Genomic DNA, 72,089 nt, shown 5'->3' with positions numbered 1-72,089 from the left:
ATTATTAGTTTAGGACACAATACACACACAAGGCTTTCTCTTGGGCTATCTGACAATGAGATCTTTTATTTTTGCACTCCCTTGTACTTTATATGTACCCCCTCCCCTTTCGGATGTACTCTTTTACTCGCTTTCCTTATCTTTCTTATTGCTTGATAGCTATTCCTTAGGCATTAGGAACGATCACCATTTCAAAATCAATAAGCAAACCCTTAATCCAACGTCAAGCGGTCTTTTCTTAAATCAAACTCAAAAACACAACAAATACGATTAGGATTGTATGCCACGAGCCTTAAGTGGTAAAGAAGGGATGAGAATGGAGCTTTCCTACACTCGTTCTGAATACTTCGAACACAAGACGTTAGGCTTGGTAGTTCGAGGTACTCACCTTTATCCATAGTCTTTAGTGCAATCCGAAATCAATAACACCTTTCTCAAAACCTAAAAACAAATCAACGCATTCAAACCTTTTGTTTGAGCCTTAGGGCGACACAATTGAAAACCCTTCTTCAAGGTAATAGAATAAAAAAACAAACATCTTTTACCCACGAACTACGGGGCTCTGATTTCTCACTTTAACAAGTGGGCATACATAGGCACGAGGACCCAAATCCTTGGCGAGCACACTAATTTAAAATATGCCTCCACTCCGCAAACCTTTGGCAAGCAAACATTCGATAAATAATATCCACTCAAGCGCAAACATCCTAGATGGTTCCCATGAAGTACCATGGATGTGAGGGATGCTAATACCTTCCCCTTGCATAACCGACTTCCGAACCTGTTCGTGGTTGCGATAACCATTCTTTGGGGTTTTCTCGATATTTTCCCTTTCCTTTAGAATAAATAAAAACCAATGGAGACTCTGTATTTTTTGCGTAGGGACAGTGTGCATATTGAAAAAGAATTACTAAACATAAATAAAAGATAATAATGCAACAATAGAACATAATTGTCACAACTTATGCCAAATAACACAACACAAACATGAAAAATGAAGAATACAATGTAAAAAAAATTCTTGAGTTGCTACAAAAACAACACGATTACGTGACATATGCCTTTGGTGCTCCCGAAATACTGCACACACATGTGCTCTAGCAAGGCGATAAACGAAGTACCACCACACAAACAAAAAAAAAACAGAGATGAAAACATAACAATGACACATTATCAAGAATATTGTTAAATATGTAACATGTTCAATCACAATCCTTGAGAAAATAGATAACAAAGCGATGGACTAATCACTATATTTGAAGTTGAAAGAAGATAGCATAAAGTCACTATAAGCATATAAATTGACATACATCAATTGGACATTGTTGGAAGTGAACATACATGGACTATCTTATACGTCAAGAACATCAATTATATGGACCATTAACAACATGCAAAAAGGAAAGCTTAAACAAAAATGGAAAATGAAACGATAGTATCTTACTTGTGAAATGATGGGGAATGCATTCTTATGAAGTATGCCTTTCAAGGAGGTTAGATGGACAAGATATATTCAAAGTGCATTAACATAACATTTAGGCAAGTGTTGAAGATGATCTTCTCTGTCACTTGATGTCTCATCTTCTTGAATATGCATGTTCATTTTTTCTTGATTGATCTCGAGAAAATCTCTATAGATCATTCCAAGAGTGTTTCATGCTTCCTTAGTAGTATTGCAATTAAAACATAAAAGTAATCTCTAATGTTTAAGGCACTAATCATTAAGTACTTTTCTTTAAAACCTAATTTAACTTTTATCTTTTCTTCTATGGTCCATAAATTACTCACTTTATTCAACACTTCATTATTAACAAAATGAGTAGGGATAAAAGTGAGGATGCAGGAAACACAAGAAATAGGGGGTTTGAATTGGGTTTCCAGTTTGATACATTTTTCCTTCCCAAAACAAACTTAATAACAAAAATAATAAGAAGAAGAACAATGATAAAAGACACAAGCATTTTACCCGGTTCATTATTAACTAGGCTGCCTCCAGTCCACCCATCAGGTGATTTGTCTTAGCCAAGGACTTAATCCAATAATCAAATCATGATTACAAAGCAATGGCAACTTGTCACTAATTCCTCAAGAGCCTAACCAACACGGCCGCTTGACAAACCTCAACGGTCATTGACTCGTTAAGACCTTACCTACTTGGTTGCTTAAGAAGATTTCTCCCTCAATGACTACCTGTCACTGACTTCTTAAGAGTCTGACCAACCTGGTTTCTTGAGGAACATAACCAACTGAGTTATACCAGATTGTGTTTACAAGAGTGTTTCTTTGTTAAGCATATTACATAAGATGAAGTTCATATGATTACACTTAAAAATATACAATGAAATTTCTAAGTGTTTCTCTATTTGCTGTGTTGTGGTGTTGTGGCTTCAACGTCTGCTAAGATTCACACACATCCATATGCATGCTTGCATTCACACACTATCTCTTTTTTCCTTTCTACGTTCTTCTCTCTTCTTCTTTTATGCCCGCTCTCTCTTGTTTCCATATTCTTCTTCTTTAGAATATATATGATATGAAAAGATCCATTGAAGGATAGATCCGTTGGAGGGTAGAAAAGAAATTGACCTTAACGTATATGTTGTATGAGGTCACTTCATATATATATGAGATGCAAAGAGTTGTTTAATGATGGGACGTGAGAAGTATTATTTACTTTAAAAGTAGATATGATTTTTGAACTTCTGTCACATCAAATAGTAAAGACCTTTAATTCAAATATTCTAGTAAAAGGCTTCTTATAAAAGTGATTTAAAGCTTGAGTAGAGATCAAAAGCTGTCTTAATAAGGAAATCTCTTTTCGATTGTACTTTCCTTGAGTATACTACTCGTCGTAATCAGAGGCTTCATATAATAGATGAAGTGAAGCTTTATCAGAGTCCAAAGCCTAAATGATATAAACTACAAAGTCTATTTAGAGTGAGGTTTGAAAGTACTACAATCTAGATGAATATGAACAAGAATGCAACAACATTTACTAGTTTGTAAATAGAGAGTGTCATGGATCACACGTAAACACATTAGTGGAAACTTGATGATTGAACGTGAAGTAAATACAGTAATCCCTTAGTGGTCATAACCGTCATTGAAGATTACTTTGTAAATAGAATAAATAGAAGATTCATACATGGGATCAGAGGTTGCAAAATTTCATACATACTTTCCATACCAATGACCTGAGTCAAAGAGAGAAACAGTCGCGCGGGAAACATGTATGCATCTGTGTCTAGTCTTTTTCATTTGTATTTTGTTTCCTTAAATGTAATATGTACTTTTAATTTTGCATTGTCTAATATCATTTATTGCATTTTACGTTATCATTTATCACATCCTGACTTCATTTAAATTCTTTTTCTATGCCGTTATCGTTGACGCGACAACTACATTCAATTCACACGCACATGTGTTTACACAAATCATTTGCACAAATTGCTTTGGAGATTTTTCGAGTTAATCTCACAAACTTTCAAACTCGTGATTATTTACCAAAAACACCGATAAACAAATTGGAACACTCGTGAGACCCTTTTGTGCCAGTATTTTTGTGGAAAAGATGCGTCTTACGTTATTTTCTCTGTAGTGTCTTCCATTTGTGTGATTTTTGGTGTTGTATGCACTTGAAGAGTGGTAAGCAACTTTTTAAAATGTCTCGCAAATACCAAACCCCTTTCCAAAGTAATACTCCAAACCCATGGGGACAATCGACAACTACTAGTGTTAGAACTTTTGTGGCTCCAACCTCTGTCGAGGAAATGCCCACTGCCATAAGCCAGGTAGTAGCGTATTACATACCACCAGATGTGGGAGTTTTATCACCACAAGCATCAATCACACCAACCTTTTCTAGGGAGTTACGTAATTTAGAAGACCAAAGGCCTCCTTATATAGGTTTCTCGATACCTCATAAGGAACAATCGTATGACATGCCAACTGCAATGGTGGCAAGCCTGCACCCTAGTATATCAATATATTTTGAAAACGTGATGGCAACATCATTGCCCTTTAATCCGTATTTGGCTTCAGCGTCCACCATGGGCAACTTTGGCCTACTAGGACAACCACCAGGAGGTATGAGGTATTTTTCTCCCCAGGGTGCTTTGTCCTTGACAACTAACTCGCTTCAAGTCATGAGACTGTTAATGGACAAAAGTAACCATGATATGGTTCACACAATTACATAAGAGGTGGGAAACATGTTTAGCCCACTTTATCCAAAACACGAATATGAGTTATCAACAATTAACCCATCAAATGGGTAAGATTGTTGACTTTTTCGATGCACCACCAGCGCCACCGACTTTAGTGCTTAATATTCCTCAGGGGGATAAACCCCCATAAAATAGGGTTGTCGAAAACAATTAAGGGCCAGAAGGCCTCGACATGGTCTTAGTTCAATGCAACCATGATGTTGATCAAGTCCTGAGACAAGTCCGACAAGACAATGTAGGGGTACATGATAATATAACTAATGTCGTCGAATGCGTTTTTGGTCCATAATGGCCTCAACGTAGGCCTCCCTAGGGAAAAATATATATCCCTAATGTTTGAGTATGTAAGGAAAACCAAATTGCCTAGGGACTGGAAAGTCCCAAAGCTCACCAAGTTCACCAAGTTCGCCGGTGATACTAATGAATCCACCATCGAACATGTCGCCCGGTACCAGACCGAGGCTGGTGATTTATCCAAAAATGAGAATCTAAAAATCAAGTATTTTCCGAACTCATTGACAAATAACGCTTTTACATGGTTCACCGCCATGCCCCTAAATTCCATCTTTACATGGGCCCAATTAGTAAGAGCATTCCACGAGCAATTCTACATGGGACAATGTAAGATTAGTCTCAAGGAATTAACTTGTGTAAGGCTAAACGTAGCTGAAAGTGTTGATGATTATCTCAATAGGCTTAGAACCTTGAAAGCGAGATGTTTTACATAAATGCTAGAACATGATTTAGTTGAACTAGCAGTTGAATTATCTTAAGTTAAAAATTAAACTAATCACATAGCAATTGAATCATCTCAAGTTAAAAACTAAAATTAAACTAATTAAAATTAGTTGTCAAAATTAATTCCATTGAAAAAATTCATCTAATTTGATTAGCAAAATTAATCACCTAAAGACTAAAATTTAGTCACATAATGTTGCTAACAAAAAAATGAGTAAAAGGATAAAATGAGTAAAACAAAAATATAGAATTATTTATGTCATTTAAAATCATTACCAATTAAACTAAGACATGTAGTAAAATATATAAAAAAAGTTGTCTATATGTTGATAATTTGTCAAATGCTTAATAGTTAGTAATATAATTACTATTATATAATTAAAGATATGTTTCTATATGAATCCTGTTATTAGCAACAAATACATATATATCACTCACATAATAACAATATAAAACTCAATAGGAATAATTGAAGAAAAATAGGAACAAGCATTATGTACACGTGACTCAATTGGGATTTTATGAGTTCAGAGTTTTTCTATCTTTAGTGCATAACTTTTACGCGTGCAGTGCATAATTTTTGGTGCAGAACTTTCTGGTTCAATGCAGAATTTTCCGCGTGCAATTCAGTCCCGACTTAATGGTTCTCGTTCTTGCATTTTGTACGATTTCGACATGATTACGGGTTCGAATTACATGCGATTCAGGGCTGGTTTTGATGTAAACTTTTATTCGAACACAACAAATAGCAAGCATACAACTCTATAATGATAAATGCGACGAGAATTTATCAATGGAATTGAAGAAAAATATAGATTTTCGCTATTGCATGCAAGGTGTTCGCTAGAATGTTTCAACCAATTCGGAAGCGGTAATGTAAAGTGTAGAAAAGAGAGGTGAAATAATTTACCAACAGAGCGGAGGTTTGCCCTGATTAGTGTTGAGAATCACTGACAAATTGACCAACGTGAAACCCGAAAAACTTAAAAGTAAGCTCCTTTAATCCAATTAATTACCAAGCTCTTGATGAATATATGATTGTGAATGATAACGATTATTCTTGAATAGAAAGCCTTGGTGAATTATTGTTGAATGTTGATGATGCTTGAAACTTTGTTGAATTAAACTTTAGATGATGAATATGTTGACGAATTTTTGGTTGATAAATATAGGATAGAAAGGTTGAATCCATGATAAATGTTGATCCAAAGCCTTGAATTCTTGATAGAAGTAATACCGGATTTTATGAATGGTGATGGAAATGTTGCATTTTGGATTGACTTAGAATGAAGATGGTTATGGAAAAATGGTAGGAGTTTATGCTCAATCGAATGGAGTTTCAAGTGATGAAACTCCATCAACTTGATTTATGAGCTTTTAGGTGATGGTGATGAATTTTGACGTAATAACTTTACGTTGAATTCATGGTTTTTATGGTTGAAGAATGATGAAAATAGTAGGTTTTTATAATTTTCAAAGGGAAGGGTGATTATGGATGAAATGATTCTAGCCCTAGGATAAAGATCCTAAGGAGAATCTTATCAAGGGTTGAGAATGCTCCCCAAAATGGTAGTTCTGATTTGTGTTAGTTTGGAAGTTAGTAGTTGGTTAAGCTTTGATTTGACCTAGGTAGTTTAAGGGTAGTGAAGTAATTAAGGGTTTTGAGAGGAATGAGGACCCTTAGATTGTTATCCAAGTAAGAGATTTATAAATGGTTGGAATTTAATTTAAGCTTTAATTGCGGATCACTACTTCCAATCCTTAGATTGATTTTTATGAATGGCTGGGATTGAATGGAGATTTGGTTGAAAATGGAAGTTGGAATTTGTGTTAGTTTGGTAGTAATGTAGTTAAGGGCTAATTGTGTAATTGAATAATTGTGAATGTATAGGTAGTTAGAGACAAATGATACTTGGTTTTTGAAAAATTAACAAGTATGAATGTAAGATAGAAGGTCATTGGTGATTATGCATGAAACTTGGAATTTTTAATTGCTTTTGCCTTTGATTTTTTGTCACTTTTGCCATGAATTTTTGGTGAATTATCGCGTGATATTAAGTGCTTTTGAGAAGTGATTTTATATTGAAAAAGTCCAATTTTGAATGGTGTAAACCTATGGATAAAATTATGACTTTTTGAGCATGAATCAATGTTGGAAAGTGTTGAGAGAACAAGCATTGAATTTAATGAATGGTGCCAAATTTTAGTGAAGTATGGCCAATTTTTTTTACGACTTTTCCATAGAATTTTAATGATTTTAATCTATGATATAAATGTATACCTTGGTGTACCTTATTCCTTGTAGCAAAGCGAACATTTTGGTGGAAGAATGAGCTTAAGGGGACATCAGAGAATGAAGAAAAAACCATGAGAATGGAGCTTGATGGAAGATGAAATCTTGAGCTATTGGAAAGTAGTATTCGTAACATAATCATGGAATAATTGATTTTTGATAAATAATGATGAATCCTTTGGTCAAATGTTTGTAGAATAGATCTAGAAAAATTCATGAGTCAAAATCGAGTCAATGGTTGATAGTTGACCAAATTTCAATCGTTGACTAAAAGTCAATTATACCAAACTTTTGTTGTTTTTCTTGTAATTGATTTCTTTCCTTGTAATAAAGCTTGTGATGCTTGTTATTCCAATTACTCACGAATAAAGATATTTCCTTTCTTTCCAAAATGTCAACAAAAGTCAAAGCATGGTCAAAGTAAAAATAATAAGGAAATAGTCAACAATAATTAATATTCATAACAATTCAAAGTCAGTAACATCCAATCAGTGACGAAAAGTCAATAATAATTAAAAGTCAATGGTAACGATAAAGCCAATAATTATGATAAAAGTCAACGTGTAAAAAAAGTCAATAGTAATGGTAAAAGTCAACACTGTCTAGAGCATGGTTAACAATATTGAAATGATCAAAGTTAATCAATAGTCAATTAATGGAGAACATTTGAACCATTACGTAAAATGAAATGTAAGGTGGACCAGATGAAACTTTTTATGGTGATCAGATAAATTTAGCTTGAGCAAGACAAGAAAAAAAAAGAAAATGGAAAAAGAGAGGGGCAAAACACGCGCTAAATGTAAAACCAAGTGAGCTTTCATACTTCCTCATTTTCACAAATTTGGAGATTCAGTTCCCTTTGCTAGATTCATCAATGACTTAGAAATTCAACTACAACTTGACTCTTACAACTAATGAGCCTTTAGATTACTTCTTTCTCGGATGCCATCATCAGAGATTGCTGGATAGTTGTCACCAAAGACTTTATCAAACAATGTTTGACCTTAGGTGTTGTCATCATTGATGTGGCTTGACATTTGATTTTACAAAGAACATCTTGACCATTTAGCTGTCTTGATAGATAAATACTTCACAAAATTTTGTTTAACATAAGGTGTTGTCATCATCAAAACCAACATGATCATCTAATCATTGCATATAGTTGTACTTGCAAGCACATAAATCCACAAAAGTCTCTCTTTTTGTCTAAGAAATCATTACGAGTGGTCTGCGTACCAAATTTTGAGAGTGTAATTCTATAAAGGATCTTGGTTCCTATAATGTAGTAAGGTACTAAACAATGTTACTAGCTTGTTATTTCCTAGGAACTTTATGATTGATAGACTATTTACATGATTCTGGAAATGCCACTTCTTACCTAGTACGCTACTTCCAGTAAAACCTCTTCTCTAAGCTTTATACTCACGCAAAAACATCACAATCCTCTTTATATTGTCTATTCTTTGAGTTTTTGTAACTTTTTGTCTTTCTAATCATTGATACTTTTAAGTGTTCATTTGTTGCATTCAAAAATATTTCTCTACAAAGAAAATATTTCTTCCCAGAAATATCTATAGAGGTTAGTTAGTTTCAAGAAAATTTTGTTGGAACAAGTTTGGTTATACATCTATAATCCTTAAGTTTTGATGATAACAAAATATAAAGAATAAATTTGTACATTAATAGTTTCATTAAGTGTGCAAAATCTTAAAGATAAAGAAAACATATTCTGGACCCTGGATAAGTGCACTCTGGATAAAGCATATTCTGGACAAAGCAGACTCTGGATTCTAGATAAGAGACTCTGGACACTGGACAAGAGACCATGGACTCTGAACAAGAGACTCTGGACTCTACTCTAGACTTCAAAAGATTCTAAAATAAGGTTGAAATATGAAGAAGTGTTTAACTAATAGTCATCCATCTGGATAACAAAGTGAACACGCCTAGAACAAACAATCCAAATTTACTCTGATAACCCAAGCCTCATTTTCACTAGAATCTGAAGTCTAATGTTCAAGGCTCAGAACTATGATCAAGCTTCAAATCATCTCAAATATGAAGCCAATGATTTATAGAATAATGTTGAAGGAATATTCTTGGAAATAGTACATTCAAGCGGAAAATTTAAATGTTTCTTTAAAAGGAAAAATATGATGGAATTATTAAGGAATGTACTACCAACAGATCTCCATAATTCACAACTCAACCTTGTACCATTATCATAGCTGTGAAATTGAAGAAGTTTCCAATTCTATCCTCCAACAGTACTATTCATCATCTATTTAAAGAGGACAAGGAATTTCGAAGAATACATGAAGAAGAAGAAGAACAACAAAGCTTGAAAAAGAAGAACAATAAATGAGAGAAATAAAAATTACAACACTCACTATACTTAGAGCTTTTTCTTGTATATTTTCTTAAGTGTAAACTCTAAAAATCATCTTATGTATATTCTTGTTTAGAAGCATTCTTGCAAACACACACTCTTTGTATTTTAACTTTGGTTAGATTCTTTAAGGGACTAAGTTTAGTGTTTAGCCTCGAGAAGTCATTGTCGGTTGGTCTTTGAGTTTGCAATTTGTTTAATTAGTGGATTAAGTCCTTATGAGAAGACAAAATCACTCTGACGAGTGGACTGGATTAGCTTAGTTAACATTGAAGCAATATAAAAATCATGTGCACTTCTATCATTGTTGTTCCTGTCATTGGTTTGCAAAAAGTTGTCATATCTGAAACCCAATTCAACCCCCCCCCCCCCCCCTCTTTATTGTGTTTCTTGAACCTTCAATTAGAATCATAGCTCTGGTTATGGTATTGCCTTTTTGTGTCAAAAACTTAACCGTGTTAGATAAAGATCCGTTTTTAGAAATACAGTATGACATCTACCAACAACAATGAAAAAGATCATTACTCCTCTAAACCTCCAATCTTTGATGGAGAAAATTTTGACTAATGGAAAGATAGAATCAAAAGTTTCTTCTTGGGCATGACGTATATATATGGGATATGGTAACAGATGGTTACACATATTCTGTGGATTCAAATGGTGTAAATTTTGAAAGAAACAAGATGGATGAACATCCAAACTAAGGCATGTGAAGAAAACTAAGGCTCTGACTTTGGGGATGATTCAAAGTCTAAATTTGATTCAAAGTCTAAATTTGATTCAAAGTCTAAATTTGATTCTTTAGGGATGATTCATGAAGGAAATGAGCATGTGCAGAAAACTAAGACTCTGACTTTGATCCAAAACTAGGAAGCTTTCAAAATGGAAGAAGATGAAAATGTTGAGGATATGTTCTCAAGGTTTCAAACTCTATTTGTTGGATTGAAAGTTTTGAATAAGGGTTACACCACTGCATATAATCATCAGAAGCATGCCTAAGAAATGGATGCCCATAGTGAGAACACTCAAGGTGTTAAAATATTTGAATAACATATCTTTATAAGAGCTTGTAAGCTATTTAAGGAGTCATGAGATCGAGCTAGAAGAGGATGAGCCCTAGAGAAAAGGGACATTTGTGGCTTTGAAGTCTAAAGTCAAGCGTAAAAAGCCTAAAGCTCTTCAAGCTAAAGAAGAAGAGTCTAAAGAAGGTCTTGGTGAAGAGGATGAGTTGTCTCTACTATCCAGAAGGGCCAACCAACTCTAGAAGCAAATATAGAAGAAGTCCAAAGGCTATAGAAGAACATATGGACACTCTAAGTCAACCTCTGGGAAGAAGAAGTCTAGATCTAACAAAGAGGTTAACTCCAATGAGTGAAAAGAGCCTGACCGCTACAAAAATTAGTGCCCCAATCAACAAAGAAAAGCCTACGAATAAATTCTTCAGAGAGAAGAAGAAAGGCTAATGTCAACATGGGATGAATATGACTCTTCTGAGGATGACTCTGAATAAGAGAAAGCTAATGACACTTATGGATAGAAAGAAATCCTCTAAATCAGAAACTGAAGAGGTATTTTCTCATCTAACTCGGTTTGAACTTGAATTATCTTTAGCTGAAATTCTTGAAAAGAGTCAGAGACTCCAAAAAAGATAAAAGAATCTGAAACAAATTAATGTAATTTATTTTAGATCCCATAGTGAGCTAATAAAAGAAAAATATATTTTAAAATAAAAAATTGATAGTTTAGAAAAATGAAACTCTACTCTCAAAAGCAAGAGTGAAAAATTATATAAGGAAATTCTTTCAGAAGCTCCTATAAATTCTGAGTGTGTCTCAAAGAAATATGAAACATCTTTTCAAAAATTTCTAGCAATAAACATAAATAGTAGTGAAATGGATTCCATGATCTATTGAATAAGTAGAAATGGGAAAATAGGCATTGGTTATGTTCCACCAAAGAACTCTATGTTTAAATCTAAACCCAAAGAAATGGTGATAAAACCAAAAGCTCTATATTCTCATTTTACTTATGTTGCATATTTCCTTAACGACAAAGTTGAGACACCATTCATGGTACCTAGACTCTAGGTGCTCTTGGCACATGACAGGAAGAAGGAATATGCTCCAAGAGATGGAACTAAGCCTGGAGGTTCTGCGACTTTTTGAGGAATTCAGAAGTGAAAGATCATTGGTACATGAACAATTGGTAACGATTCCCTTCCCTCTATTACAAATGTTTTATTAGTTGAAGGTCTAATGCATAAAATCCTATCCATAAGTCAATTAAGTGAGAATGGTTATGGTATTATATTTAATTAAAAGTTCTCTAAAGTTGTGACTCAAAAGGATGGCTCTGTAATTTTCAGTGGTAAGAGGAAAATCAACATCTATAAAATCAAACTTTCCGATTTAGAAAAACAAAATGTAAAATGCCTTTTATCAGTGAATGAAGAACAATGGAATTGGCATAGACGGTTGGGCCATGTTAGCATAAGAAAAATTTCTAAGCTCAAGAAGCTCAATTTAGTCAGAGCCCTTCCAAATATGAAGTTTGCTTCAAATACTTTTTGTGAGGCATGTTAGAAAGGAAAGTTTTCTAAAACTTCTTTTACAACTAAGAATGTTGTTTCCACCTCTAGGTCTTTGGAACTATTGCATATTGATTTGTTTGGTCCAGTTAAAATAGCTTTAGTAATGGGCAAGATGTATGGTTTAGTCATTCTAGATGACTACAATAGATGGACATTGGTAAACTTCTTAAGACATAAGGATGAGTGACATTATGTGTTTAGTATCTTTTGTTCACAAGTGCAAAACAAAAAAGGTTTAACAACTCTTAAAGTCAGAAGTGATCATGGTGGTGAATTTAAAAATAAATATTTTGAAAAACCTTTTGAAGATAATGGAATCTCTCATGATTTCTCTTGTCCTAGAACTCCTTAACATGATAGAGTTGCAGAGAGGAAAAATTATACTTTCTAAGAAATGGCCAGAACCATGACTAATGAGACAAATGTTGCAAAACACTTATGAGCCGAAGCAGTGAATACTACATGTTACATTCAGAACATAATCACTATAACACCTATTATGGATAAGACTCCTGATGGATTATGGAAGAACAAAAATCTCAACATTTCTTACTTTCATTCATTTGACTGTTTTTGTTTTATGCTCAATACTATAGACAACTTAAACAAGTTTGATTATAAAGCTCAGAAGTGTATCATGTTAGGATACTTTGAATTCTCAAAAGGATACATAGTATATAACATTGAAACCAAAATTGTTGAGGAATCAATTCATGTTAAATTTGATGATAAGTTTGACTCTGAAAAGTCAAACCAAGTTGAAAATTTTACAGATTTGAAAATTATCTATTCAAACAATGAAGATAAGGACTCTGAGGATAATTACTATGGAAATGATCAACATGAAACTAAACAATCAACACCAGAAGTTGTTGACACACTAATACCTTAGAGAAAGTATAAGCAAAAATCCTCTCATCCTGAAGAACTGATTATGGGGGACAAGACATAACCTATAAGAACCAATTCTTCATTTAGACAAGATGAAGAAATTCTTCTTCGTTTGATGTCTATCATTGAACCAACATTAATTGATGAAGCTCTACTAGACACATAATGGATATTTTCTATGCAAGAAGAACTTAATCAGTTCACCAGAAATGAGTTGTGGGATCTAGTGCCAAGACCCAAAGGAAAACATGTCAGTGTAACCAAGTGGATTTTTAGAAACAAATTAAATGAGCAAGGAGATGTGTTAAGAAACAAAGCCATACTGGTTGCACAAGGCTATACCCAATAGGAAGGGATTTACTATACTTAAACCCTTGCACCAGTGGCCAAGTTAGAATCCATTAGTCTCTTAATATCCTTTGCAGTAAACTATGATATTGTTTTTATATCAAATGGATGTTAAAAGTAAATTTATGAATGGATACATAACATAAAAAGTGTATGTTCATCAACCTCCTGGGTTTGAAAGTCATAAAAATCCTGATTTTATTTACAAACTTAAGAAATCATTGTATGGTTTGAAACAAGCTCCCATAACTTGGTATGACAGAATTAGTAACTTTCTTTTGAAAAATGGATTTACCAGAGGAAAGATTTACGCAAATCTATTATGTAAATCATACAAAAATTATATTTTAATAGTCTAGATTTATGTTGATGATATTATATTTGGTTATGCTAATGCTACTCTTTGTCGAGAATTCTCTAAGTCTATGTAGGTTGAGTTTGATATGAGCATGATGGGATAATTAAAATTCTTTATGGGAATAAAAATCAATCAAGGTCTAGAAGGATTCTATATTCACTAGAGCAATTATACAAAATAACTTTTGAAAAAGTTTGATATGGTTGATAGCAAACCAGTCAAGACTCTAATGCATCTAACTTGCACTCTGGGAAAATATGACGAAAGTAAAAAGGTAGAACAAAAAGTATACATGAGTATGATTGGTTCTCTCACATACTTAACTGCTTATAGACCTAATATCTTGTTTAGTGTATGTTTGTGTGCTAGATTCCAATCAGATCCTAGAGAATCCTAATCAATAGTTGTTAAGAGGATCTTTAGATATCTGAAAGGTACAACTAACTTTGTTTATTGTGTAAAATATCAAAAGATTACAAGTTAGTAGGTTATTATGATGTTGATTATGCTGTAGATAGACTTGAAAGAAAAAGCACCAATGGAAGCTGTCAATTTCTGGGTGACAATCTAATCTCATGGTCCAATAAAAGACAATCAACCATTGCATTATCAACATCAGAAGCTGAGTACATTGCAGTAGCTGGTTGTAACACACAAATTCTTTGGATGAAGAGTCAACTAGAAGATTATCAATTAAAAGAGAGTAACATTTCTATCTTTTGTGATAATATTTATGTTATCTGTTTGTCTAGGAATCCCATCTTACACTTTAGGGCAAAACACATTGAGATGAAAAATCACTTTATTAGAGACTATGTTTAGAAGGGATTTTCAAACTTCAAATTTATAGATACAAACCATCAATGTGTTGATATCTTTACAAAATCCCTTGCTAAAGATATATTTCTTTTTATTTTTAGGAATTTGAAAATGGAAAATTATCCAAATTAAATGATAAATGTCAATATGTATAGCCTCTGAATGGTTAAAATGTGATTCTGGGAAACGTGACTATGAACCAGTTAGCCCTTTGAATTTAGAAGGTTCTCTAGGTCAGAAGGTCCTAAGTAAGAATCCCTTTGGGAATTTCTGTCTTCTGGACTCTGAGTTATATTAATGGTTAAAATCAAGCGCTATTGTTGTGGCTAAGAAGTGAGACGATTGTCCAACTAATTCTTTCATCCGTAAAAAAACGCTTGAATGACCTTTGGGAGTTATTTTTTTGGGTAAAATAAAACCATGTTTTGGCTCCCCCAATGTCATTAATTATTTCTCCTTTCTAAAATAGTAATGATTTCCTATATCAAGCATTCCAATTAACATCCCTTGTTGTAGAATTTATTACCGTGGGTTTTGAGGTGGCTGTTGAGTTCTCATTCGTATCAGCTCTGAACCTTGATTCGGTCAAAATATTTTACACTTCCTTTTACCACTCTATTTAAACACCTTATCCACTACTCACTCCTCATAACCTATATTTTCTTTTCAAACCTTCTCTGAAAATTATTATTTTCTCTTTCAACTTAGCCAACCCTAAACCATAGAGATGGCTTCCAGAACTTTCATTGGTTATGAAAACCTTTTGTTCATCCTAAATGAAAAGTTTCTTGTCTTTGAAGAACTAAAGGAACAATGTTTGATATTCAAAGAACTGTCTCTTTTAAACGGTGGGACAACTTTTTTGACATGATCTATGGACCTATTTACCCTGTTCTCGTCAAAGAATTTTGGGTGAATGCATCCATTAAGCAAATTGGCCAGGATGCTCTTGAAATCCATTATGATATCCTTATATTCCCAATCATTGTTACTCCATCACTTATTACTAAAGCAATAAAGTGTGAAGATAATGGCTTTTGCATTGAGCAGTTCATCAATAACAACCCATTCATATCCAACATTCTTCAACATATTTATGCCAACAATGAAAATTCTGCAAATGCCTATACTCTCACTCCCATGGAAAAAATGTAGCATTTATTGTTGGTGACAATTTTCATGCAAAGAGAAACGGATATGGACTTGCTCACTTTTGATGACAAGCATCTCCCTTACTTCCTACTAACAAGGCCTAAAGTTAGCCTACCTCTCACCATCTCCAACTTCATGAAGTCAAATATCATGGCCTCTCATGAGGAAATATCTTTATTCATTCCTTATGGACGAGTTCTCTTAGAACTTTTCTCTCAGGAAGGAATAGTTAAAAAGGTGCAAAAAGCTGGCTTTACTGATGCTCTTGTAACCTCTTCTAGTCACCACCAATCTCTCCTCTAAACTATCTTTTCTCATATATTTTTTATCCTTTTCAATATACATCTGATAATTTTGACTGATTAATGGAGTATTTCTTTTCCTTCTTAATCAATGATATTATGCTTCCAGTCTTATCTATATTTTTTTATAGATGACAAAAGGGAAGAAAAGGAGAAACTGATAACCAAATATGATTTTGATTCCTTTTTATCCTATGATAAATCCAGAACGTTTAACAATTTTGTTGGATAATTTATGAGATTATTGTGCTTATTGAATTTTCTGCTAAATCAATTCTTTTTCTAAGTCTTAAACTCACGGGGAGCTCGCAAACCTCACTTTGTGTACTTAAGCTAAGAAGATTTTGAAGGTCTAAAACTCAAGGGGAGCTTACAAACCTAACTCTAATTTGAGTTGATTTTTTATTAAGTAAAAATTGTCCATCAAAATACTAGTATTTGTCATCATAAAAAAGGGGGAGATTGTTGGAACAAGTTTGGTTTTACGTCTACAATCCTTAAGTTTTGATGATAACAAAGTAAAAAGAAAATTTTTCTACACTAATAGTTTCATTAAGTGTCCAAAATCTTAAAGATAAGGAAAGAAAATTCTGGACTCTGGATTAAGTGGACTCTGGATAGAGCAGACTTTGGGCAAAGCAGACTATGGACAAAGCAAACTCTAGATTCTGGACAAGACACTACGAACCTGGACAAGAGACCCTGAACTCTAAATAAGAGACTCTGGACTCTAGACTTTAACATATTCTAAAAAACAAGGTTAAATATGAAGAAGTGTTTAACTGATAGTCAACCATCTGGATAACCAAGTCAAGACTCCTGGAACAAACAACACAAATTTACTCTCATAACCCAAGCCTAATTTTCACTTGACTCTGATGTCTAATATTCATGGCTATGAACTCTGATCAAGCTTCAAATCAACTCAAATACGAATCCAATGATTTAGAGAATAATGTTGAAGGAATATTCTTGGAAATAGAACATTCAAGCAGCAAAATCAAATGTTTCTTTAAAAGGACAAATATGCTGGAATTATTAAGGAATGTACTACCAATAGATCTCCATAATTCATAACTCAATCTCGCAGCATTATTACAACTGTGAAATTGAAGAAGTTTCCAATTCTATCCTCCAATAGTACTATTCATCATCTATTTAAAAAGGACACGGAATTTTGAAGAATACATGAAGAAGAAGAATAACAACAATGTGAGAAAAAGAAGAACAACAAACGAGAGAAACAACAATTGCAACCTCATTACACTTAGAGCTTTTACTTGTATATTTTTCTAAGTGTAAACTTTGAAATTCATCTTGTGTATCTGCTTGTTTAGAAGCATTGATGTAAACACACACTCTTTATATTTTAACTTTGGTTAAATTCCTTGAGGGACTAAGTTTAACTTGTAGCCTCGGGAAGTTATTGACAATTGGTATTTGAGTTTGTAATCTGTTTGATTAGTGGATTAAGTCATTGTGAAAGGGAAAAATCACTCTGACAAGTGGTCTAGATTAGCTTAGTTAATAGTGAACCAGTACAAAAATCTTATGTATTTATATCATTGTTGTTCTTGTCATTGATTTGCAAAATATTGTCATATCTGAAACCAATTCAACCCCCCCCCCCCCCCCCCCCCCCCTTTCTTATGTTTCACGAACCTTCAAATTTCTCTTCATCTAATAAATTATTACGATATTTCAAAACCATATTTAATAAGAGACTCTTGACACACCCTTCACATCTAGCATGCTTCGTGTGTGAATATAAATGTTGGATGGTTAGATAGGAGACTTTTGACATACCCTCACGTCTAGCACGCTTGGTGCAATGATATAATGTTATGTTGTGTGGTTAGATAGCATAATTCTAATAGGAAGTGGCCCAACACATATTGAATAGCCTTTAATAATCACTTAGATTATCATATTGGTCTTAACTGATTCTTAATAAAAACACCTTACTAAATTGTCTTGAAAGTAATAATTGCTAATACTTATAAACATAATCATATTTTCAAGTAATATCTTATTTGATGTGCAACTCTTTAAAATATTCATTTATAGTCCGAAAATACTTCACAGTATGACCATAATAAAAGAGGAAATACGCATCCCACCCCATGGGGTGCGCCCCACACCTATGAAAATCCAAAAAAATCCCTTAATGGTGGTTAGAGATGCATCTTTGAATGCACCTAATACCACACCAACCCTCATAATTCAGCCACATGCTCCATTTTGCCAAAATATGGTACGAAGATGTATCTCCATAAATTTTATGAGGTGTATCCGAAGATGCATCTATGTAAAATCCCTTGTACTCATTTATAGTGTTTTTATTCATTTAGCTGGTTTATTTAACAACTCAGTAATATTTCCAGAGATGCATGTCTGGAAATGTCAAGCGGGAAATTGAATAAAACACCATCTTGCATGTTCCTTTTCCTAATAATCAAAGCATATTTCACACTCAAAACCCTTAAAAAAAATTCTTCCATTCTCGATCACTATTTTAATACCAAAACATCATTATAGTATTTTATCACATCAAAGGGAGTACAAGAAGCTGAAATCTAAGGTAAATTTCATTCATTTCATCTTTCATTCCTTTCATTAATTTGATTTTTGAGCTGAGAAAAAGAACGTTGAGTCCGGAGATGTATATTTGGACTAAGCTTCACGTGTTCTGGAGATGCATCTTAGGATTTGCCTGATACTTTGAGTTTTGAATATATTTATATGTTATGAATGATGTTAGATATGGTTCCCCCAAATATGTTTCTCAAACCTACTGCGAGGATGGTATCATATCCTAAATTTTATCCCATGTTTTTTCATCAGCATAGCATGATCATTCCATTTGATCATGCAGTCCATCAACCATAGAAATTCATTAGAATTAGGTATAAAAATCAACCAGGGATAAAACATTTTAAAGGATTTTAGTGGCATGCATTATTTTATCTATGGGTTGAGGAATCATGGCTATTCCTTATCCTTAGAGAATTTTCCATTCCATTGCATTTATCCGGGTACCAAATGGATGATAAATCAAGAATATTTGATTCCATCTATGTCTCCGAAAAGCATCATTGTCTTCATGATTGAGAATCATAAGTCAAAATTCCAAGAGTTGACTTTTGCAATTGGTTTTAATCATGGATCCTAATGTCATTTCATCTAAATCATTGTTTTCATTGTATTTATGATTGTTGGTTAGATATATTAGGTCTAAGAAGTGATCCTTTATTTTTAGTCCTCTGCATCATTGCCATTTCATCGATATATTTTTTTATTTGAGGGTCAAGAGTCAAAGTTAGACTTTTAATACTAGTTGATTTACATTGTGCCAATTTCATTTTTAGCACCCAATAATTTTCATTTTTGAGATTAGAGAACACCGAAGAAATTGAGGTCTTTTTTTTACCTTTACATTTTTTATGACAGTCTTGGACTTTTTTTTTCTTTTTAGTTAACATTGAGTTTGGTTAAGTGTGTATTTAGGTTACTTGGCACCCTTATAGTACATGGCAAGATTATATTTTTTTAAAATATAAAACAGAGTTACTTTCGATTAAAAAAAAATAGAAATTTATTTGAATTTTTTACATTATACCACGATCCAAGAATTCTTTCTATGCATGTCCTAAGCGAAAAAACTGCTCACACTACCATAGCCATGACCTTGGACCTAAGCATAAACATGACTATGTTGGTGCAAAGGTAGAATAAAAGATGAATATTCTATTAAGAGAATGACGGCTACAAAACATGATAAAAGTTACAATGATTGTCACCCTATTTATAAGCTAAAACTAGGGTTACTAGAATAGGATAAAATACTGAAATACCCTCTAACAAACTTAGGGGCTAAGAAAATAATATAATTAATAAATATGAATTACTTCTAATACCATCCCTTAATTCATATTCCATCAAAGCTTGTAACACCAATTCCATCCCTTAATCTGAGGAATTGATCAGTCTTGATAGCTTTCGCCAGAACATCTGCCAACTGTTTCTGAGTGCTGCAGTGTACAACTTCTAACACTCCCCTCTGAACTTGATGTCTCAGAAAATGATATTTGGTCTCAATGTGCTTGCTGCTCCCATGCAACACTGGGTTTCTGGCAAGATTGATTGCAGACTTGTTGTCAATCATCAGCTTCAGAGGTTTGTTTACTTTAATCTTCAGATCCTGCAATAGATTCAGAATCCACACAGCTTGGCATGCAGTAACAGCACCTGTAATGTATTCAGCTTCACAAGTTGACAATGCCACAACAGGTTGCTTCTTGGAACACCAAGAAATGGGACCTCCCAGAAATTTGAATAAGTACCCAGACGTACTTCTTCTGTCAACTCTGTCTCCACACCAATCAGAATCTGAATAACTCAGAAGTTCTGACTCATCCTTTCTTCCAGAAGGAAATAATACTCCATACTTCAGAGTTCCCTTGATATACCTCAGAATCCTGACAGCAGCTTGGTAATGGGACCACTTAGGTTTACTCATGAACCTACTAACCATCCCAATTGAATAGCAAATATCAGGTCTGGTATTGCACAAATACCTCAGAGAACCAACCAACTGTTTGAAGGTTGTAGCATCCACATCCTTTCCATCAGAGTCAGAATCCAGTTTCTGATTTGTATCAGAAGGTGTGACAGCAATCTTACAATTCTTCAGTTCAAATCTTTTCAGAAGTTCTAATTCATACTTGAGCTGATGCAAAATAATACCTTTCTCAGAGTATCTGAATTCCATCCCTAGAAAGTATGTCATTTTGCCTAGATCAGTCATTTCGAATTCATTCATCAGAACTTTCTTGAACTTGGCTATCTCCTGTTCAGAACTTCCAGTCAGCAGTATATCATCAACATATAAACATACCAGAGTCATATTTCCTTCAGAAGTATGCTGAACATAGACACCGTACTCCATCTCACATTTCTGAAAGCCTTGCTTCTTGAAAAATGAATCAATCTTCTGATTCCAAGCTCTGGGCGCTTGTTTCAATCCATATAGAGCTTTGTATAATCTGTACACCATCCCTTCCTGATTCTTTTTCACAAATCCAGGAGGTTGTGACACGTAAACTTCTTCTTCTAATGGACCGTTCAGAAATGCAGATTTTACATCTAAATGCATCAGAGGCCAATTCCTGTTAGCAGCTATTGCAATCACCATTCTGATTGTTTCATGTCTTGCTACAGGTGCAAACACTTCAGAGTAATCCAACCCAGGTTTCTGTAGAAATCCTCTGGCTACCAACCTTGCTTTATGTTTGCCAATTGAACCATCTGGCTTTAACTTCTGCTTGAAAACCCATCTGACGCTGATGGCTTTCTTGTCTTTTGGAAGTTCTGTCAGCTTCCAAGTCTTGTTTCTCTCTATAGCATCAAGTTCTTCTTTCATGGCCTTCAGCCAGAGCTTCTGCTTAAGAGCCTCTTCTGTACTTATGGGTTCAGAGTCTACTAACATGGCACACTGAATAACTTCTCCTTCAGAGTCTACTTCAGTGTCTTGCAGCATGTCAAATTCTGCATATCTTCTGGGGATGTTTCTGATTCTTTGTGGTCTCTGAACTTGTTCAGAGTCTTGAGCTCCAGAGTTTCTAGCTTCAGATGGTTGACTTCCTCCAGAGCTTTGACCATCTTCAGGGGCTGGCATATTTCCAGAGTCTGAATTGCCACCAGAATCTGGATTACCATCAGAGTCTGGGTCATCAGAGTCAGGATCATCAGAGTCTGAAACATCAGAGTCTGCAACATCAGAGTCTGGAACATCAGAGTCTGGAACATCAGATTCTGGATCACTATCAGAGTCAGAATCAACGTCAGAATTTACTCCAACCTCAGAAATTCTGAACTCTGACCTTTCTTCAGAAGTTCTAACATCAGAATCAGATTGAGACTTATCCCAATTCCAAACTTCTGATTCCTTCACAATCACATCTCTGCTGAATTCAATTTTATTGGTTTCTGGACAATAGAGCTTGTATGCACCTGTACTGTGGTACCCTATCAGAATCATCACTTTGCTTCTATCATCCAGCTTCTGTCTTCTGGCTTCTGGAACATGTTTATAGCAAACAGAACCAAACACCTTCAGATGACTAACACTTTGCTTATCTCCAGTCCACTTCTGTATTGGAACTATTTCCTTCAACTTCTTCGTAGGACATCGGTTGAGTACATACGTTGCAGTGGCAACAGCTTCTCCCCAGAGCTTCTGAGGAAGTTTCTTCTCCTTTAGCATGCTTCTCACCATATCAAGCAAAGTGCGGTTTCTTCTTTCAGCAAGACCATTGTGTTGAGGGGTATAAGGAGCAGTAACCTCATGCTCAATTCCATTCTCCTCACAGAATTTCTGGAATTCTTTGGAGTTATACTCACCTCCACCGTCAGTTCTAAGAATCTTCAACTTCTGACCACTCTGATTCTCAGCCTTCATTCTGAACTTCTTGAATTCATCAAACACCTCGTGTTTAAACTTAATAAGGGATACCCATGTCATTCTTGTGAATTCATCAACAAATAACACAAAGTATTTATTCCCTCCAATCGATGCTACTGGAAATGGACCACACACATCAGAATGTACAACTCCCAAGGCATGTTTTGCTCTTGGAGCAGTTTCTGACGCAAATGGCAATCGTGGTTGTTTTCCTTTCATGCAAACTTTGCATGACTTTTCAGGCTTCTTAATTGCAGGAATTCCATGTACCAACTTCTTTGAATTCAAATGTTTTAAGCTTCTGAAATTCAAATGACCAAATCTTCTGTGCCACAGCTCACTCTCCTTCTCAGCACTTGTTGCACTAAGACATTCTGAGTCTGCAGTTCTGACATTCACCTTGAATGTTCTATTCCTTCCCTGTTCTGACTCCATAATCAACTTCTGATTGCAGTCATACAACTTCAGAAGATTGTCTTTCATGGTAACTGAAAAACCTTTCTCAATTAATTGTCCCACACTCATCAGATTGCTTCTGATGCCAGGTACATACCACACGTTCTGAATCAATGCTGTTTTCCCATTGTTCAGAGTCACTCTGACATTTCCCATACCTTCTGCATTAAGATATTTGTCATCAGCACATCTGATCTTTGTCCTCTTTTCAGAGTCAAAGTCAACCAGCCATTTCTTGTTTCCAGTAAGATGATTTGAGCAGCCAGTGTCCATATACCACCAGTCTATCAGATCCATATTATCAGATTCAGAGGCCATCAATAGCACAGATTCGTCATCAGAACTTCTGGCTATATTTGCTTCTTCTGATTTTCTCTCCTTGTTTGACCAACAGTCTCTAGCAAAGTGACCGAACTTCTTACAGCAGTAACATTGGATTTTCTTCTTGTCATACTTCTCTTTTCCCTTCTGAACATTCTTTTGTCTGTCAGAGGTTGAGCTTTCTAACTTCTGACCACCATCAGATCTTCTCCTGGCTTCTGACTGCTTCTAATACCTCCTATCAGAAGTTGCTTTCAGAGTCTGCTGCTCTACTTCCCTTTCAGAAGTTCTCTCAATCAAACGCAACTCTTGCGCTTCTAGACTGCTTTGCAGCTCTTCAATTCTCATGGTGCTCAGATCTTTGGAATGTTCTATTGCTACCACAATGTAATCAAATTGAGAGGTAAGGGATCTCAATACCTTCTCCATGATTGTTTCTTCAGAAAGAGTTTCTCCACACGCTTTCATCTCATTAGTGATTAGAATCACTCTGGAGATGTATTCAGAAACTTTCTCATTATTCTTCATGTTGAGATTCTCATATTGCTTTCTCAAGGACTGAAGCTTCACCTTCTTCACTGATGCGTCACCACCATAACATCTAACCAGTGTGTCCCACGCAGCCTTTGCTGTCGTTGAATCTGCAATCTTCTCAAACACATTTACATCAACACATTGATGAATGAAGAACAATGCTTTCTGATCCTTCTTCCTTACTTCCTTCTGCGCGTTTTTCTGTTCATCCGTCGCATCTGCTGCTACCGGAACATAACCATCAGTGACAAGATCTAGAACATCTTGAGCACCGAACAGTACACGCATTTGGATCATCCAACGATTCCAGTTTTTACCGTCAAATACTGGAAGTTTGGTGTTCATGTTGCCGTTTCCGTTCATCTTTCTACCTTGCACAGTACACTCAGATTTCTCACACAGTGTTTCCCAACCCACAGAATTAAAATTCTGATCAGATTTTGTTCAAGATTCAACACGAATCTAAGAATCAAAATCAAACACACAAGACCTCACGTTCACTCGTGTTTCCCGTGTTTCCCAATGAATCCGAACCGGAGCTCTAGATACCAATTGTTGGTGCAAAGGTAGAATGAAAGATGAATATTCTATTAAGAGAATGACGGCTACAAAACATGATAAAAGTTACAATGATTGTCACCCTATTTATAAGCTAAAACTAGGGTTACTAGAATAGGATAAAATACTGAAATACCCTCTAACAAACTTAGGGACTAAGAAAATAATATAATTAATAAATATGAATTACTTCTAATAGACTAGACAGTAAAAAAAATAGAATTAGAACCTAATACTATCAAGTTTTGAAGCTAGTTTGTTCGAGTATTAATCTTCAAGCCCCTTGCCCATCTTCAAGCTTCAGTAGAGACTAATGCTAAACCATATTACAAATTTCACATTGACCTCTATTTTCTTCATCATCCAAACCTACCTCTAACCCTCTTCCATGCATATTCACCATTAGAAGCCAATGTGCCAACCCTTCATGACTTGAAACCTAGCACCAAGAGGGGAAAATTAGTCAAAACATAAGCCATGTCATCCAAATTGCATAAGTTATTAAAACACACCAATACATATGTAGCACGATCTTCAAAAAGCAAAAGAACCATCTTACATCATATTCATCATACAACTAAGGTAATGCAAATAAGTGCAGCATGTATCAAATAAATACAAGTGATGCAGGGCGAAATAATTTATGCAGCATGTCACGCAAGGAAAGGCATAATGTTCATGATCCAACACAACTTTGAAATGAAATCAAACACATAGACTCAAGGTTTTGTTTCCAATCACCACAATATTCACTGCAGAAAAAGGTAGGTATATGCAATTGTGAGAACACAAATTATTACAATGGTAAAAGAATGGAAATGAGCATTCCATTTTCATCCAAATAGAAAACTTATTGTAGTGAAACAAAGAAGATAAATACCACCTTGTACAGCAGTAAAAAAAAATACAAGAAGATTTGATTCAAAATCAACACATGGTTCACACGCCTCACACCACTCCACTCACCCTTTGGTCCCTACAAATCAGAAAGAAAATTCTGAAAAATCAGGGATTTAGGAAATGTTTCTAGCAGACTCTACACAACTCAGTAAAAGTTATCAATACACCGCACACACCAAAACTAAAAAATTGTCTCTCAAATCCCACTCTATAAAAAAGTGTCTAATTCACTCATTGGAAAAAGTTTTTTTCACTACTGAAACACTGTTTAAATTCTAATAGATTTCCACACAAATCCCTAAATAGCTCAGCTCATGGAAAATTCATAAGAGGAGAGAAGGGTGAGGTAGGAATTAGAACTAAAAGTAAGAGTAAGGAGAGGACATTATCTGAACCGCTTCTTCCCTCGCCGAATTTTCTCGCTGGTATTTACCTTGTTCCTTTTAGGTAGACACGCCACCATTTAATGAATCTTATTATCATTCTGTAGTACCTTTTGCACCTAGAACAATCACTCTTTGGTTTCTTAGACGATTCACAATTAGAGTTACGTTAACTTCTAATTTATGGTTATTTAAGCTGTTTACTTTTGCTTCTTTGGTTTCTTCTAGTAGAACACCCCAATGATGATCATGGATTTTTTTCCTAACTCAGCTCAACAACTGTTGAGGTTTGAAGGTCAGATCGAGTGGTCGCATAAGAATTGGGTTTTCATTTTTCCATTTCTAAACCGATGTATGGTTGTTGTAAGAGAAAGAGCGATGATACATTGATCTAGCAGGCTTTATTTTGTTACCTTGTTGAGTTTGAATCGATGACTGGTTAAAGAGGAGGGTTGGAGGAGATGTGGTTTCAAAGTTTCAAACCTAGATTTTTGTTTGTGTTTTGATGCTTGTTCATTTCCTTTGTTTTTATCTAAGTTTATCCCTGGTGAAAAGTGTGGTCGTTTTGACTTGGTATTCGGTGTACCGTGTGGCTATGAGTCAACATTTTGTCATGGGCCACAAAGTCTGGACCCTTGGATTCTAGATGATGATCATAACCCATCAACTGTTGGTTGTGATCTGATGGATCAGGTGGCTTGCTGTAATCTAATTGTAGTGGATTAAGGTATCTACAAAATGGTTGACTAACGCCTTTCAGGATTTGACTGGTATCAATTAGGCATACTCTTTTCTTTGGGTTTAAATATTTGTTGGTTACCCTCCTTTACTCCACTTTGCAACCTTTTTTTTTTCTTTTTTTTCTTTGCTTTTTTTATTACTTTGTTTTATTATTTACTCTAAATAGTCTAATTGTTCTTATTTCAATTTATTTTTTCTTTGATTAGTTGATTTGAACATTTTAATTTTTTATGTTTGATTTGATTTTTTCTATAATCCTTATTTAGCATAATATATCCCTCTCCCATTAACGTACGTTTTTCTTTAGGTTTTCTCTGCTTAGATAAATTATTAATCACGAATAACATAAAATCAATCAATTTTTTTAAAAAAAGGGGAACTAAAAAATAATCCTTGATCCAACGTCGAGTAATTTTCATAAACAAACCATCTCTATTTATTCTAAAATAAACTAAATTTTGCTCCAATAACAAATATTTCATTTTTACCCCGATTAAATCATTCTCAACGCGATTCAAACTCTTTTCCGTGAAGTTTAATTCTAAAATCATTTTTCTAAGCAAACGCGAAAGAAGAGGATCCTTAGAGTCTCACATTCCTTGAATCCTCGAATGATAGGTCCTGAGGCACACGTTTTGGGTGAGTCGTTTGTTCATCCTTTATCTTCTAAACACTTAATTTACAGTTAGACAAACAGAGGGACCATTGGATTCTATCACTTCGGTATAACCTTTGAACAATCTTTTGAATGTTCATTGTCCAACAAACAATTTCATAAATACACTGGATGAAAAAGGTAACGTTGGAGTCTAGCATTTCGGTGATATCCTGAATAATTGGTCATGAGGCCCAACTCTCATTCTCATCAAGTGTTCATCATTCTTCTAAAAATACCTAACACATCAAATCTATTTTCTCTCCCTTGTGTGATCGACAAACTTTTCAAAAAGGCATTTGTTTAGTCCGACTTAACGTGTGTAAAAAATAGAGCTTAAGTCTCCCTCGCGAGTATGCAAGCCAACGTTTAACCGTTAAAATATGACCTAAGCATGCGTCCAATAAAACAAATCAACCAATTAATTTTTTTTCTAGAAACGAGTATGTTTTATCCATTTCGATGTGAAACAAACAAAGGTTTCTGCCTCCAAGAACAAGCAACAAGCAAATATTTAATCACTCAAAATGTCTAAAGTGACACTCTCAATCAGCTAATACGTAGTTTTATATGCAGAACTACATGACTTTGAATTCCTCATTGTACCTGAGGATACGTAGGAGCAAGACCCATAATCTCTTCAAGCACCCTAATAAAAAACATTTTTGCGAACCCTTTCCCTTCTACATTTTTTATTAGTCGAAGAAGACAATTAACATAAGCTAACATCAATCACAAGTTTAACTAAAAGGTTCCTATTGAGTACAACGGACGTGAGGGGTGTCAATACCTTCCCCTTGTGTAATCAACTCCCGAACCCCAATTTGGTTGCGACGACCATTTTCTTTTTCTCTTAAGGGTTTTATCAATATTTTCCTTTTCCTTCTTTTAGGAATAAATAAAGTTTGGTGGCGAATCTGTTTGAATCAATTTTTCCGCGAGCGTGCGAACGCTTCGCGAAGGGTCGTATTTTTCGAGATGCAAAAAATGAATGTTAAACCGGATAAACTGAAAGACAATGTTAAACAAGATGAAATGAAGGACGGTGTTAACCCGAGTGCTAGACTACTTATTGTCGAGGTAGATGCTCTTGAAAAATTTACAAATAAATAAGAGTTTATTGTTTGTGAACATATGCTACAATGGATTCGCATGGAAGTGTCACATACCAATCACCGATTAGGAAGTTGAAACGTGATGACACCAAATCGAGAAAATGTGAGTGTTTGTTTAAATTGCACAAATACCATAAGGAAAATGATACATGGAAATTTAATATGGTTTATGGTATACATAATCATGTCTTGTGCCACAAGTTAGCCGATAATCCCATTATATGTTACCTTATATCGGAGGAGAAGGAACTTGTATCGAACATGGCATTAAACATGGTGGCGCCGAAAAACATACTTGAAACTTTGAAATAAAAAATACTTCAAAATATTTCAAATATCAAGCAATTGTACAATGTGATGACTGAAACAACAAGGTAGTAAGAGGTCCAAGTTTTGAAATGCAACAACTCTTAAAGCTTTTGGATGATGATCACTATGTTTCTAGGTACAAAGTTTGTGAGGATAGTGTCATTGTTCGAGATTTATTTTGGTATCATCCCGATTCCATCAAGTTGTTTAACATATTTCTCACTATGCTCATAATTTATTTTACGTATAAGACAAAAAAGTATTTTTCAATGAATTTTTAATTTTTGGAATCCTAAAAAGACTTTTTCAATGAATTTTGAATTTTTGGAATCCTAAAAAGAGAGCAATGTTATATTGACTTTGGAAATGTGCAAGACTATGTTGAATGACAAAAAAATATGCCAAAAGTAATTGTCACCGATCGTGAAGAATATTTTGAAAAATATATGGTTTACCAAGCTTGACTGAAGATAGTGAAGATTTAAAGGTTATGTGGAGTATATTTTGTTAAGAATAATAAGTCAAGTGTGAGTTGGAGTCCCACATTGATTATAAATTTGGAGACTTGAGCATTTATAAGTGGGAGAACCCACACACCTATTACCTTAAGGTTTTAGGTGGATATATGGTATGTCTCTCACTTGTGTGTTGCTCTTAGCCCAATATTGATACTTCTCCTCATGATCCCAAAAAAGGAATCATGGGACTAGAGGATACAGACTGTTAAATCCAATTAATGAAAATATTATGATTAGTTGAGATATTGTGATTGATGAAAATTTTTCCTGGGATTGGAATTTTAGTAATGCAATTGACAAGCCATTTATGAGTTATGATTTCGACGAAGCAAGTAATGATGTTGAAGTCAAAGATATTATCGATATTCTAGTTAAAGTCAAAGTTGTTGCTGACATACCCAACACATTCGAAGTCAGAGAGTTTATGGCTAGCATAAGTCAGAGACCTCAAAGAAATAGAGCTCGTCTAATAAGACTTCAAGACTATGAAGTGGTTGGTGATGATGAAGTCACAACAAATGGAGAACTAGTTCATTTTTCTTTACTTGCAAGTACTGAATCAATAAAGTATAACAAGGCTTTAAATAATATGAAATGGAAGTCTGCTATAGTCGAAGAGTTACAAGCAATCGAAAGAAACAACATATGGGAGTTGTTTGAATTTCCAGCCCATACAAAAGTTATCGAAGTCAAATGGATGTTCAAGTTGAAGCACAATGTTGATGGGTCGATAGAAAGACATAAGGCGAGATTGGTAGCTAGAAGATTTCTTAAGTGAGCAAGACTCGACTACTCTAAAGTTGTAAGACCCCAATTTTGGCCCTAAGATCCCTCATGCGATTTCATCATATGCATTAGCATTGGGATCATACCTTGGCATCCTCCTTACCCTTCCTTCATTGGGCTTGTTTTGGTAGAGATCACCAAGCACTTTGAGATTGTATCATACTTGTATTTTATCATTTTTACTAACCAAAATACCAAAAATATGCCTTTGCATTTGCCTAACTCTTTTGTAGGTAGGGCATGATCTCCATTGATCTATCAAGTTCATATCTAGGGTTTGAGACCCTCATGACAAAGAGCACAACCATGGATTGATCAAATAATGGTTATAAGCATCATATATGAGTCCCAATGATTTCTACATGTTATATTGATCAAGTTTTCCTCAAGAGTTTGAGGATGATTTGCCTTGGAAACCCTAGTTTGATTGGGTATCTTGAGTAACTTCTCCAACAAGCTATCTCACCAATTGATCAAAATTTTCAAGGTACATTTCAAAATTCATCATATATGATCTACCATGAGCCTAGAAAGTCAAGAGAATTGAAGATTAGCAAGTTGGTTGATGGTGGTTGGCCAGATGAATTCATCTCATCAAAACTGGGTATCCCTAGACCCTATCTCCTACAATTTTTACCATATGAAAATTATTCCAAGTTCAAACTTACTCTTAATGGCATTCCAAACAACTTTCATGTTGAGACCTAGGTCTAGTTTTGCTTGGAAAAACATCTTCTATGTTGAAACATTATAGGTCATTTTGTCTAAACCCTAATTTGAAAGTCAACTTCCCAAGGCCATAACTTGCTCAATTTTTATGATATGAAATATTTTCAAGTTTCAAAATCAAATTCAATATATCTACTTCAACTTTTATGTTTGGAGTGAGAGCTAATTCAACTTGTTTGAGCATGTGATATGAGGCTACATTATAGGTCACTTTTGACCTATACAATTGAACAAGTGATTTTTCCAAACTTCAAAAATTCATAACTCTATCATTTCAAATCCAAATGATATGAAATTGGTCACCATTTTGAATGTATTTTAAATATCTACAACTTTGATGAAGACACTTTTCTCATTTGAAGCTCACATAAAAAGTTAAGCAAGGTGGAATATTGAGATATATGACTTGACACTTAGAAAAAATTTCAATATGTTGAAATTTCCAAATTTCCACCTTAAAATTCATCAGGATACAATCTTCAAATGGAAACGTGTTGAACATGAAAGTTGTTCCTCTTGATCTAACCTTTCGAAAAAGTCTAAGTTCATCCATTTCAGACAAGAATTGCTAAGGCTGCGCATGGCATGAACATGGTATCATCATTTGGCAAAGATCAAACTTCAAATCTTCACACACAATTGCCTTGCAATCCAAGTTGACTTCAGACTCTCTTACACTCATTTGTGGACCTAAAACAATGATCTCATGGGCCTGTACACTCCCATGCACCCATGCATCATGAATTGCCAATTTTGGAAAGTGATTTGGAAGGTGCAAATATCATGAGATACAACTATAAATAAAGACCTCTAGCATCAGAATTGAACACACATTCGCGCCAGCTTTGATCCTAAACCCCTAACCCTTCCATTTGAGAGGATAATCCTAAGAATTTCATCTTGAAATTAAGTTTGAATCTTACTGTTTTGAGATTCAAAACTCCAGGGATCCAAGACCTTTTGTGCATTTCATTCTACTCCTGCAAGCATTCTGAGTGAGATCAAGCAAGAGCCAAGGCAAGAACAGTTGAATCCATACCTACATTGAAGGTATTTTCCAGAAAATTTCATCTCTTCGATTCTTGTTGAAAAGTATATCTTCGGCAAATATTTTATATCGTATCCACAGAGATTGGTTGATATTACCGTCGTTCTATAATCCAAATGTTATAAGTTTAGAAAGTAACAAGGTCGTTTTGTTTGGAAAATTATCTTGTGAGTAAAGGTCACTAAAAATAGTAGAATGGTTTTAATCAAATATAAAGGCTTGGCAAGATTGGAGTTCACTATTTCAAATGCTTATGGTTCCTTATGATAAATAAATAGATTCAAGATTATTGATGATGTTCAAGTATCCTCTCAAAGTCATTTATGTCTAAATGATATTGTGATAATCACTATATTGATCCTTAGACGATCTCTCTACCTAACTATCAATATAGCAATCTTTAATGTTTAATACCAAAGAAGAGTAATGAGTAAATCTATCTCTACAACTTATTCACTACTTGAAAATCTGTTTTATGTCAAGACTCAAATAATCTCTCTCGACAACTACTCAAATCTGGTTTTCAACTTAGGGCAAAAACAGTATTCAATACATCAACAATCTTTATCATACATATAAATCAAATGGAATACATAAACATATGAGAATAGCTACTACCTCCAATCTTGACAAAGGGGAGTTTAGCTCCTCATCATCATTGTTCAAAGCAGAAAGTTAAAGAAGAAAAACTCTGTTTTTCTCTCTTACAAAAAGCTCTCAATATCAATGTGTGAATGATAAAAAATCTATTTTCAATGCCCTAACATAATGTATTTGTTTCTAACAAAAAAGGTTGACATTTCCCTAATTGGTATTTGTCATCTAAAGCAGAAAAGTAATTCCCAGGCAGGCATCAAAATGGCAATAAACTTTTCCTGCAAAACAGCACTTTTGACCCTCAGTCAGCTTGCTGGATTCGCAGCCTTCGCGGCGCGAAGGCAGTTCGCGGCGCGAACTGTTGCTTCTCCAGCTTCCTTGTTTGGCAAGCTTCCTCCAAGATGTGGTGTTGCAATCCAAGGCCTTTCTTATCCCAAAATTCTACAAAACTAACAAAAAGGTGAAATAACTATTCAAAACAAAATAAATTAAACCTAATTGCATTTATACAAAATAGTGAGAATAAAAGTGTGTAATTACATCAAAAGTTGGTAAAAGGGACCAATAAAATGATATAAAAAGTAGTACTAATTGGTCCCTAACAACTCTCCCCAACTTAGCATTTTGTTTGTCCCTAAACAAAAGTTTCCACCCTCACAACCAAGACAATAACACAAAAGATTGGAACAAGGATTTACCAAGGACATTCAAATGGTTCAAAAGTGTTTGGCGATTTTTCTCAGTCCACCTATCTTAATTCTAGACAAAACATGAATAAGGAAAATGGTTGAGTGCAAAAATCATTCCAATGGAATTCAAAACCATATATGTCAAAATTGAATCAAACTTACACACACATCATAATAATGATGAATAACATGAAGGGTTACTTTCACTCATCCAAGCAATTAAATCAACAACAACTCAAATCATGCGGTTATCACAACAAATACCAAATCATGTGAAAAATGAGAATCAAGAGGTCTTTCAAAGGTTGTAATGTGGCTTAGGTTACAAGAAAGGATATGATTAAGAGAATTTACAAAGTTGCCTATCCTAAGGGAGCATTCCCAAATATTCAACTCTACACAATTTCCTTTTCCTTGGTCCCTATCTTTTTCTTTTCTTTTTCTTTTCAACTCCACACAACCATGAGCATTTTCTTTGCTTTCTTTTTCTAATCTTTTTTCTATGCTCTATGGTTTCAAGGGTATTTTCTTTTTCTTGTTTCTTTTCAAATTTTCACCCTTTCATAAAAATTCACTTTTCCAAGTTCTAATCAACTTTTCACTTTACTCTCCCCAACTTTAGATTCCAAAACCAAATTTATTCAATAATGCTCCCTACTTAGACATAAGCAAAAGGCAAAATTTTCAACAACTCGATTTAAGGTTTCAATTGACACGAAAGAAATTAGGATTCATTTATTCCACAAGTTTCAATTGATTTTACAATGATCAATCAAACGAATCCTAAAATAAGCTCAAAGGGGTTTAACTACGGATTATTCCTCACAAGGTTAGTTGATTCAAACTTTTTGGTCAAGTGGTTTTTCTCACAAAAAATGCCTCTATCATTTTCAAAATTTCACACAAAAATAGATTGATGCATGATTTAGCATGATAAGAATGAGTTAAAATAATGCTCGGTTTCCCGCTTTTTAGTGTACAATGGAAAGTTTCCTCACAATTGGTTAAGTCCTATTTTGATTCAAAACTGACATATACTTCAATGAATTTATGAAATGGAATTTGCACACACCATCAAACTACTCATGTTAAGTCTAGAAAGCGATAAAGTGTACCTTGAAATGCCGACACTAATTCTTATCATCACCACTCGAAGTGTCCTATGCTTCTTTCTTTGCGATCATTTCTCGGTTGCTTAAAGCTTAACTTAAGAATAAGAACAATTAAACAAAATTGTTGGTAAACCACAATTTGATTAAAACACACTTAAATCTCAACTAGCATTCATGCAATTGTCAAAATACTAACAAAAATAAAGTGCCAAAATAAAGTTATGGTGAACTAGAGCCACCCAAAAGTACATCACAAATTCCCAAAAACAAAAACAGAAATAGTACAAAGAAACTCAGAAATACAACAACTCTCAAATCTCCACATTCTCAATCCTCCTCCTCTTCGTCACCACCTACATTTCCAAGAACATCCTCCATCTCCTCATTTGGGTAAGCACTGCCTCCTACACCCCCCATAAAATTTGGCCTGCCCTCAGGCCAATTTGCATAAGCTGCATAGTCCGCTTGCGAAGGAAAAACACGTGCCTCTGGTGCCAGAAACGTGTTCTGGAACTGCTGTTGCATGGCATCGAAAAGAAATGATTGAGACCTCCTGGAGGCCTCAAAGCTCTCGCAACAGTAGTTGGCAAAAGCCATCTGATCAAAGCCTGGGGTAGTGTGAGGTTGAGGTTGAGGTTGAGGTCGAGGTCTGGCTCGGGCTCTGGATGAAGAAGTACCAGGTGCATCAGTCTTATCATTTGGGTTTTGCAGAAACCTATTCAGATACGAGTCATTGATCACACTGGTGATCGAGAAGTGTACTTCCTCAGGGATGGGAACATTTGCCTTACGGCACAGTCCCATGATAAGTCCTGGATATGCGAGTACACCAGCTTTGCCACCGAAATTGGTTCCGCTTAAAACTATCTTTCTCAGTTCGCCTGCAATGAGGGTTGCGACATCCACAGACTTCCCGACCATGATGCAGTACAATAGACACCCTACGTCCATAGGAATTGTGGTGGTGTGGCTTCTTGGTCGGATATTAGTCAACAGTAGCACCAGAAAAGCCCTAGCTCCCAAATTAAAATTTTCTCTTTTCCACAATTTCGTCTGTCCTTGATCATTCAGTTCGTAGGATTTTCCGCTGAGACATAGGGTAGCATTGACAGCTTCCAGATTCCACCTGTTAGCTGCCTCCATGGTACTGTACTCACAACACTCACCCTCTCCGAGAGTTAGGGGATTACCCAAATAAGAATTAATGTCATCCCTTCCAAAGGAAACGATCTTGCCCCTTACCCTGGATCGGTAAATGAAAGTCGTACCCTCCTCGCGATGCATAGCATTCGCATAAAATTCTCGAACAATATCGTAGTTGATTGCTGCTTCTGGTTCGCATAACTTCATCCACTTTCGTCGTTCAAAAGCAGCAACCACGCTATGATACACCCCGGTTGGAGCTAGCCGGATAAACCGCTCAGGCAAAATGGTTCTCTTAATGAGGCTCTCGAATCGTGCCTCGTGTTCATCGCTTATGAACTTTCGGAATGAACGGGCTTGAGGAGGTGCCGTGGTTTTAGTTCTTTTGGACATCTGCAATCAACACCAGAACAACCACAGAACAAACATGAACAGGATTAGCAAACAATCAACACAAAAACATGGTGTTGGAATTCACAGTTCGCGGCGCGAAGGCCCGTTCGCGGCGTGAACTCTGCGAATCCAGGAAATTTCCCAGAGCTTCCTAGGGTTCCTCAAGTGGGAAGCAATCTACTCCCAATCAATCAAAATTCTCAACTCTACCCTAATCCTACTCTAAATCAAACATGCATAGTGATTTCAAGAGGTAATCTACAGAAAAATTTGATTTCTAACCAACCCTAAATGAAAAACCCAAAAAGGATTGGAGAAGAGACATTGAAGAGTACATACCTTTTGAATCACTAAATCTTGCTAACAATTGAAGATTTGAACAATGGGAACTGAAGAATTTTAAGATTTGGTGGGATTTTGAGAGTGGGGTGAAAGCGCGGCAAGGTTGGTTTGAAATGAGAAATGTTTGAAATGAGAAAAGAAATGACCTAAACAGAATTTAAGTGACTCTGTCACGCAGTGTTCGCGGCTCGAACAGGGGGTCGCGACGCGAACTGCACAAAACAGAAACCACTCAAAATTTTTCATTCAGTTCGCGGCGCGAACAGGGGTCGCGGCGCGAACTGCAAAAAATAGAACCCACTCAAAATTTTTCATTCAGTTCGCGGCGCGAACAGAAAAAAATAGAACTTTACAATTCTAAAACTTTAACAGAGATAAAAAACACACAACAGAGAAAAATAAAATTCAAACTTACAACGTTGGGTTGCCTCCCAACAAGCGCTTTATTTAACGTCGTTAAGAGCTCGACGGTACCTCGATTAGCCTGGTCCAGATAAGGAAATGACACACACATCACGGTTTATGTCACCGCTATGATAGACTTTCAGTCTTTGACCATTGACAGTCCAGCTCTCTTGTGACTTTGGATCCTCTATCACAATGGCTCCATAATTCCGTACTTCCTTGACAACAAATGGTCCTGACCACTTCGACTTCAACTTACCCGGAAATAACTTCAACCTTGAGTTAAAAAGCAATACCATATGTCCAACATGAAACTCCTTATGGCGGACCTTTCCATCATGGTATGCCTTTACCTTTTCCTTGTACAGCTTATTAGAATGGTATGCATCGTTCCTCAGTTCCTCCAATTCATGGAGTTGGCCTTTCCTTCTTTCTCCAGCTAGAGTGGAGTCGAAATTCAAGAACTTAAGAGCCCATAATGCTCTATGCTCCATTTCCACTGGAAGATGACAAGTCTTCCCATACACCATTTGAAACGGAGTCAGCCCAATAGGTGCTTTGTAGGCAGTGCGATATGCCCACAAAGCTTCATCCAGTTTTAAGGACCAATCTTTTCTTGAATTCGAGACTGTTTTCTCAAGGATCCGTTTGACTTCCCGGTTTGAAACCTCAGTTTGACCGTTCGCTTGTGGGTGGTAGGGAGTGGTCACCTTGTGCTTTACACCATAATGTTGCAGAACTTTTTCTAAGGGTGTATTGCAAAAGTGTGAGCCTCCATCACTTACCAACACTCTAGGCACACCAAAACGTGAAAATATGTTCTTCTTTAAAAATTTAATCACAGTTTTGGCATCGGCCTTAGGTGAGGCAATTGCTTCCACCCACTTCGAAACATAATCAACAGCTACTAGTATGTACTCATTTGAGAAAGAAGAGGGGAATGGGCCAACGAAATCAATACCCCAACAATCGAAAACTTCCACTTCTAGCATGTTGGTTAGAGGCATTTCATCCCGTTTTCCTATTCCTCCACTCCGTTGGCATGTATCACAACTCTTCGCATGTTCGTGCGCATCTTTGAATAAAGATGGCCAATAAAAACCCGATTGGAGTACTTTAGTGGCTGTTCTCAAACCACTATAGTGACCTCCATACGGAGAGTTGTGACAGTGCCAAAGAATGTCTCTTGACTCCTCAATTGTTACACACCTTCTCAAAATATTGTCTGCTCCTACTTTAAACAGATAAGGATCATCCCAAACATAATATTTTGCATCAGCCAAGAATTTCCTTCTTTGATTGCAAGTGAGGTCTTCCGGTGTTAAACCGGTTGCTTTGTAGTTAGCAAAATCAGCAAACCAAGGCCTCACTTGAATCGCATAGAGTTTTTCATCTAGAAATTCTTCTCTCACCTCCTCTTCCTTGTTTGTAATGTCTACATTGACCAACCGAGACAAATGATCTGCCACCAAGTTTTCAGAACCTTTTTTATCCCGAATTTCTAGATCAAACTCTTGTAATAAAAGGATCCAACGAATAAGCCTTTGTTTTGAATCCGGCTTGGTAAGCAGATATTTTATCGCCGAGTGGTCAGTGTAAATTACAACTTTTGAACCAATCAAATAAGCTCTAAACTTTTCCAATGCATATACTATGGCTAGTAATTCCTTTTCAGTTGTTGCGTAATTAACTTGTGCTTCATTAAGCACCTTACTAGCATAGTGTATGTCATGGAAAACTTTATCGCTTCTTTGTCCTAACACCGCACCAACTGCATAATCGCTAGCATCACACATGAGTTCAAAATCAAGGTTCCAGTTTGGTGCTACGATTATTGGTGCGGTGACCAACTTTTCTTTCAAATCTAAGAAAGCTTTAAGACATGACTCATCAAAAAGAAAAGGCGTACCTTTGTTGAGCAAATTGCTCAATGGCTTTGCGATCTTTGAAAAATCTTGTATGAATCTCCGATAGAAACCGGCATGTCCTAGAAAGCTTCTTATCCCTTTAATGTTAGTTGGAGGTGGCAGTTTCTCAATAAGCTCCACCTTGGCTTTGTCCACCTCTAACCCTTCAGAAGAAATCTTGTGACCAAGTACTATACCTTCAGTGACCATAAAATTGCATTTTTCCCAGTTGAGCACTAGGTTGGTCTCCACGCATCTCCCCAAAACTACATCAAGGTGTTTTAAGCACAATTCAAAAGATGATCCATAAACAGAAAAATCATCCATGAACACCTCAATGCATTCTTCTATCAAGTCCGAAAATATAGCTTGCATACACCGTTGAAATGTGGCCGGTGCATTACATAACCCAAAAGGCATTCTTCGGTAAGCAAAGATGCCAAAAGGACACGTAAAAGCTGTCTTCTCATGATCTGCCGGGTTTACTGAAATTTGATTATACCCCGAATATCCGTCCAAGAAACAGTAGAAATTTTTACCGGCTAACCTCTCCAACATTTGATCCATGAAGGGTAGTGGGAAATGATCTTTCCTTGTGGCTTGGTTCAACCTTCTATAGTCGATACACATCCTCCACCCTGTCACTGTTCTTGTCGGAATCAACTCATTTTTATCATTTTTTATTACCGTCATTCCGCCTTTCTTGGGGACCACTTGTACCGGACTCACCCATGCACTATCGGATATAGGATAAATCATTCTGGCTTCCAACAGTTTGACAACTTCTTTCCGGACCACCTCTTTCATTGATGGATTCAGACGCCTCTGAGGTTGCGCAACTGGTTTGAAATTCTCCTCCATCATGATCTTATGCATGCAATAGGCCAGACTAATACCCTTCAAGTTGGATAACACCCACCCTATTGCACCTTTGTTCTTTTTCAATACTTGAATCAATTTGTCTTCCTCTTGTGTGGACAACGCGTTGCTTATAATCACTGGTTTGGTACACTCGTCTCCAAGAAACACATACTTCAAGTGTGACGGAAGCATTTTCAACTCTAACTTTTGCTCTTCCGTTTTCTTCTTTGCATCCAAGTCTTCCGTTAATTCTTCTTGATAGGCCAGCTCACCACAAGATTCTAGCTCGTGCAACATTGCTTCGATCTCTCGTTCCTCATTGTCAGTTAACACGTTGTATGCTCCGATAAGGGATCTTTCTAGAGGATTAGAAATATGAATTTGGTTCGCGACCTCCACTACTTCCTCTTCAATTGCATCGATTCGGAAAGAATCATGCTTGTCGGTTGGATGCTTCATTGCTTCTAAAAGATTAAAAGTCACCTCTTCATCTTGCACTCTCACCTTCATTAGCCCATCATCTATGTCGATCATCATCCGAGCTGTTTTCATAAAAGGTCTTCCAAGAATTAGGGGTACATCACGGTCCTCATCCATCTCTACTATTACAAAATCCACCAGAAACAAAAATTTGTCCACTTTCACAAGCATGTCTTGGGCGATTCCGTATGGTGAGGTGGTAGACTTGTCGGCTAGTTGTAAAGTCATTCTCGTCGATTTAATCTCAACATTCCCCAATCTTTTGACAATGGAGAGGGGGATTAAATTTATACTAGAGCCCAAGTCAATCAACCCATTTCCAACGTATGTGCTTCCAATGGTTACTGGTAGAACAACCCGGCCCGGATCGGACTCCTTCCTTGGGAGAGTCTTCTGGATGATGGCGCTACACCGTGCATCAAGCAATATGGTCTCATCTTCCACGTGTCGCCTTTTCTTGGTAAGAATGTCCTTCATGAATTTAGCATACCGTGGCATTTGTTCTAATGCATCAGCAAATGGAATGTTGATTTGGAGTTGCTTGAAGATGTCTATGAACCGTGCATAATGCCTAGCATTGTCCTTCCTTGATGGAGCATGTGGATAGGGTAGATGTTGAGTTGGAATGACGCTCACCCCTTTCTCAAATTTCTTCTTCTTCTTTGATTCAGCATCTTTTTTCCCTTCCAGATCAATCTGCTGCTCAGTTGGCAAAACCTGCTGTTTTCGCGGCGCGAAGGTGGTTCGCGGCGCGAACTGAGCATTTCCAGTAGCATTTTCCCTTTCACCAACTATGTCTTTTTCTTCCAGCATCCCATCAGTGATGTTCTCTTCTACAATCTCTTCACCTTTTTCACTTACCAACTCTTTACCACTCCTTGTGACAATTGCTTTGCAATGCTCCTTTGGATTCAGTTGAGTGTTAGCAGAGAAAGAAGGCCCTGCGTTTTGTTCCGACAGTTGCTTCGCGAGTTGGCCTACTTGATTTTCCAGATTTTTAATTGCTGCTTCGTTACTCTTCTGATTTTCCATGGAAGCTTGCATGAATTGTTGAAGAGTGTCTTCTAGCTTGGAATTTCCTCCTTGCGACTGCTGTCCTTGAGAGTTTGGATGTTGGTAAGGACTTTGCTGCTGAAAATTTTGATTGTTGAACCTTGACGGTTGATAGCCTTGATTGTTTCTTGGTTGGTAGCCTTGATTGTTAGGCTGTTGTCTTTGATAGCCCTGATTTTGATTGTTCACATAACTCACTTCTTCTTGGGGTGGAGGACAAAAACCAGTAGGGTGATCCCCTTGACATAATTCGCAACATGCTACTTGATGCTGAACTTGAAACCCTTGAATCTCTTTTATTTGCTGTGGAAGCTTGGCCATTTGTTGAGTGAGAAGCTCCACTTGTTGAGAGTGTAGCTTGTTTTGAGCAAGGATGGCATCATTGGTATTTAACTCAAGAACTCCCGGCTTACGTTGTGAAGGGCTACGATCATGTTGACCTTGATGATCATTGAGGGCCATCCGTTCAATAATGACTTTAGCTTCTTCCGCAGTTTTTGACATAAGCGAGCCACCCGCGGTGGCGTCCAGAAGTGTCTTGTGAGTTGATTGGAGTCCATTTAGAAAAATATGGATTTGAGTGAGCTCATCAAAACCATGTCCCTTACATTTTCTCAACATTGATTTGAATCTTTCCCAAGCTTCATTTAGAGACTCGTTGCCTCCTTGAGTGAATACCGCAATAGCCGTTTTGGCTTCCATGAATCGGGATTGAGGGAAGTATCTTTCTAAGAACTTTTCTTCTAACAAATTCCAATCCGTCATTACTCTTGCCGCTTGATCAAGGTACCACTCTTTTGCCTTCCCCACTAAGGAGTGTGGGAACATCCTTTTGAATAATGCCTCTTCACCCGTTTCATCAATTCCCGTAGAACCCGCAATCTCATAAAATTTGATGAGATGGGTATACGGATCTTCATGATCCATTCCGGTGAATGGATTTGCATAGAGAAGTTGGAGGATTCCGGTCTTCATCTCCGTATTTCTTCCTCCATGGGCAAATTGAGCATTTCTTCTTGGACTATTAGCGGACATTTCGGTACAATTGTCATCCGCCATGTTCCCGTCACAAGCCTCTACAACCACTTCTTCGATTGGAACAAGTGCGGAAGTAGATGCTTCTTCTCTCTGGTTCCTCTCTTCGGCTAGTTTCCTTCTTCTTCGTGTTTTGCTATTGAGCTTCCGAAGTGTTCTTTCAATTTCAGGATCGAATTGAAGTTGCTCCTCGGTTGCTTTTCCTCGCATGCACTAGAATCTACAAAACTAACAAACCAAGTGAAACAAAAGAGGGATAATAATAATTGTAACACAACTTAAAACAAAGAATTATTGCAATGCTTGTAATATCGACACCAATCCCCGGCAACGGCACCAATTTGTTGAAAAGTATATCTTCGGCAAATATTTTATATCGTATCCACAGAGATTGGTTGATATTACCTCCGTTCTATAATCCAAATGTTATAAGTTTAGAAAGTAACAAGGTCGTTTTGTTTGGAAAATTATCTTGTGAGTAAAGGTCACTAAAAATAGTAGAATGGTTTTAATCAAATATAAAGGCTTGGCAAGATTGGAGTTCACTATTTCAAATGCTTATGATTCCTTATGATAAATAAATAGATTCAAGATTATTGATGATGTTCAAGTATCCTCTCAAAGTCATTTATGTCTAAATGATATTGTGATAATCACTATATTGATCCTTAGACGATCTCTCCACCTAACTATCAATATAGCAATCTTTAATGTTTAATACCAAAGAAGAGTAATGAGTAAATCTATCTCTACAACTTATTCACTACTTGAAAATCTATTTTATGTCAAGACTCAAATAATCTCTCTCGACAACTACTCAAATCTGGTTTTCAACTTAGGGCAAAAACAGTATTCAATACATCAACAATCTTTATCATACATATAAATCAAATGGAATACATAAACATATGAGAATAACTACTACCTCCAATCTTGACAAAGGGGAGTTTAGCTCCTCATCATCATTGTTCAAAGCAGAAAGTTAAAGAAGAAAAACTCTGTTTTTCTCTCTTACAAAAAGCTCTCAATATCAATGTGTGAATGATAAAAAATCTATTTTCAATGCCCTAGCATAATGTATTTGTTTCTAACAAAAAAGGTTGACATTTCCCTAATTGGTATTTGTCATCTAAAGCAGAAAAGCAATTCCCAGGCAGGCATCAAAATGGCAATAAACTTTTCCTGCAAAACAGCACTTTTGACCCTCAGTCAGCTTGCTGGATTCGCAGCCTTCGCGGCGCGAACTGTTGCTTCTCCAGCTTCCTTGTTTGGCAAGCTTCCTCTAAGATGTGGTGTTGCAATCCAAGGCCTTTCTTATCCCAAAATTCTACAAAACTAACAAAAAGGTGAAATAACTATTCAAAACAAAATAAATTAAACCTAATTGCATTTATACAAAATAGTGAGAATAAAAGTGTGTAATTACATCAAAAGTTGGTAAAAGGGACCAATAAAATGATATAAAAAGTAGTACTAATTGGTCCCTAACAATTCTCTCTCAATCTTGCTCAATTCTCTTGATTCTTTGGTTGTCTGAAGTCCTACCAATGTAGGCAAGAAGATTGAGTTACTTAGAGGTCAAATCGAAGCAACTCAGTTGACATGCCTCAAAATTCAACTCCTCATATCTTCCTATATGTGAGGAGTTAGTTAAAATTGAGGTGATATTCGTGATCTACACCATTTTTCCTTTCAGATCATGTCTTCCTTTTTCATTTTTGATGTGGTGATGAATGGACCAGTCCGGCCAAGGTCGCCTGAGAAGACGATCGGCGCTTTGCTCTGGCAATGAGGTGGCAAGGTCCAGAGCCATTGGATTGATTCAAAATGTTTTAATCAGGGATGTTGCTTGTAATGACCAAATGTGTGGCGCGCTGACTAACGTGTACCATGGAACGCACGTTTCTCACCACTTGATCTGCCACCTCAATTAATGAGGCAGATCAAGTTGTCCATGTTTTTTTTTGTTTTTTGTTTTTTAAATTTTTATTCCTTTGATTTTCATTAATTCATATTAATTTTAATATTGATCCAAAAAATATGAGAGTTTCACCAAAAAAATTCAAAAATTTTCCTCTTTCATATTCTGGATTAAAATTATTTTTTGGATCATTATTAATATTTTTCATAATTTAATTGATTTTTCATTTCTTTTTAATTGTTTAAAAATACTTTTAAGTCTTTTAAAATTCTGAAATTTTTTCTCCAAGGTCCTTTGACCTTGTTTGACCTATGATACATCTCATGGCCATTTATTTGGTGTTTTGATGAGGTTTTAGGAATTTGATAAACCATATTTAATTTAAATGTATTATTTTAGTATTTTTAATTGGAATAAATGCCAAATAATTTTGTTGACCAATTGTGATGACTTGTTGGTGTTTGACTCTTGTTGTTGGGCCTTGGTCAAGGTTGATTTGACTTTGTCAAATTAATATCATTGGATTTAGGGGATTGATGAAATGTACATTCCATCTCCCAAAATGAATGAATGAAATTAATTTGGTAAAAGTCCTCCTTTGATCAATTTGAGATTTCATCTATTCCCCTCCCTCTTCATCTCATTCCCCTTCTTTATGCATTCATCTCATTTGGCCTATGATATCTCAAAGTCCTAAAGCTAGTTGATTGAAAAATTAACATGAGTATGGATGAGATTAGGCCACACCTTTTGCATATTCTTTTTTTTGTGTGTGGTATGTTTCATGAGCATAGTTCATAATACTATGTCTCTAACATGCATTAACACCAAAATTCTATTGTCCGATCTCAAATAGTTGTGACTTCTACATAAGTCCAACTATGATTGCTTAACATAGCGCTAAATTTGTGACATAAAAGGCATAGCATTCTAGTTAGTGAGATTGTAAGTCTCCCTTTTTCATGGTATTGTGTGGAAACTTGGCCTTTTTTCCTTCCTTTGAAAGATGTCTTGGTTCAAGGATCCATGCTTGTGATAAGTGGGTTGAGTGTTCTCCAAAGAATGTCTAAGAATGAAAAGCAAAAACAATACTAACTTCTAACCTATTAACTACTAACTTTTAATTTCAAGCCCTTTACTTTAATGTCATTTAATTCTAGCTTTTATACATTTGCCATTGTTTATATCATTCTAATTGTTTATGTTAATGCAATTTTCACTTTGTCCATTTGGACCATATTGTGTGATATACTTTGTTTGTGTATACTTTGTTTGTTTGTGTGGTCTTTGACCATTAATGTACATAGTAACAACAAAAACCCTAAAAAACTTTTGTGTGGATTGTTGGCTTGATCTTGGACAAATGGACTTAGAATTTAGGCAACATTCCTATGCTAAAGGACTTGGCCAATGCCAACTTATTGAGAGACCAAGTGCTTGTAATTTGAAACTTCATCTGATAGATCATTCAAGATCTCTCTAAGTTCATCTGCAACATGATCATTGTGAAGCTGTTATTTTGAACCTGTGACTTGTCGAATTCACCTGTTACAAGGGCTATTTTGAAGAAGATCATGGAATGGATAAGCTTGGATGTGGCCATCTTTATTTTATGCCTTTGCTCTTCAAGATAATATAATTGTGCATTTGTGTGTTGCTTGATTCTAAAAGTCCAAGGGAATTATGGGTTTCTATTGACATTCTTGTCTATTGGATTGCTACCCATTTGGTAAGATCTTTTCAACTCTAAACTTTTAATTTTGCACATAGGATTAGTCTCTTCATCTTCTCCCCATTTCTTTAATTTCAAAATATCTCCCTCTTTTTTTCAAAACCTTCTTTGATTGAAGTTGTTTTGTTATAAACTTTGACCACTTTTGCAAAAAAAATAAAAACTTTGACCTTATGCCATTGCATTTTCAAACTTCTTTTTTAAACCAAACTTGTAAATAGACTTAACTATACTTGACTTAAACTTTCAAAAAGCCAAAAAGAACTAACTCATTCAATCCATTTTTAGGCCTTTGTGCCTTTCAAACTTAATTTTTGTTAAAAGCAATGCAACCACTTTGAAATTTGTATCACGAACTACGAGGTTTTGATCCCTCATTTTTATGTTGGTACGTAGGCACAAGACCAAAGGTCTTGTCAAACACAAAATATAATTAATGAATTCTTTTCTCATCCCCCCATTATATTTGTTTGTAAACATCACTTTGTACAAAATATATATGCACACAAAAAGGGCTCCCTAGGAGTACCTAGGACACTTTGGGTGCTAACACCTTCCTTCTGTGTAACCAACCCCCTTACCTGTAATCTCTGACATTTTATTAGTTTTGATTTGAAAACTTCTTACTTTTGGGTTTTGTTCGTACTTTTTCCCTTTTCCCTTGGAAACAATAAAAGCGCGGTGGCGACTCTTGTTATTTGATCTCTAGCTTATCCATAGCTTGATGGTCATGAATTTACCGCCACAGAAGTCTTTGCACATATCGGAAGATTGGAAATAGTTCGACTAGTGATAACCTTGGCATATAAGCAAGGTTGGTTGACATTTCACTTAGATATGAAATCAGAATTTTTGAATGGACCTTTAGATGAAAAAGTGTATGTCACGCAACCTCATGGGTTTGTGATTCAGGAGGAAGCAAGGAAAATATACAAGTTACACAAAACGCTCTATGATCTCAAGCAGACACCTAGGGCATGGAACAAGAAGATCGACTCATACTTGGTCAAATTGGGATTCGTCAATGCAAATCTAATTATGGTGTCTATGTTCAAGTTTTGGCACAAGATATAAAAATCATCTGCTTATATGTTGATGACTTGCTAGTAACTGGAAATAGCTTGAAGAACTTGTCAAAGTTCAAAGAGCTGATGAAGACGGAATTTGAAATGTCTGATACGGGAAAGTTGTCATACTTCCTAGGCAAGGAATTTCAAATTTCAAAGCAAGGTATGGTGCTACATCAAAGAAAGTATGTCAAAGAGATACTCAAGAGATCAGGATGGATGATTCAATCATGCATCTTCGTCTATCGAACAAAATTTGAAATTGGAGAAGCATGGAGAGAAAGACAAAGTCGATGTAACTTTATTTAAACAAATTGTCGGATCTCTAAGATATGTGTGCAACAGTCGATCTGATATATGTTTCTCATTCGGATTAGTGAGCAGATATGTGAGTGAACCAAGGGTGTCACACATGAAGGTTTCAAGAAGAATCCTGAGATACTTAAAAGGATCGATAAACTATGTAATTTCATTTCGAAGAGACTATGAAAGCAAAGAAACTATGGTTACTTGTTATTCATATGCTGATTGGTGTTGAGATAAGAAAGATCGAAGAAGCACTACTAGATATTCCTTTCAAGTATTTGGTGCTCTAATCTCATGGTGCTCGAGAAAACAACATGTGGTGGCATTATTATTGTGTGAGACTGAATATATAGCAGAATCTTATGTTGCGTGTCAAGCAATTTGGATCAGATCTGTGCTGGAAGAGATCGAGGTCATAGTGAAAAAACTTGCGGTACTGCAGATCGATAAAAAGTCAGCCATAAATGTTGCAAGAATCTAGTTTTGCATGGAAGAAGTAAGCACATAGAAGCTAGATTTCACTTCTTAAGGAATAAGGTAAATCGAGATGAACTTGAAGTAAGATATTGCTCAAGTGAAGCACAATTAGCCAAAATTTTCACCAAAAGATTGAAGCTCGACAAGTTTCTAACGTTGAGAAAGAAATTAGGAATAGTTCAGATCGATAATGATTAATGTGTTTTGACAACTTGGATTATATGGGGGTATGTTGAGATATTAGACATAATCCAAGTTGAGTTATGTGACCAAAATCCAAACCTAATTAGGGTTTATGGTTTGTTACTTAGTTTGTTATTTTACTTAGTATTCAAGTCACTTTGGTGTATATAAATAGACACTTTGTAATTCAGTATTATCATTCAATTCAATAATACAATCCTTATTTCCTTATTCTCTCTTTCTCTCCTCACTAAAAGTGCCTTAAGCACTAACAAATGGTATCAGAGACTTTGGTTCGTAAATGGACCGACTTACTTGTATCAAAATGTCCAGGAAGAGGTGTCCCATTGAAATCGAAATGCCTAGGAAGATGTGTATCGAAATGTACAGGAAGAGGTGTCAACGGCGGCACAAGTGTATGTAGGCGAAAGAGTTTTTACTTGAGGGGGAGCATCATTGACTCACATTTGAGGATGTGTGTTAAGAATAATAAGTCAAGTGTGAGTTGGAGTCCCACATTGGTTATGAATGTGGAGACTTAAGCATTTATAAGTAGGAGAACCCACACACCTATTACCTTAAGATTTTAGGTGGATATGTGGTATCTCTCTCACTTGTGTGTTGCTCTTAGTCCAATGTTGATGCTCCTCCTCATGACCTAACATATTTTACCGTTATTCATCAAAGGATTCGATTGAAGTGGATGCGACGAATGCAAAATCGATGAAGATACTCTAAGGATGTTGCAACATCCTGGACCACCCGTTTATAATGAAATGAAATGTTAAATTTATGTTAACGAGTATCTATGTAATGTTAAGTATTTGAATGTTAATTTTAGTTGTTTTTCCAAGATTTTGCAATTGTTCCTGGTTTAACCTAACAAAACATATTATGGAGATGCATTTCCATAAAATTCATTGTGTTTTAAATTAAGGGTTATTATATAGATACATCTCCGAATTCACTTTAATGATGATACGGAGATGCATCTCCGAACTAAATTTTAACAAAATAAGGATGACTCACCAATTTGAGATGATGATTATGTAAAAAAGGATAATTCACGATACGATGAGATTGCTTAAAAAGGAGGTGTCCAAAAATATATCTTCAAATTTCAAGAGTAGTTGTGATTTTTTATGGTGGTGGAGAATCATCCATGAGATTTAGAAAGTAATTCCCTAATAAAAGTTTAGGGTACAGAGTCTTAACATAATAGCAGAGTGGGAGATGCTATGACCGAAAAGGCGTTTCTATTACTTTCTACACTTTACTTATTTAACATTTCCCCGAATACAAACCTTGGCCATATCCATTACTAATTTACTATTTTGGTTACACACATAACAAATGGAACAAGGCAGATCATGTAAAACTACGAGCGTGTAGATATCAACTTAGCACAGGATATTCATCAGCAACAACAAATCCACTTAGTACAGGATACTGCTTATTTAATATATAAAAAAACTTAGCACGTGATACACTAGTCATGATTTATCAGCAAACTAACAACTGATGACATTTATTGCTAATATTTGTAGCTTCATATACATTATAAGTGCAATATAAGGATGAGAATACCCTGTCATAGATCAGTTCTTCATTGATGATGAATAGAACAATAATCATCAATGTCATCCACATTTCATAAAACAATCTGTATAAGCAATTCAGAACAATGTGCAGGTATATTAACAATTTAATAGACGCGAGCTTTAGGAGGGAATGTTTCGACCTCATCATCCAAAGTATTCATGTGCACTGGCCTGTAATCTAATCGAACCTTCTCATTTTCCCAATATCTGCAAAATTTATGCATAAAAGCTTAGCTAACAGATGAAACTCGCAGACAAAGTATTTTATCAGCAAAAGCATCACTAGTTTATTGGTTGCATAAATGCTTCAACGTTTTAAGAGAAACGAGAGCTCTGATGTTCTTACAATCAGAAGGCCTAAGGGAACTAACTCGACTCTACTACTCCTGCATTAACAAATTAATTGAAACATGACTTACCCCAATGTGTGTTTCATCCACTTCTCATCATCTCTTGTCTGCAAAATTATGAAAATTTATTCAGTTAAGCAACTACTGATTACTAGTAATGGTGTAAATTTACACTAGATAATAACATACAGCATACTCACCGTGAAGTCTTCGCGGGCATGAGCACCTCTGCTTTCTTTTCTGGCTTCAGCAGAGTGCATGGTAATGGAGGAATTTATCAAAAGATTTTCCAACTCAATAGTCTCAATTAGGTCAGAGTTCCTGGGATTATCAGTCAAGAAACTTTCAAAATGAACAAGCATATTCCTTTAAATACTATAAGTTCTATAACACAATGTAATATATGGTAAAGAAAATTGTTTTACCATATCAAACTCCGATCCTTCAACTTGACGTCATGAAAGCTCTCCCATGCTCCATCAATCAATTGACATCCTGTCACACATCAGACTAAACTCAGAGAGAACATATATAAGTGAAGATGAAATATGCACCTAGGGAAAGAGAAGAAGAAGTAAGAATCTCAAGCACTATTGGAAAAAACGGCTTACCTTCTTCTAATGTTTCTTGTGTGCGGAATACAGCAGCATTGTTTTGCATTATCCGTTGCATGTTCAACCTAATTTTCGAAGTGGGCAATGATCCATTTGAATTTCTCAATTTGTCAAGCCAGGCGATAGTTTTCATACCAGCGTTTTTCTCTAAAGGCTTTTGTTTCTCTCCTGCAAAATAGAAAACATGTTAACTTTTATCACTCGGCTCGAGTGCACAGTCTATTTTGATAAGTGGGAGTAAATCTTGCCTGGCCTTTGGATTTCTGCAACTCTGTTTGCACAGGCTCTACCAAAAACAACAATGTCCAGAAGTGAATTTGCACCGAGCCTATTGGCACCATGGACTGAAGCACAGGCTGCTTCCCCAGCAGCCATTAGCCCAGGAACTATTTCATCCGGATTGTCACCTTTAATGGTAACCACCTGAATAAAAAACTGTATATTAGAATAAAGTGTTCGTATTTTTCATGTTTTGCTGCACAAGTAACCCGATAAATCCAAATGTTCCATCGAGGCTAGAATATGAATGTGATGCTTTGAAAAACAAACCCAAATAGTTATCTTATTAGGCTCTCTGGTATAAGCTCTTTGTAAATTTGACTTGTCAAATATGCAAAGAGCACTAGTTTGTGATTAAAGTAAACAGCTACTCTACAATAAAGTTACATATAAGCAAGGCAGTTTGATTAATATGCTACATTTTACGCCGGATTTTTAATCTCCATTTGTTATATTTTCTATCCTTAGGCTTTCTTTTTCTTTTTCAATTAGAGGCCTCACTTCAAAGTTTAAGAAGCTTATTTCAACAATGTACCTCTCCATGATAATTAGTAGGGATACCACCCATGTTATAATGCACAGTTGGTAAAACAGGAATGGGTTCCTTTGTAACATCCACGCCAGCAAAAATCGCAGCAGTTTCAGATATACCAGGTAGTCTCTCCTTAAGAACATCTGGGGGTAAGTGATTCAAGTGGAGATATATGTGATCTTTCTCTGGTCCTGCAAACAGTTTCCAATATCATTACTAACAAAATGTCCAACTTGAATGGAAGGTAAAATATTTTTAACTAAAGAAAAAACAGAAACGTCACTTTCAGGAATGGGTATTTCTAGAAAAATCAAACTTGACATACAAATCAATATGCTCAAAAACTGGTTTCTTGAGCAATATAGCAGTAAGTATGTTTAATATAAATGTTTAATTTAAAGCCAGCATACCTACACCACGACCTTCCCGAATCTCCATAGTCATTGATCTTGAAACTACGTCTCTTGATGCGAGATCCTTTGCAGTAGGAGCATATCTTTCCATAAACCTCTCACCTTCACTGTTCCTAAGAATTCCACCTTCGCCGCGAGAGCCTACAAAGTGTAAGAAAGAAAATGAGAAACATTGTATAATGCAGTTTAGTTGGACTAAGTACACTATATGTAAACTGTAAACTAAAAAATATACCAACCTTCTGTGATAAGGCAACCAGCTCCATATATACCTGTTGGGTGAAATTGCACAAACTCTAAATCCTACGGAATATACAACAATGAAAGTGAGTGATCAAAGATTCGCTACATAGGATATAAGCTTAATATTGAATTTGCATGGTACGAAAGAAACCTCGAGTGGTAGTCCAGCACGAGCAACCATGGCATTGCCATCTCCGGTGCATGTGTGTGCTGAAGTTGCAGAAAAGTATGCTCTACCATAACCCTAACATAATACAGAAGAGTGATACTCAAATATCCATAATAAGTTAAATACCTAAATTAAAATCTGATGTCAAAAAAGCAATAGAGAATCATGTACCCCAGTGGCCAAAATTGTTGAAGCAGCTTGAAAACGGTGTAATGTTCCATCCTCCATATTCAAGGCTATTACTCCTTGGCAAGTACCTGCATTCCATTATGGAAAACTAGTTAACTTTACCATCAACTCCAACAGACAGACAACATGTTTTTTTTGTGCTGCATCTTACCATCACTGTTCATTAACAGATCCAGCGCAAAATATTCCACAAAGAACTGTGTATTATGCCTCATAGCCTGGCCGTAGAGAGTGTGCAGTAAAGCATGCCCTGTTCGATCGGCAGCACACGCACAACGATATGCCTGACCACCTATAGAATAGCAACATAAGGAAGTCAAGATCAGAGTTCTTGGAGTATAAAAGCTAACATCACTATCCCATAATCTACATTTACCTTTTCCAAAGTTCAAGCTCTGACCACCAAATGCACGCTGGTATATTCTTCCATCTTCGGTTCGCGAAAATGGCAATCCATAATTTTCAAGTTCAATGACTGCTTTTGGTGCCTCCCTACACATATATTGGATAGCATCTTGGTCTCCTGCAGAACACAGAGCTTGTATTTTAGCATCCACAAAAGATAAAGCAAATGATAAGAGAATCTCTACCCACCACAACGTTTATAATGGAAAACTACTTTCTCTAATCATATCAAAACTTTAGAGGCGAATAGTAAAATAAAATTTCTAAGATTTCTAAGAATGAGAAACTATGTACCTAGCCAATCACTTCCCTTGACTGTATCATACATGTGCCACCTCCAGTCATCTTCACTCATATTTCCCAATGCAGCATTTATACCACCCTGCATACAATTTTATACACATGCATGAGAATAGCCAATATATTCAGGTTTCAAAAGAAGCCAGATGCACGTGTGTTTGGTTCTGTAGTGACGAAGATTGATTTTGAGTGAACTGATTCTATAAAATTGAATCTGGCTAAAAGTGATGTGATCGATAACAAGTTCAATGAATAAATAGAAAAATTAGTACAAAGATTTAAGGTTAATCTTATTAGTTTCTAAATAATCAAACTCATGTCCCATGTCCATGAATGTATAACTTGTCATACAAGTTTTGTAAGTAATTAACTGGAATCAATTCAACCAGCCAAATACACATCCAGAAGTAATTTGATCAAAGAGTGGTTAAGTTTCATACAGAGTAAGCAACCAAAACAAACAATAATAAAAAATGACCAATGAAGAGGAAAATCATAAACCACGATCCATAAATAACAACTACCACATGCATATGCATATGAAACATAGAAACCAGTATAAGATAAGAAAGATCGCATACCTGAGCTGCAACAGTGTGCGAACGAGTTGGGAAGAGCTTGGTAATGCATGCAGTGTTGAAGCCATGTTCTGAAAGTCCAATAGCAGCTCTCAATCCTGCGCCACCAGCACCAACAACAACCGCGTCGTACTTATGATCCACCACATTGTACGACGAATTCCCACCACTCTACACAACAACAACAACAACAAAAACGACTTTTCAGTAAAACCATAAATACAAACCACACAAATAGTACGAACAGGAGAAGGAAATGATTGGTACTAACAGAGAAAAATCTTGAAAGGTGAGATCTAAGTGGTTGAATATTAGGATTGGATCTCTTGGAAATAGTACGAACCACGCAACGCCACATTTCCGAAGTGCGCAGAATCTCTTTTTCTTTCTGATGAGTTTGAATTCTGAAACTCGCTTTGTTCAGTTTTCGTGTTTGTATTTTTGAGTTTTAACGAAGCAAACTGAATGGTCGGAATAGAAGCAAGAAATGCAACACCGACTTTGGGCTTGGAGTAGAAATTGGCCACGTCGAGTAACACTTTTTTTCAAAATAAAAGATAATTATTAATATTAGGAAGGTAAGCAAATTTTAATAGCACTTTTCTTTTTCTTAATCATCATCACAAGAAAGAGCTCTGTTTTGTGTGAATGGAATGTGACAGTGACAGCAACTGAACCTTGTAATTAGGATGCTTCGTCGTTTTTAAGTTGCAGAAAGCGAAACTTTGTGGTGTATTTTACGCCGCGACTATACGACGTAGATAGTCCACGTTGCCTTGGAACGGACCGCATCTGCCAAATACGTGATTGAAACGGAAAGTGTTACATTACAGTTGACCATATGCATGATCACCATTTTTTTCTCTTTCGCACACTGACCAAACATTGTGAATAACTGGTACATGCTGCTGTGTCATGGCGTGCATATATTCAAAGGTGGAAAAACTTTATATACTATACAATTTCATAGGTTTAGTATAGTTTTTACTATTTTTCAACGAAAATATGACAAAGTTTATAATTTTTTTCTAAACATATATAATTTTTTCTTATTTTTATTCGTTAAACGATATTTAAGTATACATGTTATATTTTCATAAAAAAATTATAAAACCCACACCTAAAAAATTGTATCTAAGTTATCTCCATACATAAATCACAACAGCTCTAAATTATATGATGTTGTCTAAGTTATATGATGTTGTCTATTAGAAATTCTGCGTTTAATTCTTCAAAATTTTAAAAATTATTTTATTTTTAATGTTTTTTAACGTATATTTGATATTTTTTTGTTTAACAGGTCAACACAAAATATATAATTCAGTTTTAGAAGTTAAAAGTTAATTATATATGAAATTATATGTGGTTACTGATAATTATACATGTGGTTACTGATAGTTATACATATGATTATGCTAATGTATGGGGTTATTAACTAAAAATTAGTTAGTTAATAATATAATCTTATATAAAAGATGTAACATATGTTTGTAATACACTCAATTTCATTTCAATAATACTTATCTATGTAAGTTGCTCTTTATTCTTTGTTGTTTTCCTCAATTTGCAAGTTATCCAACAAATTGGTATCTTGAGCATCAGTTCGACCTTCAATCTCCATCCATGACAAATGAGAGTACAACCTCTAATAAGTTGAGAGTACAACCTCTAATCAGTTCTCAGCCAATCTGCTAGTTTTCAAGGGAGAAAACTATGATAGATGGTGTATGCAGATAAAAGTGATATTCATATTTCAAGATGTGCTGGAAAAGGTGAATGATGGGTTCTTGGTATTAGAGGAAAATGCTATTGAGACACACAAATATGCTCATTGTGAAATGAGCAAGAAAAATGAGAAATGCTTGTTCTTGATCCATCAGTGTCTGGATTCAAATGTCTTGAGAAGATCATTGAGCAAGAAACGGTCAAAGATGCATGGAATACTATAAGGGGGTTGTATGGCGGAGATGGGAAATTAAAGAAAGTCAAGCTGAAATCTTTGAGGAAACAATATAAGAATCTGCATATGCCATTGCTGAGTTCTTATCAAAGTTAAGGGTTTTGAAAAATCAAATGAAATCGTGTGGAGAAGGTTCTAACAACTCTTCCTGCCAAGTTTCATCATATTATTATGGTCGTTAAGGAGTACAAATATTTGTCAAAGATGAAGCTTGAAGAATTATAAGCATATCTTGAAGCTTATGAGTTGGGACTGGAATCGAGAAATTTGGAGAAGGTGTCTGAACAAATTTTGTAGGAGAAATTCTTCAAAGAACATCAATGGAAAAGAAAAATGGAAGAAGAATTATAATGAAGGTGATTGTGCATGCAATAATCTGGATGAGACAAGGAAGAATGGTGTTCCTCACAATCAGAAACTCAAGAAGGTGGAGATAAAGGAAGTTTAATACTTTTGTTGTAAAAAAATTGGACATTATGCTAGAGACTTTTATTTCAACAAAGAGTTGAAGAAAAATGACAAGGGTGTAACACAATTTACTAATGTTGGAAGTAATGACTCGGGAGTGGTCAATTTGATGGTCGATACACAATTAACTCAAGACAAAACCAATGTTGGATACCTTTACACTGGGTGCAACTATAACACTGTAATCATCAACTCAACATTTAATAAAATAATTCAAATAAAAATCCATAATTAGAGTGTCACACATGCTTCACCGTAGCATAAAAACATCAAACATGAAATAGTCATGTGAAAGTAAGTTACGGAAATAAACAAATTCGACATACAAGTATTAACAACAAAAACTCCAACATCGGTAAAGCATAACACAAATAACGAATGACATCATATCCTCAATACTACATATCAGAGTGAATCCTCTAAGACCCAATGATAAAAGCTAAAAAGACATTGACACCGTCCTCTAACTCAAGCGGCTACTCTTGTACCTGATTGTCTGTACTCCCGAAGAGCACAAACGCCACAACAACAAACAGATGGTGAGAATACATCTAACAAATGTTAACCGTGAAATTCAGCAAAATAGGATAGTAATAACGAGTTATGAAATATCTCAATCACACTCAAAATACATTCAATTAGATGATAATTCAAATGCAATGTGAATGCCACAACTCCTTCTAAAAATGCATGTTGTTCCAAATCACTAGGATCAGAGGTATGTTACTGATTTTTCCATGTCCCTGGTTCCTCTCTGAATTGTGTCCATCTCTGGACGTGAGACCGTCATAGTTCTTATCTGAATCAGGCCATCACTAGACCGAAGTCCTACCTATCTCCGAAATAAATGAATGCATGGCTATGAACAATACAAACATGTAACATCATCAACATCATAGAATCAGAAAACACAAATCTCAAAACATCCTCAAAAAGGTTCCACTCTTGAACCCATAATTCGTCATTCACATGTCATCATTATAATCCATATCTGGATTACTATACTTAAATCGCCAATAAGGGTCTCACTGTAACCTCTTTCTGGATTACTATGCTAAAAAATGTGTTTTCAAAACAATTTTAATTATTTCTCCTCAAAAGGTAAAGTTATGTTATTAACCTAAACTTCAACTCATTAAAATACTCAATAAACTCAAAAAGTCTCAAAACTCATAATTTCTCAAAATGTCTCAAAACTCACAATTTCTCAAAATATTTTAAAGACTTGTATTCTCAAAATGTCTCAAAAACTCATATTTCTCAAAAACTCATCATTTTCAAAATAACCTTCGAGAACCCCAAAAGTACTGTAAAGCACCCAAACGCTATAAGGGTAAAGGTTCACAACCGATAACTTTAATAGACAAATTTTCCTCAATTTACTCAAAAGTGACCCTAAGGTCACCAAAATAAATCTAACATAAAAAACGGTTCAATATCATCCCTGAAGGACTCCCGAACTCGAAAAACTCCAGGAAATGCCCGAAACTAAAAAAATGTCAAAAATGCTCGAAACGTCGAAAAAAAGTCAAAAACACAAGGAAATCGGGAATTACCGCAAGAAAATGGCCGATCGTCGACGACAGGTCGCGACAACTCCGTCACGCCGACCACCGAAGTTGCCACCTGAGCGCGGTGCGCCCCCCGACCGCGGTGCGCCCCCGGACCGCGAAAACTTGAATTTGCGAGAATTACGCAAAAATGTGAAACCGCGAATTGCGCGTCCACCGCCGCCGGGGCGCAAATCAACTCCCATGACCTCCGCCGCTGCAACCGTCGCGCAACTCCGATTAGTAGTTAGTGAGTTATTTCGTGGGGGAATGGCTATAACGGTTTTGTTAATTTTTTGTGAGATTATAAGGATAAGACTATTCATACAAGGCATCATACATCAACATGGGAGGATAAGGGGATTCTAATGCACAACCTAACTGTCTTTATTTCTTCTATTTTAACTTGTAAATTATTTTCTGTTTAAAAACCTGAAAATCCCCCTCATTTATTGTTTTCCCTTTACATTGCAAGATTATTGACTTGTTCGAACATAATACTTGTGGGTTCGATCTTTTTATTACTGCGACACTTTTGGTACACTTGTCGAGAAGTCATCAAGTTTTTGGTGCCGTTGCGGGGGACTGTTGATTGCAATAGGGGAACACTTTGTGCAACATATTTATTTTTCTTAATTTTTATTGTTTTTTGTTTATTTCTTTGTTTATCATAGTGCTAAGAAGGTATTTTCTATTTTTGTATGTGCGGGTCAGGATCATCATTACTACCATTTAATTTGGAAATTGAAAGAACTGCACTTGCTCTAAGTAAAACAGCTAGAGAAGCAAGTCTGATTGAAGGTGATCCACCAATACTTTCTTAGGATTCTGAAGAGGAGGATAACATGGCAGCACCACAACCCTTCACTATGGGGGATTATTGCAAACAGACTGACGAAGGACAGGTTTCTAGAGGGTTTGTACCGGAAAACCCTACTAACTTTGATATTAAGAATTATGTGCTTTCAGGTCTAAGAGACAATATGTTTGACGAGAACGCTATCAGAGATCCATGGGCTCATCTTGCACGCTTCTACGAAACTGTTTCGATGTGCAAGCATGATGGTGTCTCAGACGACCAGGTAAAGTTCAGTTGTTTGGTTTCTCACTCATTGAAAGAGATAAAGATTGGTTACTATACCTTCCAAATGGAACCATTTGAACATGGAAGGAGCGAGAGGACAAGTTCTTAGAAAGGTTTTTTTTACCACTAGTCAGTTTACTGAGAGGTGAGTTGAGATTGTCAACTTTGAGCAACAAGACACCAAGTCACTATATGACTCTTGGGAGAGATTCAAGTTACTGCTACGCGGATACCCCAATCATAATATAAACAATATGGAGCATATGCAAAATTTTATTAAAGGCCTCAAGAGTCAAACACATATGTTGCTAGATGCTTCCACGGGAGGCACCATTAGACAAATGACCGAACCACATGTAAAGGACCTCATTGAAAAGATATGCATGGATGAGTACCATTCTAAAAGTGAAAGGTCAATTAAGCTCGAAACTAGTGTCACACCCAAAGGTATGTTAACTGTTGATACTCGTACTGCATTATTAGCTCAGATTGAATTGTTAAATAAGCAGCTAGAAGAAGACTGCTTAAATAAATCTAACATGATCCAGGTACAAGCACTTAAGTGTGACTTTTGTGGAGGTGGACATGAAAATGGAAGGTGTTCGTTGGGAGGGGTGAGTGAAGAGGCCCAATTTGCAATTTTTCATAAAAACAATGCCTATTCCAATACCTGCAATCCGGGATGGAAGGATCATCCAAATTTTCGTTGGAGCAACAATCAAAACCAAAGTGGTAACCAAGCTATGCAACAAACAGGACAAGCTACCAACTTCTAAAAGAAGCCTTCATAGTTGGAAGAGACTTTACAAAATTTCATCAAGGCCACTCAGATTGGTTTAGAGCAAGAAAATAGGAATCATGAAATCTTGGCTAGAAACCATGATGCAGCAATAAAAAATTTGGAGACTCAGATTGGTCAATTATCTAGATAAATAGTAGCTTTACCTAGCTTAAGTGGAGGATTCACGGGGAACACCATTGATAACCCCAAGAATGAAACTTGCAAAGTTGTGGAAGCGTATTTTTGGTTGGTTACTAGAAAGGAGAAAGGAGAAAAAGTTCAAGAGGACGAAATAAAGGAAAAGGTAGGTGAAAGTGAAAAGGAGGAAATAGAAATCAAGGTGACGAAGAGGAAAGATGAGTCACCCTTGATTACTTCATTGATAAAAATTCTACTTGGAAGAGAACTAAAGATCAAATTCTGAACGAACCAAGCTCACCTTTACCAAATTACCTAAAACTACCATATATTATCATTAAGAAGAAACTGGTACAATAGGATGATGTCGGAATGTTTGAGAAATTTAAAGAAATGTTAAAACAACTTCAGGTAAGTCTCTCTTTTCATGAAAATTTAGAATTAATTCTCAAGTTTTCTAAGTTTATGCAGATATTGCTTAAAGGTGGAAAATAGAAGTTGAATCAAGAAAAGGTTAACATGGATGGAAAAGAGGAGATGATAAAAAGGGAGGAAGTTCCACCAAAGATGAATGATCCCGGAGAGTTCAACATTACTTGCACCATTGAGGGGATGACAACCCCACACGATTTATGTGACTTAGGATCAAACATCAATGTCATGTTGTTGAGAAATTTTAAGGAATTGGAGATAGGAGAGATTATACCAAGAAATATGACACTAACTTTGGTCGACTCGTCTACTTGGTATTGTACAAGATGTGCTAGTTCATGTCGATGGATTTACCTTCCCTGCAGACTTTGTGGTAATCGACATGAAAAATGATTCGGAAGGGTCCATGATTCTTGGGCACCCATCCTTGGCAACCGGGAAGGCAAAAATAAATATGGAGACCGATGAGTTAATTTTGAAGTTTAATAAGGAGAAATTGGTATTTCATGCCTATCAACGGGCAAAATATGTGGATGATCTTGAGACATGCTATCAATTAAAAGAGAAAGGTAGTGAAGTTCTCAAGAGGATGAAAAAAGGAGTTTTTACCGACGTAAGGGTATCCCTTGCGCCTGATGTGTTTCAAGCATTGAGCGTCAAACTATTTACGTAAAAGAAGCACTGGATGGGAGGAAACCCATCAATTTTTTTTATTAGTTTTTGTTTTACAAATTTTCTTTTATTTTCAATTCAAGGCCATCCTAAGAGCGAGTAGCTACTCAAGCGTCAATTTTTCCATGATGATCGCTATGACCTTAATAAATTTATTTGTAGTTGCTTATGTTTTTTCATATTTCAAGATCTAACTTTAGCATTGAACAAATGATCCAAGAAAAATAAAAAAGAGGGACTTGATCATAATGAAAGCAACTGACAACTTGAAGGCAAAGGAAGAGAAAAGAATCAACAGACTTGTACTCAAACTTTAGATACCTCATCTGGTAAGGCTTGAGCCAAAATATTTCTATTATTCATTTTTTTTCTTTCTTAGAGTGTATCCGTGCAATTTTATTTTATCTGGTTTGATCTATTTCCGATTAAGTTTTCTAGTTTGATTGACACACATTGAGGCAAGTTTTTTATTTATAACTTTGAGCCTTTGTAGCCACCTTGTAGTATTAGAAACATTCTTTTCTAGCCACTTTGAGCTTAAGCCTTTCTTTCAGTGACGTAACCTACAACTCTTAATCATTTTACTTGAAAGATTCTTTCTTTCCACACTCTCTTTGGAGTTAGGTAGAATTTTGGTTCTTAAAGTTGAATGAAAAAGATTAAGTTTGGGGTTGCTCTTGGAAGTGAGCAAAGTTATAAGTTTGGGGTTGGGGTACTATAGTTAAGTGGTCAAAATTTCAAAAATATTGAGAAAATAAGAAGTGGAAAAAGTCACTTCTTTTAAAATAAAATAGAATGACCAAAACTCTAGTACCAACAAAAAGGAACGAAACGATATGACAATAGAAGGAAATCTAGGTACCTAACTCCAAAGATTTAAACCTGCTTTCCTTAAGATATCATACCCGAACATAAGCCAATTTAAAACCGGAAAAGACCTCTTAGGTGTGTGTGTGTGATGATTTATATGATAAACTCTATTAGAACATGATCAAGCTAACTATAATTTATTTTGCATGTTGATTAAGTGATAACATATCCATTGAGGGAGTAAAGTGAGCTGAGAGATTGGTTGAGTACTCGTCAATATTAAGGATATTTTCAAAATTTCCCGGATAGAAGTTGGAAGCTGGAACAATGGTCAGGTAATGAAAAAATATGGTGATGCTTAATTGTTATTGTACGACTTGTTGTCTGTTGAAATGTGCAGTTACAAGTGAGTTGCTTGAGGATAAGCAAAGATTAAAGTTTGAGATTGTGATGACAATCCGTCATTACATATAATTAGGTGAATAATCGATAAAAACAAGCGAAAAATGAGCCAAATAAAAAAAATTTAAATTGATGAACTCTTTTGGAACTACCCAAAAAATAATGACGCCTTAGAAAAATCTAATGGATCACTTGATAAGAAGCATTACTATATTCTTACCTCACAGTGAGAAATCAAACACATGCATTTTTATTCTTTAAAATATGAAATAAAGAATGTCTTAATTACAATTAGAATAAAAACTTGAATAATGCCCGAAATTTCATCAAATGACATATTATAACTTAAAAAATGCAAAAATACTTCAATATAAGACATATCACATTGTGATGTACAAAGAACAACTAATGTCTCAATTGATTCCATCGATCACATGTTATCCTTACTTTTCATCCACCCCAATACTCCTCTTTTTCTTTCATTTGTTCCTCTCTGTTATTTTTCTTCCTTTCTTCTTTTGTTTTGGTTAACTCAATTGCAAGTTAATTTTTTTGGTGTGTAACTTTTAAAAACGGAAGTAACCAAAAATGAATTCTATAGATGAGTAATATATGATGACTTTATGTAATTTTCATTTTGGTTTGTGTGATTGTAAGTATAAACACCATTTACATTGATATTTTAAAAAAATATTTTAACTTGTGAAATTAATAAAAATTCAATCAAAACAGAAAAAAAAATCAATTTGAGTAATTGACATATGTCACCCTTATCCCATCTTCCTATCTCTTCTATGCTACTCCCTTCGTCCCACAATGAGAGATCCATTTGAAATAAAAGTGTGTCTCAAAATGAATGATTCATTTCAATTTCCAATGCATCTTTTTAAATTTTACCCTCTAATTAGTATTATTTTTATCATTCTCAATACATAATAAGGGTATTTTCGTAAAAATATCATTATCTCTCTTTCAATTATTATTTTTTCTTAATTGGTGTGAAATGGTCAATTGGATGGGGGAGTACCTTACAATGAAAAATCAAAAGTAGATAAACATTAAAATTTAAAAATGAAAAAATAAACACTTTAAAAACCACACTTTTTAAGGAAGTTACAGTGATGAAATAACTGTTTATATTTAGAAAGTTAAGATATGATACTTTCACATTTTGTTGTGTGTTTATATAGTGATCAAATACAAATAAGTATCATTAAAAAATAGAAATATTAAAAAAAATGAAAATTATAGTAATATTTAACAATATTTTGTAATAAAAGTAAGACATAAATTCAACCAAAAAAAGTTTAAACTCCTCTTACCAATTACCAATTACCGTATTTCATGCCTTTTACAATGACTTATAGAATAAAGTTATTCCATCTTTCTTTCACATTATATTCTTTTATAAAATTTTCAGTAATTTTCTCCTTTTACTCTTCGAATTCACATTACATTCTTTTATAAAAATTTCAGCAATTGTCTCTTTTTACTCTTCGATCTCACATTATATTCTTTTATAAAAATTTCAGCAATTGTCTCTTTTTACTCTTCGAATTACCTTTAGTCTTTATCGAGTGAGTCTTTATTCCAACCATTATTTACCTTCTTCCTCGTAAAATGTACAGAGTATTTGTTAGGAATGAGAATTTTATTGATGCTGGTTCCATTTTTTTTTGTTGAAGAAAAGAGTTTAACATCCGATAATAGACGTGCATCAGTTGTAGAAATGAGAGAACGAAATTGCCATAAGTAGTGAATTAAATGAAATGTGAGTTAAAAAAGCCTTTTGTTTTTTAATAAAAACAATTATTGGTGTTTAGATATAACGGTTAGTGTTTTGAAACTGCCATGGTGTTTGAAAAGCATTGGATTTTTTAATTTGTTTTGAAATACTCTATAGGTTATGAACATATCCAACGTTAAGGGTAACTGGAAAAAAAACAGTACAGTCCAAAAACCGGCATTCCTTTTATATATTACTAGCTTTCAGACGGGCGTGTGTATATCTTTTATGATATTTTTCACATATGTCTTGTTAATAAGAATATTACTTGAACACATTTCATAAAAATAAAATAAAGATGATATATATTCACTTTCAATATGTTTTAGTAAATTATTAATTAAATTTGAGAAATCAACATTAAAAAAGGCGGAACCTCTTTCTCTCTCTCTCTCTCTCCCTTCTGATAACGCGAAAATGTATCGTATATTTGACTTAACATGCATTTCTTTTTACTTGATTTTTCATAGTATCACGCCATACTTTATGTTTATTTCAGGTATTTATCGAATAAGAGATGTCTAGGCAAGAAAAGGGAAAAATAGAAAAAAGGAAAGAAAAGGAGAAGAAAATGGAGCAAAATAAAGAATGGTGGTGCCCACCACATTAGAAGAATGTGACGCCCACCACATGGGAGAGTGGCGCCCGCCACATGGATTGGAGAAGGGTGGCGCCCACCACATTAGAAGAATATGGCGCCCACCACATAAGGAAGTGGTGCCCGCCACGTGATCAAACTAGGGTTGTGGCAGCCGCCACCAACCCAGTCCTCTTTGTTCCTCTCCACAATTTTCTCCACGCTCGGTTTTTGCTCGTTCAACAAACCGTTCCCCATGAGTAGATATTCAAGGCTACTTTTAAGGAGGAGTGGGGAATATGTATGGAGACTTCGGTCTTCATAGACCGGGGGGTGTGCATTTTTAGTCAGATTTTGTTGTTAGCATTTCTTAAGCAGATATTTACCTGTAAAGTGATAGATTCTCCACATCGGGGACTATTACGATTTTTGTTTTAAGCAGCTGAATTTGATTGTAACGGTGTACCCGATTGTCAAAGCGTGCCGACATTGTTTGAATTCAAGAATCAACATGCATTCCAAGTTTTCGGTTTATATTCTAGGTTTTATTTTAATTGTTATTTTAATTGTTTATGCCTTATCTCATGTTTAATTATCAGAATATCATGTTTGTTCCTGAATCCATGTCCGGCTAAACCAATTGACATCGGTATGTAAAGAATGTCGAAACGACGGGATTCATAATTAATTGGTGTTGGCTTTTATAAAATGTTATTTTCCGATTATAGTTTCTTGTTCTAAATGCAATACTGTTTTTCGTACGAGAGTGCAAAGCAAACAAAGGTTACAGTCAATAAAAACGAGAGTTTGAGATTTTAACCGGATAGCTGAAACTAAGCATTATTCCTAAATGCAGCTATAGTGCTTTAGGATTAATTAGACTTTATTTATATCTAAAAATTACTTTTAATTCAAATGAGTCAGCGAGTGCAAATCATTCTGGTTTAAGAGTATGATCAGAGTCAATAAAAAAGAGAGTGTGAGATAAAGTCTTTTAAATAAATAATTTCTACTGAAGAATATTTTGATGTTTAAGGTTACACCAACTATCTATCGAATCCCCGAGGTTTGATGCATTACATACCGATATCCCGCTATTAAATATTTTTATTAAAATTCTATTTTCGTTAGTAGTTATTTCTTTTCGTCCCTCAACTCCTAGAGAGATCCTCAATCTTAGATTTATATAGTAACATTAGATAATGGTAAGTTCGGTTATTAGTCCTTTGGGATTGATAATCTTTAAAACTATGTGATACGAATGTGCACTTGCAGTCACGAATCCTATAGACATTTTATTCAGACGCGATCAAGTTTTTGGCGCCGTTGCTAGGGACTAATTTAGTCGATATCGAAACTCCAGTGTTGTGCAGTATAGACTAAGGCACTTTTTTCTCTACTACTATGTATCACCCAAATTTTCTCTACAATTATCACTCCCAGTATTTTAAGGAATCGCGAGATTCCTATAAATCCGACCTGGAAATATTAATGGAGGATTTCATTGTGACGTAAACTCACTATAGGCTAGAATCTATGATGGAATGCTTTGTGGCTACACAACCTCTTCAGAATGAAGAATTTAGAAAACAAAGTCTCTATACCAATGAAACCCTTAGGCAACTGGACACTGTGGTCGAGTCCCTCATCACTCACAACGAGGTATTGGAGACTCAAATCTCCCTGCTTGCACAGACACCTCTAGGACCACTCCATGAGAAACATGCGGATGTTGTAACAATCACTAGTGAAAAATCTACCGAAAATCCTAAGGAGAGTGATAATGAGGAGGGTTCAGGTGAGAAAAGAGTAAAGATTGAGAAAGATCCACCGACACCACCCGAAAGGGAGGTTGTCGAAGAGGTAGAGAAGGAAGCATTATGTGTTGTTCCTCCTCCCTATAAGTCACTAATTCCTTTCTCGCGAAGGTCTGTGGAAGTTAAAATAGACCCCAAATCCGAAAGGTATGAGGAGCTATTGGAAAATATCCACACCAATGCACCTTTATTTGAGACCCTGAATAAGAAGAGAAAATTAGAAGACCATGAAACTAGGGAACTCATTAGTATTAAAAGGGGCAAGTTAGACTTTGAGGTGGTGGATGAAAAAATTGAACCCAAACTTGAAAAGCTAGCTCTCAAGATAGAGCCAGAACCACTACCACATGCTCAAAAGGATAAACTACCTCGCAAAAGAAAAAGAAGAAAAGGTGATGGATATGAGAGATGGCTTGATAAGTGGCCATGGAAATCGAGGATATTTAAAAGTTTGGCCGAGGATTCATCCTCGAAAGAACCACCATGAGTACTTACACTCCTGAGTCGTCACGCTATTGACGTGAAACATAGCAGATATTTCCTGTTTTATTAATGTCATTTTTTATCTATCCATTTTTTCTTTCTTCTCTTTCATAAAGTCACTCGGTATTTTTCTTTATTATTAACCATTACTGACTTAGTGTTATCGTCTACTTAAATTTATCTAGCTACTGACTTTCACAATGTAACAAGTAGACTACATGGATATAGTTTCAGAGGAAGAGGTCAAAGGAGACGCTTTGAGGCTCTAGCTCAAAGAGAGATAGCGCTAACCATATACCCCGATGGATGCACCATGACCAAGTTAGGTATAAGAGACAATATTATATTCCTAATTAACCAAACTGACTGGGATACTTTTGCTATCAAAATAAAATTTAGTTCTTACCGTAGGCTAACCTTAGAATTCCTAAGCTCCCTAGTATACTTTCCAAGCCATGGTATTGGATTTAATAAAGGCCTCATCACCTTTAGGATGTTTGATATTGAGTATCGCTACAATCATAGAGAAATAGTTGAAGTCCTAGGACGCCCTAATGGTCCCGATACATTTACCATCACCCAGGAAGACCTGCTTACTGACCTTGAACTAGATTACTTTTGGGGTAGCATTATAGGAAATAACCATCCCAAACCGGATCTCATGCATTCTGAGAACATCCACAATCCTGCCATCTGTTACTTTTATAAGATCCTATCTCACACACTATTTGGAAATAAACATAACCTCTGTGTCCAAAGACAAACACTTTATAATGTATTGTGCATCACAGACCCGTCTTGTTAATGCCGCTACATTTATGATAGCCAACCTAGACCGTATGGCACAAGCTAACCATGGACCAATCTTAATTGGGGGCTTAGTGACCATGATCGCAAATGCTATTGGACTGAGACAACCACTTATCAGACTTAACCCTCTAGGTGTAATATGACCAATGAACATTCAATTCTGTTTCAACACTGGTATCATTAGAAACTTAGGCCCGGATGTGTTTGAATTTCTAATTAACAACCTAGTCGTACACCTGTTTACCCTGCCAGACCATAGGACGAGTGTACATGATAGGAACAACTGGCTCTTTCATTTGGAGGGACCACCAGATGCACCACCCCCTCCTCCAAAGACACCCCAAATCTATGACCATTATGACACCTATCTCTCTGACGATGACTCATGCGCCCCTGGTGTACCTGCTGCGCCTCCTACCAATCATGTTGTTGTCCTTGACGCTGTCCAGACCGACATCGCCAACCTAAGAGGAGAATTGAGCACTCTGCGCGTGGACCTCCACGACTTTATGGATGTAGTGACAGAGAACTTGGATCACATTTACTATCACTTTTACACATTCGCTCCTCCTGCCGGCAGTCGCCGTAATGGCTAATATTTATGAATTCTACCGCTTTACTGACATTTTACATTTTATTTTCATGTTTGGATTTTCTTGTTGTTTTTACACATCAGGATTTTTTATTTATTTCACAAATGAATCATGTTATTCTGTTCCATCTACCTCATTCTTTTCTCTTTCAATTTTATGTTTTAATTTCATTCTACCATGCCCTATTTAATTCTCAATTTTTTTGTTTCTTATTTTTTCTTTCACCTAATTATTCAACAACTATTAATTGCTGGTCAAACAAATTCACATGCAAAAGCTGTGGTCAATAAAGAAAATGTAGGGTCAAAAGATAATACATGGGGAACACACACTGCATGTGGCACCTACCACACACAGGCTGTGGCGCCCACTTACATATTGTGGTGTCCGCCATACCCTTATAGTGGCGCCCGCCACACTCTCACAAAGTGGCGCCTGCCACACTCTTTATTCCTCACGTTGTGTGCCATCAATTCCATAATTCATTGTCCCTTGCATGCCAGATAAAATATTAAACCCTATTCAACCACTTTCAATACTTCGACCGATGCATTTAACACCATTCATTGCAAGTTATTCCATTAATTATTTTCCAACTACCCTTACCTCTATATAAACCAGGAAATTAACCTCACAAAACATACCTTTCATAAACGTAATTCTTCTCCTTCTTGCTACACTATTACTACATACACGAGTAGTGTGAATTTTTGTCATGGCACAAAGGCGCGAATATGAAATATTGTTCAGAACCGATGAATCAGGGGAATTGCAGGAAGAAATCTACATGGCTCTAAGCACAAGAGAAATATAGTCAACAAGGTACGCTGATGAACCTTGTTTAATAGCCTTAGGAATTCTTGATAGTGTTAATCATATGTTAAATACTTTAAGTTTAAATTATTTCCTATCTTTTAAAGACCTGGTATATGCCCAATTAACACTAGAATTCCTTAGTTCCCTTATTTTTAGTCCCGCCCCCCAACACAAACTGTTCCAGTGGGACTGTCCAGTTTCGCTTGTTCAATGTAGAGTACGCTTTTACCTTTGCCCAACTAGCAGACCTGATACAATTCTCCCATAGGAATGACGTAGTAAGTGAGGTCCCAGACACTGAGGGTTGGCAACACGCCTTTCAACCATTCTGGAGGGCAATAACAGGTATGATAACACACAGTTTTGAGGGAAATGGAGCCACTTTAATTCAAAATCCAGTTATCCGTTATTTCCGTCAAATATTGGCTTGCACCATTTTTGGCCGATCCAACTCTAACAAGGTGGACGAGAAAGAATTCTTCTAACTGTTTGCCACTTTTGTGCCACAAAAGATGAATATCGTCCCTTTCATGTTCTCTCACATGCAGGCCATAGTCAATGCGAGAAGAGGACGAATTGTTTTTGGAGGTTTAATAACCTCAATAGCCCGAGTCCTAGGACTCGAAGATAAATTCTCCAGCCTAACACCGCTCCCGCCTCGTGCCATTGACATTGACATGACAAGGAGCATGAAATTGGTAAAACGAAGGCAAGACGATAAATTTCACCTAATGGTTGCCAATTGTGTTCTTCAAGATTCCATCCTCCCCAACCCAATTCGCACAGATGTGTGCAACCTAGACAATTATTATTATATTCATGATCCGGTGCCTAACCAAGTCCCCGTGCACATTCCTGAGAATGTAGTTGCTGGAGGGTCCATCCTCCCTAACCCAATTCACACACTACACACGTTTCTTCTGAAAATGTTGCAGGTACATCATCCAACCAAAGACCCAGAAGAAGAAATGTGGCATCTGCCACTCTTTATGACATCTATGCTGAATTGCTACGGTGTAGTGAATTAGACGCTCAACGCGACCAACAAATCCAAAACATGAAAGCTCAGCAAACAGAAATGATGCAAATCCTTCGCCAGATACAGCATGACCAGCATGATTACGTTTTCAGGACTGAACAGAACATGTTTGGTTTGATCGATGAAATGGAAGCATTGACAGTGCGTATGCAAGATCTATAAGACTATGCCTCTTATGTGGGTATGCCACCTCACCAGCCTAGAAATGGTGGACATGGACGAACACGTGGCAGAAGGCGCCAGTAGCAGGCTACCCAGGTTCCACCTTTCTTTCCTATCTTATATCGTTGCATTAGGGACAATGCTCGATTTAAGTATGGGGGAGGAAGCTTTACCGCTTTTATTTATCGCTTTCTAGGTAGATTTAATTATTGTTATTTCCTTTGTTAAATTGTTAAGTGTTAGTTGAGTCAAATATCATTGCACTGTCGAGTCTTTATGCATGGTTTACGTTGTTTACTGATTCTCCCATTTGCTTAAGCCATACCAAAATTTTGCCAAAATCTTGACTTAGAAATACAGTGCATCTTTTGAAAATTCTAAACTATAAATAAAACTTAGGTTGGATTATAGAGATTTGGAAAAACTTTACAAGATCGGTATCGTTTTAACACCTTAAATTTCCCAAATATAAGATCGATTTGAGTACTTGTCATGCCATAGCCTTAAATTCTATCCTTTAATATTCCTTAAGTAGTTTATCTAGCAGTTAGCATCATCCTAAGCACACACTACGCAAGAACTTGATGCAAATAAGTGTATGATCTCAGGCTTAAAAGAGAAAAAGATTGACAAAATTTATGAAAAATATTGTTCCTTCTAAGTTAGGTGACCCTCACCCGGTCATTTAACCCAACGGTATAACCATCTTTAGCTGTTATTTGAGCCAAAGTGCGAGAAAAGAAATAAATAAATAATGATGAGATCATAGTCACTAAGAGATTATCTTGCTATGAATGTGAAAGGATAACGGGCTTAATGTGATTGCACTAGAATGAAAAAGGATAAAAAGAAGGATTAGTAAGGTAGGATTAGACATGATGACATGATTCAGATTGGTTTGTATAGGAGGGAGACTTATGATTGCACGATTGCGACTATGTGTTCCAACGATACCCTTAGTGTGGAAGTTAGTACTTGTTGATGCAATTTCTGACCAAAGTAGAGTTTGTAGGCTAGAATGAGTATCCTAATGCAACTGTGTTTTTCACGAGTCTTGATACTGTATGCTGCAAATTTTACAAAACTCTTTTATTCATGTACGCAACATTTGCTTGAGGACAAGAAAATATTTAAGTATGGGGGAGTTTGATAACACAAAAATTTATCATATTTGACTTAACATGCATTGCTTTTTACTTGATTTTCCATAGTATCACGTCGTACTTTATGTTTATTTCAGGTATTTATCGAATAAGAGATGTCTAGGCAAGCAAAAGGGAAAATAGCAAAAAGGAAAGAAAAATGGAAGAAAATGGAGAAAAATAAAGAATGGTGGTGCCCATCACATTAGAAGAATGTGACGCCCACCACATGGGAGAGTGGCGCCCGCCACATGGATTGAAGAAGGGTGTCACCCACCATATTAGAAGAATGTGTCGCCCACCACATAAGGAAGTGGCATCCGCCACGTGATCAAACTAGGGTTGTGGCAGCCGCCACCAACCCAGTTGATCAGTCACCATTTATAGTAAGTTTTCATTACTGATCCGACGGAAAACAGAGACATTTGATACACTGTGCAAGCATTTAAGGTACAATTCGATTAGTTTTACTTCCGGTATTTTATTTAAGCATTTTTAATCTTTGTTATGTTTTACTTTGTTTATCTTGATTTTATGCGTGGGATAGTTGTGTTTTTGCCCGACAGATCCAGGTAGAAGAACCGGAGAACTCAGAACACGACAGTACGAGAGTCCGACACGCAAAAGAGCAGAAAACCCCGGTACAGAAGGCATGACACGGCCACCCGTGTCACCTGACACGGGCCGTGTCAGGGCAAGGGAAGCAGAAGAAGGAAAACAGTAGCCTGACACGGTCACCCGTGTCAGCTGACACGGGCCGTGTCAGGAAGAAACCCCCCCGTGTTAGGCTTGCCATGGGTGTGTCAGGAGAAACAGTAGGCTGACACGGCCACCCGTATCAGCTGACACGTGTCGTGTCAGCCCAAGCCCAATATTTCCAATTTTCTCGGGCTTTTCATTCTCCGGGCTTTGTGGAGACATCTTTGGACCTGTCCAATTGCTGTTAGGAACTTTCACTATAAAAAGAGGTCTTCTGCCAAAGGAAAAATCATCTTGGAATACAGCAAACCACAGTATTGTGAAGCAATCAAGTATTACAGAGATCAAGGCATTTGGAGAGCTGAAGAGATTCATGAGCGGGAGCGATTGAAGATCAAAGTCATCCAATTACTTGTAATGTGTAATTTTTATCTTGAATTGGTTTTAAACAATATGAGTAGCTAAACCCCCCAATGCTAGAGGGGTGTCCGTGATTTAGAATTGTAATGAATTTGAGTTTACATTTGTATTTATAATATTTTGTTTACGGTAACCTTTTGATGTGTTTATTGCTTTCTCTTTCGGACCAATTGAGATTGATCTATGGTTATCGCATAGGCTGGACCGCCAGTGATAAGGTTTTCATCAGGTTACTCTGCAGTAGATATCACCTAGGACTAGGGATACCCTGTATGAACCAGAGCATTCTTGATATTATACAGCTTAACTTCACCCTAATTGGCTATGGACATAGGAATTAAGGTAGATTGATTAAAGGTTTTCTCACCAAGGACTTGGGAGAAAATACCCTTGAGAACTGGTAGTAATTGATATTTGTTGATGCAAAAGTATCTCAGAGTTGTTACAGGG

The 72,089-nt window shown here is 35.9% G+C and overlaps 1 protein-coding gene and 2 long non-coding RNA genes across 3 annotated transcripts; 1 reads left to right on the top strand and 2 right to left on the bottom strand.

Moving 5' to 3' along the window:
* Positions 1 to 24,447: 24,447 nt before the first annotated feature.
* On the bottom strand, positions 24,448 to 25,955 carry LOC127074555 (uncharacterized). Its single transcript, XR_007786044.1, has 2 exons — positions 25,723 to 25,955; positions 24,448 to 24,877 (listed from the first exon to the last, which is right to left on the bottom strand). It is a non-coding gene; the product is annotated as an uncharacterized LOC127074555 (long non-coding RNA).
* Positions 25,410 to 26,648, top strand: LOC127074556 (uncharacterized). The gene is made up of 2 exons (XR_007786045.1): positions 25,410 to 25,763; positions 25,950 to 26,648. It is a non-coding gene; the product is annotated as an uncharacterized LOC127074556 (long non-coding RNA).
* Positions 26,649 to 48,693: 22,045 nt separating this feature from the next.
* On the bottom strand, positions 48,694 to 53,658 carry LOC127074554 (succinate dehydrogenase [ubiquinone] flavoprotein subunit 1, mitochondrial). The gene is made up of 16 exons (XM_051015881.1): positions 53,270 to 53,658; positions 53,002 to 53,169; positions 52,415 to 52,502; positions 52,092 to 52,238; positions 51,867 to 52,007; positions 51,698 to 51,783; positions 51,509 to 51,601; positions 51,354 to 51,417; positions 51,112 to 51,255; positions 50,705 to 50,892; positions 50,139 to 50,313; positions 49,888 to 50,058; positions 49,702 to 49,771; positions 49,477 to 49,597; positions 49,346 to 49,383; positions 48,694 to 49,133 (listed from the first exon to the last, which is right to left on the bottom strand). Exons 1-16 carry the CDS (start codon positions 53,354 to 53,356, stop codon positions 49,031 to 49,033), a joined length of 1,884 nt encoding a protein of 627 aa, XP_050871838.1. The 5' UTR covers positions 53,357 to 53,658; the 3' UTR covers positions 48,694 to 49,030.
* Positions 53,659 to 72,089: the final 18,431 nt, after the last annotated feature.

This window comes from Lathyrus oleraceus, chromosome 4 (genome assembly GCF_024323335.1).
Source record: "Lathyrus oleraceus cultivar Zhongwan6 chromosome 4, CAAS_Psat_ZW6_1.0, whole genome shotgun sequence".
In the NCBI taxonomy this organism is placed as follows: Eukaryota; Viridiplantae; Streptophyta; class Magnoliopsida; order Fabales; family Fabaceae; genus Lathyrus; species Lathyrus oleraceus.
The sequence above is the reverse complement of the archived record's forward strand: the minus strand, read 5'-3'. Positions and strand labels throughout refer to the sequence as shown.

Excerpts from the sequence above, each read along its gene's own strand:
- LOC127074554 (XM_051015881.1), bottom strand. The coding sequence starts at position 53,356 with ATGTGGCGTTGCGTGGTTCGTACTATTTCCAAGAGATCCAATCCTAAT. Across the intron at positions 51,256-51,353 it reads TGGTTGCCTTATCACAGAAG|GCTCTCGCGGCGAAGGTGGA; the intron begins GTTGGTATATTT and ends TACACTTTGTAG. Across the intron at positions 49,598-49,701 it reads AAGGATCGGAGTTTGATATG|GAACTCTGACCTAATTGAGA; the intron begins GTAAAACAATTT and ends TGATAATCCCAG.